Source organism: Muscardinus avellanarius, assembly GCF_963383645.1.
Source record: "Muscardinus avellanarius genome assembly, chromosome: 11".
Classification (NCBI taxonomy): Eukaryota; Metazoa; Chordata; class Mammalia; order Rodentia; family Gliridae; genus Muscardinus; species Muscardinus avellanarius.
Window position 1 is genome coordinate 4124667 of NC_137797.1, and position 70796 is coordinate 4195462.

Consider the following 70796-nt stretch of genomic DNA (forward strand, 5'->3'; position numbering starts at 1 on the left):
TTTTTTATTTCTTATTTTGAAGAAGGGTCTCACTAAGTTTCGGAGGGCCTAAGTAGCTGGGGTTGTCTGCAAACTGGGACCCTTCTGTCTCAGCCTCCCAAATGCTGGGATTACAAGCATGATCCACCATGCCCAGCTAATGATTGGTGTTTTTAAAGATATGTTAATTTTATCTAAATGTTCAAAGTTTTTTTTTTTTTTTTTTTTTTTGCAGTACTTAGAATGGAACCCAGGGACATTCTACCTCTGAGCGACACTCCCAGCCCTATTTTTTATTCTTTATTTGGAAACAGGGTCTCACTAAGTTGCTGAGAGCCTCACTAAGAAACTGAGGCTGGCTTTGAACCTGTGCGATCCTCCTGTCTCAGCCTCCCAAGTACTGGGATTACAAGTGTGTGCCACCACGCCTGGCTAAATGGTCAAAGTTTTGGTTAGAAGTTATTCACATTTTTTTTTATCTGTTTACTGTCTTTAGTCATAATGATGTTGCCTCTTTATTCCTGAGAGTTAACTTGTCATTTGAATCTTCTTGATTAGTTTAATTAAAGTTTATCTGGATCAGTTTAATTAAAGTTTATCAATTTTATTACACTTTAGAATAAGCAAGCCGGGTGAGGTGGCGCACACTTGTAATACCAACATTTGGGAGGCAGAGACCGGAGGATCGCGGTTCGCAGACAGCCTCAGCTACTTAGTGAGGCCCTCTGCAACTCAGTGAGACCTTATTTCAAGATAAATAATTAAAAAAAATAAGGCTGGGGGTGTATTGTGTATTTCGGAGGTACAATGTCCTTGGGTTCCATCCCTGGCACCACAAAAAAAAAAAAAAAAAAAAAGAAAGAATAAGCACTTTGGTTTTACTGTTATTTTTTTCTTCTGTTTCTATGATTTGCGCTTTATTATTTTCTTTTTTCAACATATGTTGGGTATAATTTGCTTTTTTTCTTCTTAAGATATCATCACATACATGATTGCTTTTAGACTTTTTTTGTATGAAAGATTGAACTCAGGGGCATTCCACCTCTGAGCTACGCACCCAGCATTATATTTTACTCTTTATTTTGAAACAGGGTCTCACTAAGTTGCAGAGGGCCTCACTAAGTAGCTGAGGCTGGCCGCAAACCTGCGATCTTTCTGTCTCAGCCTCCCAAGTACTGGGATTACCAGCGCGCGTCACCCAGCTGTTTTGATTTCTAATTTACTTATTTTGTGTTTGGAGAACGCTTGCTATGATTTCAGTCTTTTAAAGCTGGGGACTCATTTTATGGTCCAGCACATAGTCCATTTCCGGTGTGACCTTAAGCAGGTCTCTGGCTTGCTCTGAACTTGAGGTTCCTTGGCTGTAAGGGGGGCAGTGCAGCAGGCCGGGGAGGTTTTGCGATGGGTTGGTTCTTGGTTCTGAAGGTGACGTGACATGCGCTGCTGCCTTTTTATCTTGCAGATGGCATCTGAGGCAGAGCACCACCCCCTGGGCGTGTTTGAGTGCCAGCTCTGTGCCTTGGCCGCTCCGTACAGCTACGTGGGGCAGAAGCCCCCCAACACCCAGTCTGTGCTGTGAGTGCATGCTGTGGGGCCAGTGTCCAGGAAGGCCCTGCCCGAGCTCGTTGGCAGATGCTGTGGCTGAGCAGACACCTGGCTTGGGCACTGTGCTTTAGGACTCTCCCTGCAGGCTCTGGATGCTCCGGGTGTCACCTGAGGAGGCCCTGGGCAAGGCTTGAGGGCTGCCTCATCATCCCGGACCTCGGTCTCTTCCTCCAGACCTAGTCTAGAGCTCCAGAACCGTTCTTGCCCTGGGGTAGAAACTCTGTGGCGCAAACTGAAACAGCCCAACAGCAGGGGGCTGAGGAGCCGTGCCGGCCCCTCATCTGGGGCCGTGCCCTGTCGCCATCCCTGCTGGTGACACTCTGGGAGAGCGCCTTCTCCTTTGCAGCCCGGCATTGCTGGGAGTGAGGCCTGAGGACAGAGATGGGCGGGGGCTTGTGCTTGGCCCCCAGGTGGTGTGCACCTGGGTCATTGTGGCCTCTGCTGCCAGGGTCAGGCCATTACGTAACCCCGCTGGTCTCATTCTGATGTGCATCCTGCCCTGCGGGGCGGGTGAGGTGCCAGTCTCCCTGCACCATGGCATCTGGCAGCCCGTGAATAGTGGAGGGCTCGGTACTCTGTAGGGGCCTGTGCCCTACCATTGAACCAGATTGGGGCCTGCGGGCTCACGTTGGGGCCGCCCCTTCTTTTGGCTGAGGAGGACTTTTCTGCACTGCAGCTATCACAGAGCCCAGAGGGGCAGATTTCAAGTCCCACCTGGCTGCAGTTGCTTGGCCTTTCTGGTATGGTGGGCTAGTCCCTCCCCTGCTAAGCCCGGGCGGGTGTGCAGGCCTGTGCTATGGCTTCCAGCCAAGCGTCAGGTGGCAGAAGTTTGGGCCTTTCTCTCCTGCAGCCTCCTGGAGGAAAGCTACATCATGAAGGACCCCTTCACCTCCGACAAAGACAGATTCCTGGTGCTCGGCTCACGGTGCAGCGTGTGCAGCCGGCTGGTGTGCGTGGGCCCCGTGAGTGAGCGGCGGGGGCTGGACTGCCTTGCCTGGGGAGGGCCGAGGGGTCTCAGTGGCCGGCTGGCTCGCCCGCCACAAAGAGGGAGGGTCAGTTAGGCAGTCTCAGCGTGGGGTGAGGAGTAGAGATAGATGCTGAAGCCAGGCATGGTGGCGCACACTTGTCATCCCAGCATTTGGGAAGCTGAGACAGGGTCGCGGTTCATGGACAGCCTCAGCTATTCAGTGAGGCTCTTTGCAACTTAGTGAGACCCTGTTTCAAAATAAAGAATAAAAAATAGGGCTGTGGTGTAGCTCAGAGGTAGAATGTCCCAGGGACCATTCCTAGTATCGCAAAAAGAAAGGAAGGAAGGAAGGAAATAGAAGCTGAGTGGTGTGGCCCTGCAGTGTGGCCAGAGCATGCTGGGGGCCGCGCACACCACCTCGGGGGCTCGGCCACCCCTCGAGAGCAGGCTGGCTAGAGGATGGTGGCCGGGCCTGGCACAGGAGAGGTCGGGAGATGGTGCAGGGTGAAGGCCTGCGAGGAGCCCCTGGAAGGCGACCTGCAGGGCTGGACGGGCGGCTGGAGAGGGGCCCTGAAGGCCGTGCCTTGGGTTGGGCACGTGGTGAGCAGGGAAGGTGGCCCCACGAGCATCAGAAGCCCCCTGTATGTGCCCGAATGGCGGCTTGGAGTCGAGGGAGTCTCCATGACAGAGAACTGCTCCCAGAGGCGGGAGAAGGAGTGTGCCGGTGGAGGCACACGCCCGTTGTCTCTACACCAGTGTCTGTCACATGTGGTCCTGGCCAGGGGAACCTCTGCTGTCTTTGGCACACGACATTCATGTGCCCAACGTGGCTGCGGTAGTTCCCACCGTCCTGTATATGTCCAGCCAGCAGGAAGGGGCAGGGACATGCCCATGCCTTTGAAGGTGTGACCAGGAGGCGGTCACACAGCTGCCATGGACACCCCTGGCCAGGCCCAGCCCCACCATCCCGCCTGGTTGCCACAGGCTGGGCATGCTGTCCTGAGCCTGGCGCTGGGGCTAGGGTGGACCTCGTGGTTCTAGGGTTGAAGGTCGTGGGGGTATGGACGTGAGTGGACAGCCCTGGCCCCTTGTGGACCCACCCCTCGCCTGCAGCCTCCTCAGTGGCTGGAGCCGCCCTTCCCTCCCCTGCCACTCTGGTGCCAGGTGGTCACTGAGCCCCTTCCCTGCTGGGATAGAGGCGCAGGATGATTCTGGGACTTTGGCTTCTGGTGTGGCCTGTGTGACCCCTGAAGACCATTGTCACCGTCCCGGTGACAGAGCGGGGTGGAGGGCTGTCTTGCTCCTCCTGCCTGTCTCCTCGATGCGCAGACAGGCTTTGGGCCCTTACCTCCTCTCTCTGGCCTGGCTGTGTCCACAGCCCATTCTGTGTCTTCTGGGGGCCCCAGCCAGGCCCTGTGTGGGGAGGCTACGCCCAGGGAAGCGCGCTGCCCAGGGGCTCACTGCCTCCTCCCTCTTTCTTTCAGGAATGCAGCTTATTCTACTCCAAGAGGTTTTGCCTACCTTGTGTCCAGAAGAACATCAGCGCCTTCCCGCAGGAGATTCGGCAAGACGTGGAAAAAAGGAAAGCTTCCTCTAAGAGGCCCTCTGGCCAGCCCTGTCCTCGGACATGAGCCCAGCTGGCGCCAGGACAGCGGCAGCCCCTGCATGAGCTGCTGGCCAGCCTGGGGCTGGGCACTGCTGAGCTGGGAGCTGCAGGCCGGGCCTATGTCTGGACCCCTGGGAGTAGCGTCTGCAGCCGATGGAGGCTGGGGCAGCCGGGCTGAGGGTGTCCTGAAGACAGACCGGATGGCCAGGGGCCCAGCTGGTGCTGCAGGGCTGCCCTGGGCTGAGGCCTCGCGGTGGTGAGAGGGAGCGCTGTGGGCAGCGCGCCTAGGCCCGAGTGCTGGCTGCACGATGCAGTAAGGTAGAGCGCCTCCTGTGGGCTCTGCATCCTCTCAGCGCCTTCCAAGCCAGCTACAGGTCTGCGGGAATAGGATTTTATTTCACATGCCTATGTGATGCTTGGGAAATGTTTTAAATAGTGACCCTGTCTTAGTCATCATTAAGAACCTGAAGAAGCTGGGCGTGGGGGTGCACACTTGTAATCCCAGCATTCGGGAGGCTGAGACAGGAGGATCGTGGTTCGCAGACAGCCTCAGCTACTTAGTGAGGCCCTTTGCAAGTCAGTGAGACCCTGTTGCAAAATAAAGAATAAAAATAGAAATGGGTGTGTGGCTTGGAGGTAGAATTCCCCTGGGTTCCATCCCTAGTATTGCAAAAAAAAAAAAAAGAAAGAAAAGAAAAAAAAGCCAAAGAACCAGCTAATTTTCTGTGTGTGTGTGGGGGGGGGGGATGAATTCAGGAGCAGTCTACCTCCAAGCTATACTCCCAGCCCTATTTTATTTTTGTTTTGAAACAGTCTCACTTGGTTGATGAGCCATTACTGAGGCTGTCCTTGAGCCTGTGATCCTCCTATCTCAGCCTCCCAAGTACTGGCATGGGTGTGCCACTATGCCTAGTTCCAGCTAATATATAGAAAGTGATCACTTGCTGGGCGTGGTGGCGCACGCTTGTAATCCCAGTACTTGGGAGGCCGAGACAGGAGGATCACAGGTTCACAGCCAGCCTCAGCTACTTAGTCAAAATAAAGAATGAAAGAGCTGGGCATGGTGGCGCACGCTTGTAATCCCAGTACTTGGGAGGCTTAGACAGGGGGATTGTGCAGGTTCAAAGCCAGCCTCAGCTACTCAGTGAGGCTCTCAGCAACTAAGTGAGACCCTGTTTCCAAATAAAATATAAAATAGGTCTGGGAGTACAGCCCGGAGCTAGAAAGCCTCTGGGTTCCATCCCCAGCACCACACACACACACACAAAAAAAGATAAAGAATGAAAAATAGGGCTGGGAGTGTAGCTCAAGGTAGAATGCCTCTGGGTTCCATTCCTAGTACCACACACACAAAAAGTGAGCACTTCCACTGGGACACATGGAGACCCAATGTTCCCGTGGGCACTCTGAGCCGGGCTGTGGGTAGGGACGTCCTCTGGGCACTGGGAGAACAGAGGATGGGGACTCCGGATGAGCAGCTTCCAGCTCTTTCAGCCCAACTCCATTCTCTCCTGCGCCCCAAGTGGGAAGTGCCTGGGGAGTGCCGCTGGTGTCTGAATCACGCAGCCCTGAACCCAGCCCTCAGCGCCTGTCAAGTCCGGCCCTGCGGCCTGCCAGAGTTCCCGGGGCTCCCCTGCCCCATGGCCCTGTGCCCCGTAGAATGGGCTCTGGTGTGTGTAAGAGTCACAGAGGCAAGAATCCCTTCGTTTGTAAGCACCACAAGGCCAGCTGTCATGTTCGATGAGAGAGAGATAAAGTTTTTTCTGGCTGATGTGTGTATTGAGTTTTGTTTTAAGATGCAATACTTTTAGAAGATTGTAGATGTCATGTTCTGAGGCCACGCTGTTGCAGATCCATTCTGTCCACGGCTGGCCAAAAAGAGAGCCACCACCACGTGGTCAGGCCAGCAAGCTGGTGCAGAGCAGATGCTGTGGCTGGGCTTGGCTCGTGCAAAACGGTGTTCAAGAATTACTCAGAACTCGCCACATAAGCTGGGCGTGGTGGCCTGTAAGCTCAGAACTTGGGAGGCTGAGATGCGAATCACAGGTTCAAGACTAGGCTCGGCGACTTGGCAAGGTCCCTTAGCAAGACCCTGCTTCAGAATAAAAAGTAAAAAGGGCTGGGGGTGCAGCTGGCAGGTAAAGTGCTACTGGGTTCAGACTTGCATATTACAAAACAAACCTTTAACCAAATAATTTTAAAAAATAGTTTTATTTTTTAAAACCATTAAGGCAAAACTGTGCCCTGAAATTAACCTCGTTACATTCATCAGTCTTACAGTAGGACATTCCAAACATAGAATTTCCCATAAATTTAGGATATAAATCAATACATATGGTCTGTTCAGTCTCCTAACTGGAAAATGAAGAAGACCCAAGATTTTAAAAAATTAAGGTTATGTTATAGTCATTTTCTAATCGCCTGGAACCAATCCGTTAATGTGACTAGAAAAATTACATTTGCCCTTCTGTGCACACCCTGGAATCCTGAGGTCCTGGACATCCCCAGGCCCGGGAGGACGCTGGGGCCTGCTCAGCCCTTCCTCCTTGGAGGTGCGCTGTTTGCCATAGAAGGCGGAAGGCTGGAAGCCCTAAGTACCCTGGAAGTATAAGGTGCCCACGTACGTAATGGCGAGTGTGAGGCAGGAAACCAAGCTCGACCCTTGTTTTGCAAACACATTTCCGTGTGTCCATCAAACCCTCTCCCCCAGGGTTTTAGCATAATGGCACTGTGGATCCCAGAGGGTGTTACAAAGACGCACCAAGAAGAAACTTGGTCAAGATCCTGTAAGTGACGAGTGGGGAATCGGGGGCTCTGCGGTTCTGTGGCATGCTTCTGGTTGGGCCATCCGGAGGCTGCCAGAGAACCAGCAGGTGGGAGTAATTTCCATCAGAATACTTCGGATTGCCAGAGTTCTTTGGTAATAACCATAGGTAGTGATTCCCTGAACAGGAACAGGTCTTGGCCAACACTGGTGTGGAGTCAGTGGCCTCTGCCCTGCGGCCGGAGGCCCTGCGGTGGAAATAGACCCAATGAAGCCAGGCTCGCGTGTGCTGCGTGCGTGGAGGGTATGGCAAAGGGAGCCGACTTCCACGCTGAAGAAGTGGGACGCATTGGAGCGCGTGCCCGTGTGCACACGCACCGGCGCGTCTCGGCCGTTTATCTTGGCTTCCAACAGGTTCAGGAGCCGGGCTTCTGAGCATACACATCAATGACACTGATTCGGAAGGAACCCGCAGGTTTGCTGTCAGGTGCTGATAGTGTGTTAGTCAACTGTTTGTACTGGGATCTTTTTAAGAAACTCAAATCACAGTATTTAAGATATAGCTATAAACACAGTTCTCTTTTACCAAAAGTGTAGAAAAAGTAGTGACACTCAACATGAATAATACTGCAGTCTTACCAAAGACGGTATGAAGTGGTATTCATCTAGTGTGAGGTACGTTTTGTTTCAGGCCTCCAAGAGGAACTGACTGTGCCTTTTAAAAAGCAAAACTTCCGAATGCAACAGACTTCACCGAGAAAGCAACAGCCAGGCCCGGCCACCCAGTGCGCCCAGAGGCAGCTGGGCTGCCCCGCGGTGCTCGGGAGCGCCCCCTGCCGTCCAGGCGCCTCAGGCCCCTCCCTCTCACCTGGGTCCCACTTTTTCTGGAAGGCAAGACTCTGGGGCTTGTTCATGTGCCAGCCGGCATGATACTGTGTCAGTAAACTGAATTAGCAAATTTATGATACCGGGTAGAGGGAAAAGAAGGGCAAGAAAGGTGGAGGCTGGTGTCGCCCCTTCTCTAGAAAAAACAGAGGGCTTTCACTGGGCCCAAACCCGCAAACTTTCAGATGAAGACGAAAGGCAGCCGACCCAGGTCTTACTTTGCTGTCTGTGAGGTAAACAGCAGCGCTTCTTATTTCCTTTTGCAAAGGATGCATCTAACAGCCGCGGGGCCACTAAAGTGCTCGATGTGGTGGTTGCTTCAATCAAGACGTGGTAGTGCGTGGGACAGGCGCCGTCTGTTCTCGCTGGCAAAGGGCCCCGGTGCGTCCCAGTGGAACCGCGCCCTGTGGCCCCTCTGCCCACGAGTAGCCGACTTTCTCCTGTCTCTGGCTGAAAATCTGAGAGGCAAATGCTCAGCTGACAGCAGGTCCTAGCGCTGGTGTCCTGGGCTCCCGGGCTGTCCTCAAGATGTCACACGGAGCTGCTTTCCGGGGAGCCTGCGGCCCACTCCACTGAAGCGAAGCCCACACCGCAGGGCAGTGAGCAGCACTGCAGGCCGTGCGATGAGAGCACGAGGCCTAATGTCTGTTTTAAACATAATTCCAATTTTGCATTGTAGTATGCATTGTGTTTAAAGAAATAAAAAGGGTCTCCTACATTCGAAGACTGAATTTATTGCTCTTTTTTTTTTTTTTTTTTTTTTGCGGGTCTGGGGATGGAACCCAGAGGCATTTAACCTCCAAGCTACACCCCCTGCCCTGTTTTTTATTCTTTATTTTGAAACAGGGTCTCACTGAGTTGCGGAGGGCCTCACTGAGTAGCTGAGGCTGTCCGCGAACCACGATCCTCCGGTCTCAGCCTCCCGAATGCTGGGATTACAAGCGTGCGCCACCACGCCCGGCTTATTGTTCTTATTTGTACCCCTGTATTGCAGGCTGAGGGCCAATGACTGCTTCCCTGAATTTTATTAAAATGGCACCTAAAATATATACAAAAGTCCCAGTGAAGATCTAGACCCCAACCTTTGGAACGCGCTCTCCGGTCCGTTCAGGCAGAGGGCTTCTCACGGAGCACGCGGCCAGGGAAAGGCCACATCATGACCCAGCATGAGTCCCTTGTGAGATGTCGCCTCTGGTGCCCCCAGCAGAGCCGAAGCAGATTAATCGATGCTTATTTGTTCTTCAAAGCTGAGCTGTCTCAGGGCTTTCTGCTGTAGGCACTGGCGGACATTTTGTTTCCAGCTGCCGACATCTGCAGGTGGGCTGGAATGATGCCTCCTACCACCGCTGTCCTCCGAGAGGTCCCCGGTCCCCGGAGCCACTGTTTCAGCCCTCCTGGAGCTGGCGACTCTACGCAGAGGTCTGGCTGGCATGAAGAATAGGCACGGCTGCTCCCGGACCCAGAGTCAGGAGGCGCAGGGCCACTTATAAATGGTAAGAATAACCACTTCCCCGTGCTTGGCACAGGGTCTGAACATAAAAGGAATTCTTACAGAGAAAGCTCTTAAGAGTGCCTGCATCAGGCCGCCAGCTTAACTGCAGATAACAGCATCGGCCCCAAGAGCGTGGGCAGAGGGATCGAATCAGGTGACCTCTCAGCTGGCCGGTGGGTCATCGGCCGAACCCTGTTGTCACAGGTGGGATGAGGGCGAGGGCAGCCCGGGGAGGGGGAGCAACACCAGCCAGCATTCATCCCCAGGCTGGGCGTTTCCATTTTAAAGTGGGAGTGGGTTTAGTTCTGCCGCCCCTCCAGGGGCTGTAGATTGAGGAGGGCGGCCTCGTGAGGTGGACCCTGGCGGGCAGAACCATTGGCGCCTGCACAGCCTCAGTTCGCTAGGTCAGGACAGCAATTTAAGGGCTCCTTAAACAAAAATCCCTTTAGACAGTCACGCCGCCTAGCGCTTCCCTGTGTGCAGCCTGTCAGGGGCAGGCGACCCTGAGGAGCCCTGATAGTGACGGTCTAATGACAGGGGTGCGGGAACCAATGGTGCTTTCGCGAGGCCTTTGAGGTAGCTGCTTCATGGTACAGTGGAGCGAAAAGTAGTTGCTCAGTTAGGAGTTGACGCGTCGTCTTCTCCCAGACCCTCTCCTTGTGCCTAGGTGCCTCAAGCTTCTGCTCCTCTCCGGACACACCGTGCTTTCACTCGGTGCCACGCAAGGCCGGTGGCTCTCTCCTTTGGGGATTCCAGCGGCCCAGAGTCAGAACGGCATCAGGCCAGGCAGAAGTCCCTTCTCAACGGGGCCGGTTCCGGTGGCACCCCTGAGCGCCCACAGCCCTGGGTCTCTTTCTATACTGCGCTCTTGAAGAGGGTGCTTCCCGAGGAGCTGTGGGGAGGCCCAAGGCCAACAGGCAGCAGGGCGGGAAGAAAGGATGGCTGCTTAGGTCCCGCCGTGCGATGGAGGCGTCCTATTATGACGCTTTGTGCTTCACCAGAATGGCCGTCAAGTTCCCCCACACCGTGCTGGGCACCCCACTGGAAATGCCCATGAGGCGGGAGAGGAGGGGCCCGCTGTTGGGCTCAGGGTGGACGGGATGGGAGCCACCTCTGACCCGGCAGGCCCCCGGGTCTCGACGGTGCCCCACAGTCCCTCCTTCCTGCTCAGCACGAGAGAACTGTGGTGTCCTGTGCTCTCTGAGGCGTTGGGCACGTTTTACTGTTGAGAGGTGGAAAATACAAAGAGCCGGGCCAAGCCGGAGACCGTCTGCATCCGCTGTCCCGAGGAAGCGGGCTCTACGGGTGAAGTCCAAACTTCCTGAACCTGGAACGTGGCTCGGCTGCTCTTTGCGGGAGTCTCCCGACCCCCGTGGGACAGCGCATGGACTCTGGACCCTCCCCCCTGAGCTGGCCCCGTATTTTTCCAGAGAGCGTGGGCAGCCTTGGTTGGAATACTGATACCCTGAGAATCTCTGATTGGGCGGCCTCAAATATTCTAGCGTCCAGTGGCTGCCAGAGACTTTTTCACCTGTTTTAGGAAAAGGTAAGCGGAAGGAACATCTTCCCTGAAAGCCTGGGCCTGGCTGGCGTTCCCGGGCTGTGTATGCGTGTGGCGTTTGTCTGGGGCCCCTCACGGTAGGAGGCTGGTGGTCAGTGGGCAACAGAGAAAGGCACTAGAATCCAGCCTCTGGCCCCAAAGCCTTGCACACACATGGCTCTAGTGTGACTAGCTGTCACGCAGGACGTTCTCATCATAGGAGGAACAGTGATGTGGGCAGGCCAGCAGAGTGATGTGGCCGCAGAGGCCAGCGTCCCCCGCAGAGAGGCCAAGCCTGAGCAGTGCAGCTATGGAAACACCCCTGCCTCTCACTCCTAAGATGCCCGGCGGCTGCCTGCTGCTGCTGCTGCTGGTGGTCAACAGATCCCCGGCTGGATCTTATTAAAAAAAAATAAGAAAGAAACAGCAGTATCTTTTTTTTTTATAAAATGTCACCTTAATCCTCACTCACTCGTTTGTAGATGAAGTCTCCCATTCCTCTAGAGTGGCATTTCTCCTGTCAATCCTGGGAGCCTAACCACGACCAACCCCAGTCAATCTTCAACAACAAATACTAAGAACCTCGGGAAAGCCCAAGTTTCTGAAGACGGGAGAGGCGCACGCGGCCACAGCCGACCGGAGTGTGCAGTGGACCCGTGGGGGCGGCGCTGGAGAGGCTGCTGAAGCCCTCCACGTGACGGCTTATCTGCCAGGTGACAGACAGGGTCTCTGGGCTCGGAGTTTCAGTGACTGTAATTCACATTGGCCGAGGTTGGGAAGGTGATCAATAAGGCCCAAATTCATATTTTAGATGTTGAAAAATACTACCTCACATCTAGAGTGGGAGACTTGGCTCTAAATCTTCATAAAAAAGGAAACAAACAAACAAGCAAAGAAAGAAACAAAAAGAGGAAGGAAAGAAGGGAAGAGAAAGAAGGAAAGGAAGAAAGGAAGGAAGGAGGGAGGGAGGGAGGGAGGCAGGCAGGCGGCAGCGGTGAGGGCCTGGGCGCCCTCCAGGTGAAGGTCACGTGCCTCCTGTCCTCCAGGTGACCAGCCCCGCCCACCCCAGGAATGAAGTCACTCCGGGGCACCTTCCACCACCACTGAGTCAAGGCAGCAGAGCCTAGCATTTCAGAAGCCCGAGGGGTTGCCCAGAGGGCCCCGAGGAGCACTGACGGGTCAGTTAGCGTGCCTATAGTCACCAGGAGCCCACAGCCAGCCCACTGGACGGCGCAGGTTGGACAGGAGCAGAGGTGGAGGGACGGGAGGCTCTTTCAGGCTTCATCCCTGTTCACCACGGGTGCTGGTTTAAACTGTCCGAGGGTCTTGAGTCGTAGCTTTCTGGAATCTTCTACAGGAACCCGGAAATGGGCTTTTCCACACGCTACAGCCGTGAAAGCAGTGAGACCCCATCGAGCCGTGGCTGCCTCCTGATGGCTGTGCCTGAGGATTCTCCATCCCGTGGTTAAAGAGCGGCCCGCTGTCTGTCTTCAGATTCAGGAGACAGAACTGCGGCCTTCCAAATAAACATTCGACCGCGTTTTAAACACCTAGCCTTTGGATGCCTCTAGAGTTGTACGGGATTAAAAAGTGCTGATTAGTCTTTCAAATTATAAATAGGAACAGAGCCGTCCAAAGGGTGGTAAGCAGGGGGCAGACCACGAGTTTCGAGGTCACTGCTTCATTAAGTGGCAAATTACTAATGTAAAACGGAGACGTGTGCGTCTGAACCTTGGGCGAGCTGAAGATCAGACTTCATGTGGCACTCTCCTTAATTTTCCAAGCGCTTGGCTTCGCCTCTGGTCACCAACGTCTGAGGGGTACGCACGCCCTCAGGAGTACTGCGCTTAAAGGGGGAAGATGTGGAGGAGAGCGCCCCGGGGACCTGGGCTCGGGCTCCCTCAGCTCCAGGGACCCTCCCTCCTTAGCCCAGGCTAAGGTGAAAGGGTGGAAAGTTGTGCAAATCCGTGCTGCTCCCGATGCTGCCAGACCCTAAGAGTCCTTGAGAAGCGGTGGGTGGTTGTGCATTTCCAGTTAGTCAGTACATGTCCTTGTAGATCTCCTGCAGCAGCGGGTGCAGAGCTGCATCCGACTCGGTCTTTTTGATGGTCTGCACGAGCTGCGCGTGCTCAGTGACCAGCTGCCGGAGGTCCGCCATTTTCTGCAGCAGTTTTGGGAAGAGAAAGGCATCGTCCGGGTGGTTGCTCTGCAAGTGCAGTTTGAGCACGTGCACGATGCCCTCTTGCATTTTCTCAATGTAGTCTATGTTCAGAAGGCCAGGACGATCTGTCCCCAAAAGAAGAAAGAGACGTTTGAGTGCCAGTCGCCCAGCAACAGCCCCCCAGCTCGCGCGGCCAAGCACGGCTAGGATACAGGGCCTCGCTGAGAAGACGCTGAGTGGTCTTCAGAGGGCGACTGACCAGAAGCCGGGGCTAGATTCTATTCCAAGGTCGCCAGCCGGAGTGAGGACAGACAGGACCGATACTCATGCCTAAACCCCCACACGGCTGGGACCCCGGCCCACCTCACGGCCTCTGTAATCACAGAGCGGTCATGCCGCTTGGATCTGCCTGACCACCAGGGGGAAAAATACAACCTTAGGAGCCGCTGCCAGTTGCGAAGGTGCCGCCAGCTGTTCGCATAACCTGGGGAATGAATACTTCTGAGGCCAGGGAGACCCGCAGCCTTGAAGGAGGTGATGTCAGCTGAGGTTGTGGCTTAAAGAAAGCACTGCTGCAGGCACCTTTCGGCCGCAGAGAGGAGGAGAAACCCCGAGGTGATGCTGCTGGGCAGGAGGCGAGGCCTGGGAGGGGCGGAGGCAGGCCCGTGACCTCCGCGGGAGGGCTTGGTCTGTGAGTCCCGCCTCGCCCTGGTCGGAAGGTAAGGCCCACACCAGGTGCCTTCTCAAAGGCCCACTCATGACTATGGCTTTCAAGTGTTGCTATTCATGTGAATTTTTTTAATCTTCGGTTTTTGGTTGTAAATTAAATATATGTTTGAAAGAGAAACTCTTTAAGAGGATTAAAAAGAACCCCTGGTGATACATACATGTCCATGCTTAGGCAGCCCAACTCAGTAGCCAAATTCCGGAACCAACCCAGGTGCCAGTCGACAGATGCAGGGTAAAGAAAACGTGGCTTAGACACACAACACACTTTTACTGAGCCATAAAGAGGGACAGAATTATGTCATTTGCAGAAAAATGGATGGAAATAGAGAGCATTGTGCTGGGTAAGATCAGCCAGGCTCAGAAGGTCAAAGAACATGTTTTTTTTTTTCCTCTTATGTGGTAACCAGAGAGAGAATAGAAAACAAAGGATTCCTGATAAATGAGGGGAGAGACCAGGAGAAGAGCAGAAGGGACTGGAGGAGGCGGGAGGGGGGGCCTGGGGAAGAAGAGTTCAAGAAGTACTATGCCCAGAGATGAAAGTACCACCGCCGACCTCAGCAGCATGCGTGGGGACGGCGCGGGTGGGAGGAGGACTCAAGTGCAGTATGTTTGCGTCGCTCTGCACCTCACCGTGAGGTGCAGTTGCAGTGCATCCATAGGAGTACTCAAAAAAGAGATACAGGAACCCACCCGGACCGCAGCACCTCTCTGAGAGGTTTAGTGTCTATTTCGTGGGGCGGTGTACAGAATTGATACAGGACTACGATGCCTTTGATGAATCTGTGATTTGCTACCTATAATAGTTCTGCAGTTGCTGTCTACCCTCCGTGCTACGTCTTGATCATGCGGAAGGATAATAAGTTATGTATAGCCGAGAACGTGGTCATGCACGCATGTCATCCCAGCGTTTGGGAGGCTGAGACGGGAGGATCGCGCGGTTCAAGGACAGCCTCGGCTACTTAGTGAGGCCCTTTGCCATTCAGTGAGACCCTGTTTCAAAATAAAGAATGAAGCCGAGTGTGGTGGTGCACGCTTGCAATCCTCACGCTTGGGAGGCTGAGACAGGAGGATCGCACAGGTTCGAAGCCAGCCTCAGCAACTTAGTGAGACCCTATTTCCAAATAAAATATAAAAATAGGTCTGGGAGTATAGCCCGGAGGTAGAAAGCCTCTGGGTTCAGTACCACAATAAATAAATAAATAAATAAATAAATAAATAAATAAATGAAGGAAGAATAATAAAGAATAAAAAATAGGACTGGGGGTTCCATCCCCAGTACCACAAAATAAATAAGTTACGTATAATTCTTGGGCCTTTTCTGCTTTACACCAGAGCATAAGTATTCTTCTATCGGACTTCTGTCCCAGCCAGATGGGACACGGAGCGAGTGAATCTGGAGGAAAGTAGGGCTCCTGGCGGTTTGGGGGAGACTGTCACCCCATCCGTCTCTGCCAAGGCCGGGCAAGGTCGGCCCGTTTTACAGTAGGTGGATGACTTTCCTAGTCCCGAGACAGGGCTATTTAAAGAAACGTGTTGCTCAGCCACAAATGTGGCCCCGCAGAGCCAGCTTCGCGGAGAGGCCCAGATTTCCCTGCCCGGGATCTGTTTCCTCTGGCAGAGCAGACCTTGCATCAGCTGCCAGTTACTGAGCGGTGTCTCTCATTACGGAATAGCCTAGGATTACCGACAGAGCCGCGGCTCTACTAACAGCTGCGTGGCGCTTTGAGAAGACTTTCTACGTATGGATATAATGATATAAAATCAAACTATAAGAATATCACACTATATCTTCCCACATCATAATACTGTGTGCAACGTGTTTCTGGAGATAGAACCATGATGTGGTAAACGCAGTGTATGCCGTCGTAGGGAGACAACGTGCACCTGTGCGTTTGCTTAGACCTGAGACGATGCGCGCCGTGCCCGGGTCGGGGTGGACGCAGCCCTCGCTCACGTTCTCCCAGCCCCTCTGGCGCTCACTCCACCGTAACAGAGCTCGGGCTGGCACCGGCTGACAAACACCACGCTCGCTCGTCAAGGAAGGAGGCGCGCCCACCCCGCGGCCGGAGGCGGCACTTACCCCCGCAGCAAATGATGGCAGCCACGAACAGAGAAATGTCACTGTCGTCCAGCTCCAGCGCGTTGAACTTCATGGCGAAGTCGAACTTGGGCTCCAGGATGTCACAGAACGGCTTCCGCAGGTTCTTGAGGAACTCGCGCGTGATGAAGCCGTTGCCGTAGGCCACCAGCATGCCGTCCTTGTTCATCAGGGACGACAGCATGGTGAAGATGGCCTCGTACACGCCGTACTTCAGCAGCGTGACCTGGTCGTTCAAGTCCAGGTTGGCAAAGCCGGGGATGGCCTTGGCGAACTCCGTGAGCTCCGTCACGGTCTCCACAGACATGCACTGGCAGCAGTGGAAGATGCGGACCTCTGCCTCCTTGTTCTGGATGCCGTTGGCCACCATCTTGGTCACGAGCGTCTTCTCGGCCATGCACAAGGTCTCCATGTCGTGTATGACAAAAGGCTGCGTGGAGAGAGGCCATTTGTTTTTATTTTATTTTATTTTAATTTTTTTGCGGGTCTGGGGATGGAACCCGGGGGCATTCTACCTTCGAGCTACACCCCCAGCTCTATTTTTTTGTCTTTATTTTGAAACGGGTCTCACTAGGTTGCAAATGGCCTCACTAAATAGCTGAGGCTGTCCTTGAACCATGATCCTCTGGTCTCAGCCTCCCAAATGCTGGGATTACAAGCGTGCGCCACCACGCCTGGCCTATTTTTTATGCTTTATTTTGAAACAGGGTCTAAGTTGCGGAGGGCCTCACTAAGTAGCCGAGGCTGGCCACGAACCACGATCCTCCCGTCTCAGCCTCCGAATGCTGGGATGACAAGCGCGCCCACGCCCGGCCGAGAGAGGCCATTTGTGAGTGGCTGTCAGTCGGCTGGAGAGCGGCTGTGGAGTCCACACCATCCAGCCTGTTGCCACGGTGAACACAAAGGGCATACAACACAACCCCGATCCTTAGACAACTTCAAACGTAGTCGGAGCGGAGGAGAAATTAGTGGAGAACTAACAATATAAGCCAGTAAGAAGGCAACTGTCACTACCTGACACTCGGTAGGGACTTTTTGGGTAAGAAACCACAGTACTGGCTGGGCGCTGTGGTACACACCTGTCATCTCATTACTTGGGAGGCTAAGACAGGAGGATTGCAGGTTTGAGGCCAGCCTCAGCAATGTAACAAGACTCTCAGCAACCTAGTGAGACCCTGTTTCAAAATAAAAAATAAAAAAGACCGAGTCAGGTGTGGTGGTCCTCAACTATAATCCCAGTACTTGAGAGGTGGATTGAGAGGTGTAGGTTCAGGAACAGCCTCAGCAGCTTAGCAAGACTCTGAGCCACCTAGTAAAACCCTGCTTAAACGCAAAGCCTTTAAAGGGCCGGGGGTATGGCTTGGGGGGAGAGCACCGCTGGGTTCGATCCACAGTGTTATGTGTACACACACACACACACACACACACACACACACACACACACACACGAAATAAGCCAGGCACGGAAAGGCAAGTCCTGGATGTCGTTTTGTCTGTGAAGGGCTGATCTCCCAGGATCGAGCGGAGCAGTGGTCCCAGAGGCCGAGGAGGGAGGGAGGCGTCTGACAATGGTGCCCAGACACAGTTTAGGTGCAAGGAATAAATTCTAGTGTTCTACAGCAAAGCGCCCTTAGCAAGCTCCTCTATAAAGAATTAGAAGGGAGAGGCATGAAGGTCCTTAACAGAAAAATGATAGACTTTTACGGAGACGGAAATGCGATCATTTGTGTGTGAAGTGAGTTATTATGTGCAGGCTTTGTGGTACTGGGATCGAGTCCAGGGGCATTCTACTTCTGACTCATGTCCTCAGCCCTATTTTAATTTTTATTTTGAAACAGGGTCTCGCTAAATTATTGTGCGCTGGCATGAAATCTGCAGTCTTCCTGTCTCAGCCTCCCAAGTACTGGGATCACGGGCGTGCACCACCATGAAATATGTATAGTCTTAAAAATGTTTAGAGCCAGGAGTGGCGGCACATACTTGTCATCCCAGGACTTGGGAGGCCGAGACAGGAAGATCGCAGATTTGTGGCCAGTGTCAGCTACTTAGTGAGGCCCTCTGCAACTTATTGAGGCCATTTTCAAACAAAAAACAAACCAAAAAATAGGAGCCAGGCGTGGTGGCGCACACTTGTCATCCCGGGATTCAGGAGGCGGAGACGGGAGGGTCGGGCGGGGTTCGTGGACATCCTCAGCTCCTTAGCAAGGCCCTTCGCAACTCAGGGAGACTCTGTTTCAAAAAACAGAAAGACTAAAAAAATAGGGCTGGGGCTGTAGCTCGGAGGTACATGCCCAGAGGGATTGCACAGGAAAACTGGCATGAATCCGCGGCTGCCCAAAGTTCACATGTGGTGCCAAGCAAATGGAATGACGGGGCCGAGGGATCTGACTTGCACTGTGGTCTCCAGTGCACACAGGGACGGACACACACACACACACACACACACACACACACACACACACACACACAGTAGCGAGTAGCCAGCCGTTATTTTTGAGCCCCCGGCATACCTCAGCACAAAGCTGACACATCCCAGCGATTGTGAGGACTATCTGCCAGCGGGCCGACCACGCCGGCCCTACCAAGTGCACCCACACCTGACCTGCTCCCTATTTCTGGGTGTCAAGAGCATTCTACCTGCGAGCTAGACCCCCAGCCCTATTTTATTTTTATTATTTATTTATTTATTCATTGTGGTACTGGGGATGGAACCCAGGGGCCTTCTACCTCGGGGCTACACTCCCAGACCTATTTTATATTTTATTTGGAAACAGGGTCTCTTAAACCAGCCAAAGCTGGCTTCGAACCTGCGCGATCCTCCTGTCTCGGCTCCCAAGCGCGGGGATGACAAGCGTGCGCCACCACGCCCGGCTTTTTTTTTTTTTGAAACAGAGTCTTACTAGGTTGATGAGAGTCTCAGAGTTTGCTGAGGCCGGCCTCAAACCTGCTGTCCGCCTGTCTCAGCCTCCCAGGTACAGGGATTACAAGCCTGTGCCACCACGCCCAGCTCTACTCTGGACGTCTACAGTGTACACACTGAGTGCCAAGGAACTGTGTTTTTATGCAACTGAGCACCTCACACCCACTTTTCAGAAGATGCAGCTTGCTCCTCAAACCATGGGCGGGGCCTGAGCAAGTGTGCGTGTGCATACATGTGTGACCGTGAGTGTGGGTGTATGTGCACGAGCATGCATGTGTGTAGACAGTGAATATGATATATGTGTACACACATGTGAGTGTGTGCATATGTGCGACAGTGAGCACGGGTGTGTGTGCACAAGCGTGCAAGCATGTGTGTGTGTGCTCACGTGCACATGCTGGGGCTGAGCCCTTGGCTGCGGGAAGCAGACATCGCGAGAAAGGTGCGGCCTCTCTCCGAGCCCCCCAGACCTGTTCTGTACTGCTTGTCAACTTTTTATGACATCCCAGCGCTACCAGGTCAGCATGGATCAAACCCTGGGGCATTTTACCTCCGAGCTCCACCCTGGTCCTTTTTAAACATTTTTTGGGAGCCAGGTGTGGTGGCACATGCCTGTAAACCCAGCATTTGGGAGACTGAGAAAGGAGGATCGCGGTTCGAAGACAGCCTCAGCTACTACTTAGTGAGGCCCTCTGCAACTCAGTGAGACCCTGTTTCAAAATAAAGAATAAAAAATAGGGCTGGGGGTGTAACTTGGAGGTAGAATGCCCCTGGGTTCCATCCCCAGTACTGCAAAAAAACAAAACAAAACAAAAAAAATGGAACAGAGTCTTACTAAGTTGCCAAGGCTGTCCTCGAACCTGCAACCCTCTTTTCTCAGCCTCCCATGTACTGGGATTACAGTCATCATGGGATCTTCTTTTTTTAAAATTTTTTTAGTGGTACTGGGGATGGAACCCAGAGGCTTTCTATCTCTGGGCTATACTTCCTATTTTATATTTTATTTGAAAACAGGGTCTCACTAAGTTGCTGAGGCTGGCTGCGGACCTGTGCGATCCTACTGTCTCAGCCTCCCAAGCGTGGGGATTACAAGCGTGTGCCACCACGCCCGGCATGGATCTGTTTTGTTTTGTTTTGTTTTTGGTGGTACTGGGGTTCCTGGAAACCCTCTACCTCTGGGCTACACTCCCAGACCTATTTTATACTTTTTATTTGGAAACAGGGTCTCTTAAGCCAGCGAGGCTGGCTTCAAACCTGAGCGATTCTCCTGTCTCCGCCTCCCAAGCACGGGGATTACAAGCGTGCGCCACCACACCCAGCATGGATCTTCGTAAGAAGCTCTTGAAAGCACCTCACGGGAAGCCATGCTCAGAGGGCACGCCGGTCCTTTTTCCCCTCAGCTCTGCTTTCACCACTGTGGCCCTCGGATCCAGGGTCAGGAAGTTCCTGGCACCTCAGCCCATCGCTAAGGGCCCTGACCCTCTTCTGGCCAGAGAGCCTGATGCCTCAGGGCAACATCTGGCTCCAGGGACAGATGGAAACAGACCTACCTATGTATCTCCTGACCCCTTCCTCCAGCGAAAAGCCACCTCTCCCCAAAGCAACGTGGCCTCCCTGCAGCTGCCTCCCGCACCCCAGCAGCGCCTGCCCTCAGGCCCCGGCACCCTGACCAGCCCCAGCCCCAGCCCCAGCCCCAGAGCTTTGCCTTATCTGACTCTCTCCACGGAGCAAAGGAAGGTTTCTGCAAGGATGCGCTCAGTCCTCGTTCTAGCACACCAGAGGGCTGCTTGAGCACCTGTCCAGCACGACTGTCCCCAAGGTTTGGGACAGCTTAGGGACAAGTCTGGACCGAGCTGGGGAGGGAGCTGCTGGCCAGATGTGTCCTAGCAGCCGGCAGGCAGGAGGCGAGGCCGGCCCAGGTGGCAGGGGAGCCCACTGTGCCCTGGCACACAGGTTCATATTTACATGGTCCTGCAAAGTAGTCTACTGCTGGCCAAAATGATTCATTGTTCCTCCTCCCAGCCCCTAGCAGAAACAAAGGCAGCTGCAGGCCCGAGGCTGACATGCCTCCCGGAAGCTCAGCCAGAGCCTGGCCGGGGCTGATAGGTCATCCCCGAGTACCGGACCACCGGGCACAGCCCAAGGCAAATGCCGAGGGTGTCAGGGCGAAGCGCTTTCCTAACAGCTCCCTCACCAAGAGATGAAACTGCTAAGTCAGTCCACACAGGCTCTGGCCTTCCACGCCCATTGTAGGGATAAAACCAGAACGCTACTAGGAGCCCCGGGCAGGGTAGCCCGCTGGCGGGTCCGGCCTCTCCTACCTTGCCATGGGCTGAGGAAGAGAGGGGCCTCGCAGTGGAAGCAATGAACTCTGGGAAGCCTGCCAGCAGGCAGGCCGGGGAGGAGGGGCAGGCCTCTGACACACAGGGCCTGCGGTGGGATGTGGCTCTGGCCGGAGCCAGTGGTGTGGTCAGATGCAACAGGGCCCAGAGCTGCCTGCCGCTGTTGGATCTGATCCCTGGGCACAGAGGGCGGGCACAGCAGCAGGCTCACACACCAATTCTGGTTTATAATATGAGCCCTAGTCGTGGACGGTTTTATTTTGTGTGGTACTGGGGGTTGAACCCAAGGGTGCTCTACTACTGAGCTATACCCTCAGCCCTATTTTACTTTTTATTTTGAAACAGGTCTCATTAAGTTACCACTTGCTGCCCTGAACCGCTGTTTCTCCTGTCTCTAGCTCCCAAGGCCCTCCTGGGGTCACAGGCGGGCACCACCACGCTCCTCCTGTCTCTAGCTCCCAAGGCCCTCCTGGGGTCACAGGTGGGCACCACCACGCTGGGCTCCGGTTCTCGACTATTAGTCGGCTGTTTATTTTCTCATGTGAGTGTTTTGATTTTCTCAGCTCTGGTGGAAGGCAGTGGACTCCTTATAAGAGCTTTGTGGATCTCAGTAGAGTCGCCAAGAAAACTAGGGCATCCAACTGATGTCAAAGAAAAGTATTTTGTTAAAAGTGAAGATGAACTGGGTGTGGGGTGTGTGCCTGTAATCCCAGTACTTGGGAGGCTGAAACAGGAGGACCACAGGTTAGAGGCTAGTCTCAGCAACTCAGTGAGACCCTGATAAAAAAATAAAAAAGATACCCAGGCGTGGTGGCGCACGCTTGTCATCCCAGCATTCGGGAGGCTGAGCCCAGAGGATCGCGGTTCGCGGACAGCCTCAGCTACTTAGCGAGGCCCTCTGCAATTCAGTGAGACTCTGTTTCAAAATAAAGAATAAAAAATAGGGCAGAGGCTGTAGCTTGGAGGTCAAATGCCTCTGGGTTCCATCCCCAGACCCGCAAAAAAAAAAAATAATAATAAAATAAATAAATAAATAAATAAATAAGATAAAATAGGGATGGGGTATAGCTTGGAGGTAGACTGCCCCTGAGTTCAATCCCCAGTACCAAAATAAATATAGAGTGAAGATGATTTTTAAGTTTGCTTTAAAGTCTTAAAATTCAAGGAAGAAATATAAGATCTCTCATACAAGACGTGGCTTCCCCAATTTGGGGTCTACTGGTCTTTTTCAGAGTAGAAATGCAAATCTAAAGACACTTCCATTTCACTCTGTGAGCCAGAAACGGCCCAGCGGGCACGCGCGGGGGAGCGCCTGGACGGTGTCTGCTGGAAACTGCTAAAGCGCTCGGCCTCTGAGCTGGAGAATTCACTCAAGAATGAAGACTCGGTAAAAGAGAGGTTTGCTTTGTTCATGAAAGTAAGTAGCTCGTGAAATCCTTTATTTTCCTGTGACTAAAAATTCCAGCTTGTAATTCCAAATAAGGAATGTTCCAAGCTACTCATTAGTACAAATTGAACCTGTCCCACCACGCTCAGCTGGAAAAAGGCGAAATGTCTCTCTGCGCCAACCGAGGGCCAGCCCCTGTGCGGGCGGCGGGTGCCCCTTCTGTCCCGAGGACAGGTGATTAGACGAGGGCGCGGGGCGGGGCGTCTCAGCTGCCTCTGAAACGTTCCAGAACTATCCCCAAGACAGTGAAGGGCCCTTCCAGGGCTTTGCTGTCACTTCTCACTAGGGGGGAAGTGGGCAGTTGCGGGGAGCAGGAGGGGGTGGAGGCCTGAAGGCCAGTTTTAGAGGAAAAGATGCAGGAAGACATTTTCTTTTCTTTTCTTGGTACTGGGTACTGAACCCAGGGTTCAACCTCTGAGCTAGGTCCTTTCATTTGGACCTCACCATGTTTCTGAGGCTGGCCTCAAACCTGTAATCCTCCTGATTTAGCCTCCTAAGCACTGGGGTAACAGGTGTGGGCGACCATGCCTGGTCCTAAGAGTACATTTTGAGTAGTAAGTGAATGGGTTCATTTTTCAGGCCTTAAGTATATATATATGATCTATTATATTGTTATATATTTATATATTGTGTTATATATTATATGTATATTCTGGCCTTAAATATATATTATACATTAGGTAAATATACATCTCGTTTTTAAATAATAATATGATTAATAACATTTTAGTGTACTAAAGAAAGAACCCTGGTACCTGAAGGGGTACTGAGCAGACCTCTCTGGGTCTTGGTCAGGGGCCTTTATAACGCCTGGTTGCTGGGAGCTCTGCGTGAGGGCCGACAGTCCACCCTCAGAAGGAGCCATGTGACCCGCGTCCTCCCCAGCACGGCCGCGCAGGAGGCACCTACTGGGTTGTGGCTGGTCTTCCCCGCCAGGATGACGCGGGCCTTGACCTTGTTCATGTTGAAGTTCTTTAGGTAGGCCTCATAAATCCTCTTGGCCAGAGACTTGAGGTCGGCCGCGCCGGAGTCTTCTGTCTCATGCTCGCAGGTGAGGATTTCCGCCTTCAGCCTGGCTTTCTCGGACCGTGGCATTCGCCCGAAACGGATTGCTGGGGGTGGGCCAGGGAGAAAGACAGAAATGAGCGACACCCGTGGAAAAGCTGACCCGCGGTGATGGGGCGGGGCGGCGGCGCTCGCACTGGGAGTCAGTCGGGCAAGTCAAATCCCATCTCCGCCACGGACATTCAGCTTTCTACTAGGGCTATAAATCTCAGGGTTTTTTTTTTTTTTTTTTTTTTTTGGCATTAGGGATTGAACACGGAAATTCTACCTCTGAGAAATACCCCCAGTTTTATTTTGAAACAGGATCTCACAAAGTTGCCGAGAGTGTCACTGAGTTGCTGAGGCTGGCCTTGAGCCTGCAATCTTCCTGTCTCCGCCTCCCAAGTACCAGGATTACAGGTGCGCCCAGCTTAGCCTTATGTAGGTGGGTGTGGTACTGGAGATTGAACCGAAGGGAATTTTATTTTAGCTCCAAGCTACAGTCAGTCCCTAGCTCTGTTTTATTTCTTGTTTGGAAGCAGGGGCTCACTGGGTTGCTGAGTCTCACTACATTGCTAAAACTATCCTCAAACCTGCAATCCTCTTGTCTCAGTCTCTCTAGTACTGGGAAGGATTTTAATATGTTTAAAAACAAGGTCAAAATAAAAGTTAACTCCCTTATCCATCAGATCAGCAGGACTCTTATCCTGTCATCAGGCAGGTGGAGGGGGCAGGAGCGGACGTTAAAATTAACTCATATATTAACTTTTCTTTTTCTAGTAGGTAGAGATGTGACCCATACAAACTATTGTTTTGTTTCGTTTTGTGGTGCAAGGGATTGAGCCCTGGGGAATCCTACCTCTGAGCTATAACCCCAGCCCTATTTTAAAATTTCCTTTGCATTTTGAAACAGGGTCTTGCTAAGTTACAATGTTCTGGTCTCGAATCTGCAATTCTCCTGTCTCAGCCTCCCAAGTACTGGATTATAGGCGTGGGCCACGCGCCTGGCTTGGACTCCACATACCCAACTGACCTTCACGTGGGAGTGAGCGCAGTCTAAAACCGGAGTGCGGGCAACATGCAACATGGAGGTGACAGTGCGGAAACTCGCGCACGATGGCGCCACGGGGCCCCAGCCCCCGAGGAATCGATCCTCAGCCTTTTTTCCGATGATGCATTGAGCTGGGCGTAAGTGGCGCCATGCCTTCCCTCCCGCAGCGCCCGGCGGCCTTACCGTTGTGCGACATCCCGACCGAGAGGCACTTGTGGAACCGGCAGTACTGGCACTTATTCCGGTTCTTCTTCTGAATCTTGCAGCTGCGGTCACACTTGTCGTACACCAGCTTGAGCCGGATGGTTCGCCGGAAGAATCCCTGTAGACGATACGGCTCAGGACGGAGCGGGCCGCGGCCCGGGCCTGTGGCCGCTTTGTCTTCCCGGCTCACCTGTCATGTCTTCCCGGCTCCCCTGTCATCTCCCTGTACTGGACTACGTTCCGAGACATAGTTCTACTGAGGCTCACATCACTGGGACGAAGATAACTTTTTTTTTTTTTTTTTGGTGGTACTGGGGTTCCTGGAAGCCCTTCTACCTCCGGGCTACACTCCCAGACCTATTTTATATTTTTATTTGGAAACAGGGTCTCTTAAGTTAGCGCGCTGGCGGCTTCGAACCTGCACGAACGATCCTCCTGTCTCCGCCTCCCAAGCCTGGGAATTACAAGCGTGAGCCACCACGCCCAGCCAAAGAGAACACTTTAATTTCCCTTGCCTCCCAGAGGAAAAGCATTAAGCTGGGCGCGGTGGCCCTGAGGACTAGGGAGGCTGGGATAGGAGGATGCAGGCTCAAGGCCAGCCTCAGCAACTGAGTGAGGACCCAAAACTTAGCAAGACCCTGTTTCAAAATTTAAAAAATAAATAAAAAATGGCAGGGGGTATAGCTCAGAGGTAGAATGTCCCTGGGTTCTATCCCCAGTACCAAGAGAGAAGAAACAAAACAAAACAAAACAAAAAAATGGCACTAAGTTGAGACAGCATTCAAAATGGGTTTTATAACGTCCCATCTCACTGGGGAGGCACAATGACAGTGTACTGGGTCTGCTCTGCGTCTACATGTGCAAACGTGACTGTCCCCTCCTGGGTGGCAAGTTCGGATTTGTGACTAAGGACTTTCTAGACATTTTTCTAAGAGAATATTAACTCTCCCAAAGAAAAAATATACATATAATAAAAGAAAGCCATATTTCGTAAATAGTCCTTGCTTTATGAAGGACTTAAATATTACCTAGTAAGAAACAACTTCATTAGACTCCATAAAAAAGCCAAAGCCAAACAAAAGTAATCAAGTTGTGGCCTGAAGGAACAGGCTGCTTTGCAAGTAGATTTTTTTTTAAAGTACATGGTTAGGCCGGGCGTGGTGGCACACGGCTCCAGGAGGCTGAGACAGGAGGATTGCAGTTTGCGGACAGCCTCAGCTACTTAGTGAGGCCCTTTGCAACTCAGTGAGACCCTGTTTCCAAATAAAATATAAAATAGGTCTGGGAGTATAGCCCAGAGGTTGAAAAGCCTCTGGGTTCTACCCCCAGTACCACCAAAATAAATAAATAAATAAATAATAAAAATAAAAATAAATAAAAAGACTAAAACTTGGGCTGGGGCTGTAGCTAGCTCAGAGGTACAATGCCCCTGGGTTCCATCCCTGGTACTGCAAAAATAAATAAATAAATAAATAAATAAATAAATAAATAATAAAGTACATGGTTGGTTTATTTTGGCTTTGGGTCCTTTTCTTCCTCTTCTTCATCTTTTTTTTTTTTTTTTTTTAAACAGGAGATTGAACCCAAGGACATTCTACCACTGAACTACACCCCCAGCTCTTTTTTATGTTTTATTTTGAAACCGGGTCTGGCTAAGTTGCCGAGGCTGTTGAACCTGCAATCCTCCTGCCTCGGCCTCCCAAGCGCCGGGGTTATAGGTGAGCACCATCGCGCCTGGCTTCCTCTGCACCCTGAAGTCCTTCTTCGCCATGTCTGAGGGAGACAGCGGGTTTCCCTGGCCACATGGAAGGGGCAGCAATGTCTTGGGGATGGGAAGGGAAGGTTAATGTTTACATTTTGATTCTTTAATGTAGGTTAGAACGTGTAAGACTGAGAGCTAGGGAGGGGAGGGAGCTGTGGGCAGCAGGTGCGGCTGCCCTGGGTCCTCGGCAGAACATCAGTGTTGAAGAACGCAGGTACGGGAGGGGCTGCAGCATCTCCTAGCGGTCAGCAGACACTTCCGCAGGCACAGTGAGGGGAGCTTCTGATTCTGAGGAAGCTTTCGGATTTCTAGGCCTCTCATACGCCGTGTGCCTAGCCAGACAGTGTACGTGTAGCCCGGAGAGTGGACGATACTTCCGGAGGCCTGCGGGGTAGGACAGGATGGGCTTCTTCTGGGAGAGCCACCATCGAGGGGCAGCTGCGGGACCCGGGGCCTGCTTCACGCACCCCTGCCTACCTGGCCATGTCTGCTTCTGGGTTGGGGAGCTGCCTGAGGAGGACGGGCGCTGTGTGCAGTGGCTGGGGGAGTGGTCCTGAGTGTGGGGAGGAACTGCGGGGGCTCGGGAGCAGCGGCAGAGGAGCGGGCCCCCAGGTACCACCCTCCGTGGCCAGACACCGTGGCTCTGGGCAAGACACTGGAGGCCTCTGAGCACCCGTTCCTTTGCCTGGTACATGGGAACGACTGCCCTACCTGGCTTGCTGTGAGGGTCAAGAGACAGGCGGGAAAGCGCTCTCCACCCTGTGCCCAGACAGAGGGGCCATTCTCACGTGGCTGACCTGGCTGCTTGGCTGGTTTCTTTGTTTGTTTCTGGTATTGGGTATTGAACCCAGGGGCAGTCTCCCTCTGAGCTACCTCCCCAGTCCAATTTTATCTTTTATGTTGAAGTAGGAGCTGGCTAAGTTGCCCAGGCTGGTTTTGAACCTGTGATCCTCCTGTCTCAGTCTCCCAAGTGTTGGGATCCCAGGCATGAACCACCATGCCTGGCTTTTTGTTTCTCTCTCTCTCTCTCTCTCTCTCTCTCTCTCTCTCTCTCTCTCTCTCTCTTTCTCTCTCTCTTTTTTTTTTTTTTTGGTGGTACTGGGGTTCCTGGAAGCCCCCCTACCTCCGGGCTACGCTCCCAGACCTATTTTTACATTTTTATTTGGAAACGGGGTCTCCTAAGCCAGCGCGCGCGGCTGGCTTCGAACCTGCGCGATCCTCCTGTCTCTGCCTCCCAAGCGCGGGGATTACAAGCGGCCACCACGCCCGGCATGTTTTTTCTCTTTTGATATTGGAGATTAAACCCAGGGACATTCTACATCAGAGCTACACCCCCAGCCACTTTTATCTTTTTTGGAAACAGGGTCTCACTAGGTTGTTGACAGTCTTGCTAAGTGGCCAAGGCTGGCCTTGAACCTGAGATCCTCCCATCTTAGCCTCCCAAGTACTGGGGTTACAGGCATGCGCCACCGTACCGGGTGCTGATTTTCCTTTAACGGGCACACTTATCTGCCCTTATGTATACAGTTCGGTAGAGCCATCTGCTGTAGGCTCCTGGAAGAGAGCGGCTCCTCCCTGAGCCTCCCTGCCCGGCCGCCTAGGACCGAAGCTGAGCCAGGCGTGGTGCAGGCCACTGCCCTGGCCCGGGCGCACCATACCTTGCAACCTTCACACGCGTGGACCCCGTAATGGTAGCCCGAGGCCTTGTCCCCACAGATCCTACACTCGATGTTGAGTGCGCCGCTGGGGGACTCGTCCGTGCTGCAGGGAATCACAGGGTAGCTCACGGAAGCGGGGCTGGAGGCCGGCGAAAGCGTGTCTATGGGGAGGAGGAGGAAAGCCTCGTGAGCGCTCGAGGGGGCGGTCCTGTGTCTATGTTACATCAGTGAGGGCAGGACGCAGCACCCGAGGGATTTCGTGAAGTGCTGTAAGTGCAGGGCTGGGGCTCCCGTCCAGGTCTGTCCCCGGCCACACCCTCTTTGCCCAAGACTACCATGACTACCATGGCTGGGATCCTGGAGGCTCTGCTCTCCTGTGACGTGGGGACCTGCGCCCTGGGCCCCGGCTCCACACTGTGGCTGCTTATAGGACCTCACCTGTGACCTGTGACCTCTGACCCCCATGTGCCACCGCCCTGCACAGATTCGCTGGGTTTTATTTACTTTTGCTTCCTTCCAGTTCTGCAATTATTAACACAGCAAGTGGGACCGGAATATGGCATACAAATTCATGTGCCCAACACCAAAAGCATAGTCCATGAGATTTAAAAAAAGACAAGCACACTTTTATCTCAGCATTTGGGAGGCTGAGAGAGGAGGATCGCGGTTGGCGGACAATCTCAGCTGATACTTAGTGAAGCCCTTGGCAACTCAGTGGGACCCTGTTTCAAAATTAAACAAAAAAATAGGGCTGGGGGTGTAGCTCAGAGGTAGAATGCCCCTGGGTTCCATCCCCAGTATTGCAAAAACAAACAAACAAATAAATAAAGGGCAGGCTATAATTTATGAAATTAAAATCTCTTGTTAAGAAATAAAAAAACAGCTGGGCGTGGTGGCGCAGGCTTGTAATTCCCGCGCTTGGGAGGCAGAGACAGGAGGATCGCTCTGGCTCGAAGCCAGCCACACTGGCTTAAGAGACCCTGTTTCCAAATACAAATAAAAATGTAAAAATAGGTTTGGGAGTGTAGCCCAGAGGTAGAAGGGCTTCCAGGAACCCCAGTACCACCAAAAAAAAAAAAAAAAAAAAAAAAAGAAGAAGAAAAGAAAAGAAATAAAATAGACACCAGCAACACTGGAGGCTAAGGCAGGAGGGTTGCAAGTTGGAGGCCAGCATTGGCAAAGCAGCCAGACCTTGCCTCAAAATAAAAAGTGAAAAGGGCTGGGGATGCGGCTCAGGACTGGAAAAGAAAAAGAACAAAAAGACAAAGTAGAGACTGGCGGGAAATATTCGCAAAGCCATCCAAGAAAAGACTTATATGCAAAGAACTATGGTATAAGAAAACAACTCAATTGCAACAGGCAAAAAACTCCATTGACACTTGACAGAAGACAGACAGATGGCACAGGATACACAGAAAGATGCTCGGACCACTGGTCACTAAGGAGCCATGAATGAACGCGTTAGTGACCGCCACCACACGCCTGCAGGCTTTTTTTTTTTTTTTTTTTTTGCGGTACTGGGATTGAACCCAGAGGCATTCTACCTTTGAGCTAAGCTCCCAGCCCTATTTCTTTTTCTTTTTCTTTTTTTCTTTTGCGGGTCTGGAGATGGAACCCAGGGGCATTTGACCTCCGAGCTACACCACCTGCCCTATTTTTTTTATTCTTTATTTTTGAAACAGGGTCTCATTAAGTTGCAGAGGGCCTCACTAAGTAGCTGAGGCTGTCCATGAACCACGTTCCTCCGGTCTCAGCCTTCCAAATGCTGGGATTACAAGCGTGCGCCATCATTCCCGGTTCTATTTTATTTCTTATTTGGAAAGAGGGTCTTGCTAGGTCGATAAGAGTCTCACTACTCGATGAAGCTCTCCCGAACCTGCGACCCTTTTGTCTCAGTTTCCCAACTACAGGGATTATAGGTGTGCGCCATCAGGCCAGGCTCTAACATTTTTTTTATTATTATTTTGTGTGTGTGTGTGTGTGTGGTACTGGAGGTGGAACCCAGAGGCTTTCTACCTCTGGGCTATACTCCCAGCCCTATTTCATATTTTATTTGGAAACAGGGTCTAAGTTGCTGAGAGCCTCACTCAGTAGCCGAGGCTGGCTGCGCGATCCTCCTGTCTCAGCCTTCCAAGCGCAGGGATTACAGATGTGCGCCACTCTAACATTTTAACACACCCCGACAACAGCAAACGGCGTGAGGACGCGGCGCAGGAGCTCGCGCTCGCTGTGGAAGCACAGAGCGAGGATGGTGGGGACGTTTGGCAGCGGCTCACGAAGCAAAACAGTCTTATCACAGGAGAAGAATCGCACGTCTAGGTACGTAGCCAACTGATTTGGAAACCCGTGTTCCCACGAACACACACACACGAGTGTCTGCTGACACTATTCTGTTTAGTTTATTTGGCTTTTCTTTTTTTTGGCATATTGGGGACTGAATCCGGACTTTGTGCGTTCTGGGGAGCACTCTACCATGGAGCGACAGCCCTTTTTACTTAATTTCAAGACAGGGTCTCATTAAGCTGCCCAGGCTGGCCTCAAACTTGTAATCCTCCTTCCTCAGCCTCCTGAGTAGCTGGGATTGTAGGCATGCACCACCATGCCTATAGTTCTGTTTGTTTGTTTGTTTATTGCTCAGAGGATTAGACCCAGGGGCATGCTCCTCTGAGCTATGCCCCTGTCCCTTATTATTTTGAAACAGGGTCTTGCTACATTGCTGAGGCTGGCATCAAACCCTGCAATCCTTCTGTCTCAGCCTCCAAGGTATTAAATTACAGGTGTGTGCCACCATGTCTGGCCCAGCTTTATCCTTTTTCATTTTTTGGTGCTAGAGATTGAACTCATGAACATTCTACCTCTGAGCTGTATCCCCAGCCCTATTTTATTATTTTATTTATTCATTCATTCATTTGTTTATTTTGTAGTACTGGGGATGGAACTCAGGGGCATTTTATCTCCGAGTTACTTTCCCAAAGCTATTTTTTTTTTATTCTTTGTTTGCAACAAGGTCTCACTAAGTTGCAGAGAGCCTCACTAAGTAGCTGAGACTGGCCATGCAATCCTCCTGTCTCAGCCTCCCCAAGTACTGGGATTACAAGTGTGCACCACCATGCCTGGCTTATTGTTTTGTTTTGAAACAGGGTCTCACTAAGTTGCTGAGGCTGGCCTTGAACCCGTGATGTTCCTTTGCCAGCCTCCCAAGTACTGAAACGACAGGTGTGTGTCACCATGCCTGTCTTCAGCTTTATTCTTATTTACCAAAAACTGGAAGCACCCAAGATGTCCTTCAAGAGGTGAACAGATAAATTGGTATACAATACTGTGGATCTTTATTCCATGTAAAAGGAAATAAACTATCAAGCCATGGGTACCTGTTGAATGAATACTGCCAAGTAAAAGAAGCCAGTCTGAAAAGGCCACATAGAGCCAGACACCGTGGCGCACACCTGCAACCCCAATACTTGGGAGGCTGAGACAGGAGGATCGCAGGTTCAAGGACAGCCTCAGCAACTTTGCAAGGCCCTCAGCAACTTAGTGAGACCTTGTTTCAGAATAAAAATAGCAAATAAGACCGGGGGTATAGCTAAAGGTAGACTGATGCTGGGTCCAACGCCCACCCCCCCCGAAAAAAAAATTGAAAAGGCTACAAGTCCTGGCAGGTGACATTTTGAAAGAAGCAACACTACAGAGATGGTAAGAAGCACAGCTCGTGGCCTGGGCTGCAGAGGCAGGGTCGAGGGGCCTCTGAGGTGGGGAGACCACCGTGAGAACGGGACCGCGGGCCCACAGTACTGTGCACGGCAAACAGGACCTGCGGACCGACCGCTCGGAGCGAACCTTGGTGCACACACATAAAACAGAATGAATCTAGGAGGCTGGAGGACCGCTGGGTGGAAGTCAGGAGGGGACAGAGCATCTGTCTGGCACAGGATGGAGGAGCCTGGAAGTGGGCGGGTCTGCAGGACGAGGGCAGAGGGCCCCGCCTCACGCTGCGCCCCAGCTGACATGTGTTCGCCACAGGAACACGGGTGGACGATTCTGAGGCCACTGGGCAGGTGCGCTGGCCACGAACAAGTGTAATGAGTGGTGGGTGGTGGGGGCCAGGTCGAAACGCCTGAAATGGTCAATGGGGGCATGGAGGAACAAATTGTGTTATGTTGCCGGGCGTGGTGGCGCACGCTTGTAATCCCCGCGCTTGGGAGGCTGACACAGGAGGATCGCACAGCTTCGAAGCCAGCCTCAGCTACTTAGTGAGGCTCTCAGCAACTTAGTGAGACCCTGTTTCCAAATAAAATATAAAATAGGTCTGAGAGTGTAGCCCGGAGGTAGAAAGCCTCTGGGTTCCATTAGTACCACCAAAAAAAAAAAAAAAGAAATTGTGTTATGTCCATGCAACAGATAAAACAGAGTGAACTACTGATAGCCGCCACTGACAGATGGAGCCCACAGTGATTCTGCTGAGCCCAGGAGAACTGGAAAGTAGGATCCACTGATATCCCACGGTAGGAGATACAGACCAGCCCACGATGATAGACAGCTGGTGGGTGCTTAGCTGGCAGGGGCATGGGAGCAGGGAAGAGGTGTCAGAAGCAAACCTTGGGCCGGGCATGATGGCACACGCTTGTAACCCCCGCGCTTGGGAGGCGGAGACAGGAGGATCGCGCAGGTTCAAAGCTAGCCACGCTGGCTTAAGAGACCCTGTTTCCAAATAAAATATAAAATAGGTCTGGGAGTGTAGCCCGGAGGTAGAAGGGTTCCACCACCCCAGTACCACAAAAAAAAAAAAAAAAAGCAAACTTCAGGAGTGACAGATGTGGTTACTATTTTGATTGGGACAGCGGTTCTGCAGATTTTTGTGCATATGTGCACAGCAGGTTATATATTTAAAATATTGAAATTTATCATACATCAGTTCTATTTTAATAAAGTTGGGAAGAAGTCGGGCATGGTGGTGCGTGCCTGGAATCTCAGTACTTGGGAGGCAAAGACAGGAGGATCACAGGTTAGATAGAGGCCAGCAACTTAGTGAGGCCCCTGGCAACTTGAGTTAAAACCCTATTTCAAAATAAAAATAGAAAGGGCTGGGAGTATAGCTTGGAGGTAGAGTGCCCCTGGGTTCCATCCCTAGGCCTAAACTTCATTTAAATAAACAAAGCTGAGAAGAACTAAGAGAAAAAGACACAGAACCCCCCGTACCACCAAAAATAAAAAATACAAAAAAACGTGAGCCGATTCCAAACAACCAAAGATTAGCAGCCGTGAGGAGCAGCGGGAGGGGATGAGGTTGGTCTCACGCCCACCACCTAAGCCAGGGCCCAGGTCAGGGGGCGCACTCCCCAGGTGGCCAGTGTTTCTAGTCTTTTTTAGCCTTTGGCTAAAGTGGAACTTGGGACCCCCGAAGCGCTCGCCCTCCTGTTCGCTGCTGGGGAAGAACTCTGCACAAAAACCAAAGCCAAAAAGCATGGGTACCCTTGTGGGCGTCTCCTAGGCGAGCTCTAACCTCACCCGGACCTGGCTTGTGGGCTTGCGGGCTTTGTCCTTGGACCCGCTCTCCAAACAGAGCTTCTCTCTACGCACGCTCCCGGCAGAGCCACGGCTCTCTGTCCCACCCCCTAAAGTTGGTGCACGCCACTAAAATGATGTCCAGGGGGCAGGAATAAGCAAGAAAAGACGGGGACATGCGCCAGCCAGGAACGCAACACGAGGGCGCGCTGAAGGCAACGACAGAGACTGTCCTCCCGGGAGAACCTCTCTCCACATTCCCGACAGTCCCCAGGGCCCGCGTTCAGCGTGGAAACCACACACCGCGTGTTCACACCACGCGCCAGTCCTCACCTGTCCACAGGGACTCCTTCCCTTCCCTCCGCCTCCAAGCAGCCCAGATGGGGCGGCCTCCGGCGGTGGGCGCAGGCGCCGCCATGCTGTCCTCCGTGGTTTAGCACTGCCTAGAAACACTCCTGGTTTCATGGCGCCTCCTCTCCCACTGACACCACGGGTTACCCGAGCAGACACTGCTCCTCATTTCTGTGCACCTGTCCTCCCTGATACCTGCTGTGGCCCTAAATGCTACCTATGTTGGCGGTAGATAGTAGAGAGATGACTAGTAGAAACTTCCAGATCAAAAAGGGGGTGTCTTATCATAATAGGAGTTTCTTCCTTTCCTTCTTGCGGTACTAGGGATGGAACCAGGGGCATCTACCTCTGAGCTGCGTCTTCAGCCCTAATTTTTAGTCTTTATTTTGAAACAGGGTCTCACTAAGTTGCAGAGGGCCTTGCTAAGTAGCTGAGGCTGGCTGCGAACCTGTGATCCTCCTGTCTCAGCCTCCCAAGTACCGGGATTGTAAACATGCGTCACCACGCTGGGCTTAATAGGAATTTCTGATTTAAAGAAATACACGCAGTGTTTGTGATGTTCTGAGATGGGTGCGGTGGACTGCCTCAGCCCGAGCACCACTGACCTGTGCACAACAGTCAGGTGAAGGCACCATGAGAAGCAGGACCTGCCTGGAGATGTGTTAGCCCGTCGAGGTCTCTTTGCAAAAAGGTGTGAGTTCTTTGCTGGCCAGAGAGAACAATTCCCTCAGAAATAAACATTTCTAGATAAAAGATTTCCAGGACCTGGGACACTTACCTGTGATGACGGAACCATCTGATCCTGGACCGCTTCCTAAATACTGGTATTCCGTGAAACTGAAGCTTCCAGAACTATCCTCACCAATGGACTGCGAAATATCTTGAATGTTCCCCATTTCTTGCAGGAATTCCTCAGACAGTGGGCTTTCCAGGTCATCGGTCTCAAGGGGGGAGAGGGGGCACAGGGGGCTCTCTGTGTCCACCATGTTGACAGGTCACGCCACTGAGCTCCGACCTGCGGGAGGAGAGACGACATCGGCGGCCCTGATGAGTGAGAGCATCTGGTGTTCGTTTCTAAACACAATCATCATTTCTCGTTGAGGACGCCTCTGAATTCAGAACTAAACGGCAGTGTTGTCGACCGCCTTCTTTAGGCGGCTTCTGAGAGGCGCACCGGGACCGCGAGGAATCTAACAACAGAGCCCGCCCCGCTCAGAATCCGGCCTTCTTCCTGACCGCCCGGCCCGGCGTGTGCGAGCCCAGCTCCGGGCCCTGCAGGGATACCGCGCCTCACGGGAACCAACCCCTGCTCTCCTCCCGCAGACCTCCCAGTGGGGACACAGGTGGGAAGGAGCAGACACGAGGGAGATTGGCGGCCAGTGGAGACCAGCCAGTGCTGGCCAGCGCGGATGAGGCCAGGGAGGCCCAGCTGATGGAGGATGGCCGGGACCTCAGGGAATGACCGGTGAGCCATGCAGGTCCTGGGGGAGAACGTTCCAGCAAAAAGAACACCAAGTGCCGGCGCATGCTGGCACATTCCAGGGATGACAGGAGGCTGGAGGGCCCGGGCTGAGAGGCGCAGGGAGAAGAGGGCCAAGCGGCCGCACACGTGTCCGACACTTGCTCTGGAATGTTCTCCTTGTACTCAGGAAGGTCACAGATGTAGGTAGTCCTAAAAAAACTATTGTACAGCAACAAATGCTTTGTGGAGGCTTAAAAATCCAAGTAGGTGAGTCTACAAGGCTAGGCCACTTCAACTAGGAAACAAAAGAGCATTCCCCACAGAACTTGGGAGGCTGAGACAGGAGGATCGCAGGTTCAGGGCTAGCCTCGGCAACTTAGCGAGACCTTGTTTCAAAATAAAAAATACAAAGGACTGCGGGTGCAGCTCAGAGTAGAATGTCCCTGGTTTCAATCCCCAGTACCAAAAGAAAAAGAGAGAGAGAGAGCATTTTCCATATGGGTGCAGCCACAAGGGAGCCCCTTCCTGTGTATGGGTCTCTGATGCCGCCATCTTAAACCACCGCCAGTGGCCGCACACTGAAGCCCAGGCTCCCCAGCATGCACTCCAGCTCTTCCGAACTCGTCCCCACTCGAGGGTGCTCTGGTCACGGTGCAGCCTCCCGCGGGCCTCAGAGAGAGTCAGAGGGCGCACAGGCTGCAGGGGCCGCAGGCTCCCCGCAGGGCTGCTGGCCATGTGACGACCACGGGACACCAGAACCTTTTTGTTTTAGTTACTGGGGATGGAACCCAGGGGCGTTCTACCTCTGAGCTACACCCCCAGCCCTGCACGCGCGCACGTGTGTGTGTGTGTGTGTGTGTGTGTGTGTGTGTATGTGTATTTTTTTTTTTTTGGTACTGGGGGTGGAACCCAGGGGTTTTCTACCTCTGGGCTATACTCCTAGACCTATTTTATATTTTATTTGGAAACAGGGTCTCACTAAATTGCTGAGAGCCTGAGTAGTTGAGGCTGACTTCGAACCTGCGTAGTCCTCCTGTCTCAGCCTCCCAAGTACTGGGATTCTAAGTGTGCGCCACCACACCCAGCTTTTTTTTTTTTTTTTTTTTTAATTTGAAACAGGGTCTTGCTAAGTTGCTGAGGCTGGCCTCAAACATGCACTCTTCCTGTCTCAGCCTGCCAAGTCCTGGAATTAAAGGTGTGCACCACCACAGCCAGCTCCCCGGGGCCCTCCGTCAGAGTGAAGAGCACCTTCCAGTGCAAGTATTCATCCCGCACCTGTGTGTGTGTAGCAACTCCACACTTCACGTTTGCTTAATGTAAACAACAACTCCAGTGCCAACATGAAGGGATGCTCTGGCATCCTCAAGAAATGAAAAGTAGGGAGCCGGGCGTGGTGGTGCACACTTACAATCCCAGCATTCTGGAGGCTGAGACAGGAGGATGGTGGTTAACGGCCAGCCTCAGTACTTAGTGAGGCCAGCCTCAGCTACTTAGTGAGACCCTGTTTCAAAATAAAGAATAAAAAATAGGGCCGGACGTGGTGGCGCACGCTTGTAATCCCAGCATTCGGGAGGCTGAGACCAGAGGATCGCAGTTCGCGGACAGCCTCAGCTACTTAGTGAGGCCTCTGCAACTCAGTGAGACCTGGTTTCAAAATAAAGAATAAAAAATAGTGCAGGGGGTGTAGCTCGGAGGTCGAATGCCCCTGGGTCCACCCCCAGATCCACAAAAAAAAAAAAAAAAAGGGATAGGGGTATAGCCTAGAGGTAGAATGCCCCTGGGTTCAATCCCCAATACTGCCCCCCCCTCAAAAAAAATAGGGCTGGAGGTGTAGCTCAGAGGTAGAATGCCCCTGGGTTCCATCCCCAGTACTGCAAAAAAAAAAAAAAAAGTGGGTACCATTCAGACATGTTCTTGTGTGTAATATTCACATCTCACGCTTGGGATTTTGACAGATTCCTGCCAGCGGCAGGAACATGCAGGGAAAAATCACAGAACCATTAGCCTTTTGTAGAACTTAGGCAGCTCCATCCATCAGTCAGGCTGTGGGTCTGTTTTGGTGCTCTCTTTTCTTGGGGAGTGTGGCGCTGGGGATGGAACCCAGAACCTCACAAATGCTAGGTACGCTCCTCGGCGCTGGGCTGGACCCCAGCTCTTCCATCATACCGGAAGGAAGATATCTTCAAATGGCAAACAAGATAAATGGCATGATAAATATTACATAATCTATTTTCCCCTGTGAACGAAAAGTTCAAAATCCACAGTCAGTAGACTGGTCATAAAGTTCATCCCTTTTGACTTTGGTTGGACAGAGGCTGTGTTGCGCGCAGGGCCCGGGCCATCTCCTTTCATCTCCACGCATGCTCAGCACTGAAGCAGGAATGCAACTGACAGTAGCCCTTTAGACTTTGAATACATATATTTATACATGTTTGTATTCCAGGTCTCTCCATATGCATAATATACAGTACATATGAATGTATAATATATGTATATATTCCAGTCAGGAGCATCAGAGTAATACAACAACGCCACCTTCCTCAGCATTATATCATTATATTCTAGGAGCTAGGATGTCTTAAATCTTTATTTTACTTTTCAGCGGCTTTTTTTTTGTGTGTGTGTGTGGTACTGGGGTTCCTGGAAACCCTTCTACCTCCGGGCTGCACTCCCAGACCTATTTTATATAATTTTTGGAAACAGGGTCTCTTAAGCCAGCGTGGCTGGCTTTAACCTACAGGACCCTTCTGTCTCTGCCTCCCAAGCTCAGGATTACAAGCGTGCGCCACCACGCCCAGCTCAGTGGCTTTTAAAGACTGAGTCAGGTGTGGCAGCACACGCTTGTAATCCCAGTACTTGGGAGGATGAGGCTGGAGGACCACAGATTTGCGGCCAGCCTCAGCTACTTAGTGAGGCCCTCTGCAACTTAGTTAGACCCTGTTTCAAAATAAAGAATAAAAAAAAAATGGGGCCGGGGATGTAGCTTGGTAGTACAATGCCCCTGGTTTCAATTCCCAATACTGTAAAAAAATTAATAATAATAATAATAACAACAACTGAGATCTACTCAGAGAAGCATTGGTCTCAACATTAGTGAGCTAAAACGATGGAACCCCCGTACGGGGATCGGCCATCCTGGCCGGGGCTCTGGGAGGGCGGGCCTGGCTCGGTACCGATCACCCAGCACAGGGCCCCTGCTTGCCTCCAACCAAAGCAGGTAAGCGCTTTTCCCTTTGAGCGAGTCCCCCAGATAGATAGCAGAGGTCACCCGGCACACGCCCAACCTGTGTGCCCTGTGGTTCTGGGCACGCTGGGCACCTGGGCTCTCTCCCCTCATCGCCCAAGTTTCTGGTCCAAGCAGAGATGCCACAGGATAGTCCCCTCTGCTTCACTTAGTAACCACAGAACACCGCCCCTGCCTGGCTCACCGGGAAGAGCAAACCGGGCCAGCCGGTTACGGTGCCCTCCGCCCCAATGCTCTGGGGGGACAGAGCCATCACAAATGGCCCCGTTCTCTGCAGCTCCCACCTGGCTCTGGAATTCTACTTTTCCCTTCCTTTATTTTCTCTCTTTCTTTCTTTCTTTCTTTCTTTCTTTCTCTTTCTTTTCTTTCTCTTTTTTTTTGGTACTAGGGCTTGAACCCAGGAATAGATTACCTCCCAGTTATATCTCCAGCCCTTTTCTTAAAATTAATTTTTATTTTGAAATAGGGTTTTGCTAAGTTGTGGAGGCTGGCCTTAAACCTGCGTGTACCACCGCGCCCAGCTCTGGAATTCAGCTTTGGGTCTTAAAAATTGAACATGTATCAGTGAAAATATTCCTTTGGGAACTAGGAGGGAGAATGTTTGAAAACCACAGAATAGGCGATAAAAAAAAAAACTCTCACAGAAGAAACAGACCTGGGGTTCTCATTGTTTCTGCGGGGGCATGTGAAAACGCTGGGAGGATTCTAACATCTGTTGGCCAACTTTAACACCAAGGTACTTTCCATATTGGCAACTGTGACCGTGATGCTTGTCTGCTTGGAGGACAGGGCTCGAGCGAGTGGCTGATGTACTGAGCGCTGTTCTGTGCGGCCGGCCGAGGGGGGCTTGGAGCTCCCCTGGCGCCTGGGGCCTGGTGCTGGTGTGGTCCTCCAGGTGGGGGAGACCTCTCACTGCAAGTCTTTCCCCAGGGTTCGTCTTTGGTAGAGAAGGAGCGCTCGCGAATGGCCTACCCCATGCGCAGCCAGGCCAGGCCCAGGCCACGGGCCGCCCCTAGATGGCAAGATGGAGCAGTGAGTCAATAGGCAAAGAAATCCAATGGTGTTCAGAACAGAAGTCTAAGGGATTCTGCATTGGAAAGTGCCAGAAGTTTGCAGAGTGAAGTGTAACCATCGCAGGGATTCAAGAAACAGTCAAGAGGGAAACATCTAGGTGGAGAAGCTGACAGCCAGGTCAGCGGAGGGGCCGCTCCCCAGAGGACAGAGAGAACAGAGCTGGGGCGTCAGCCCCTCTGTCCTAAGCAAAGACTCTGCCAGTGCCGCTCCGCCCGCCCCGGGCGTGGCACGGGGCGGCACACAGCGCCCAGGACTGCGGGCTGAGGGTGTGGCGGCAGCAGCTGGGCTCCTGAGATGCAGACGGGCGAGCTTGAGGAGTGTCTTGATGAAGCGCGCGCCTCCGAGCGAAGCCCAGTGCTATTTTTAATTCTTTATTCTGAAACAAGGTCTCACTGACTTGCAGAGGGCCTCACTAAGTAGCTGAGGCTGGCCGCGAACTGGGATCCTCTTATCTCAGCCTCCCGGATGCTGGGATTCCACCACGCCCGGCTGAGAAACTTTTGTTTTTGTTTTTGTTTTGCAAACCTTAGGCCTGTACTCATAGTACTTGGAAGGCTGAGGCAGGATTGTACGTTCAAGGCCAGCCTCACAGCCTCAGTGATATAGCAGCCTAGCAAGGCCCTGTTTAAAAAAAAAAATTGATAGGACCAGGAGTGTAGCTCAGAGGTAGAATGCCCCTAGGTTCAAGCACAGGTACCATTAAAAAAAAAAGGCAGAAGATGAAAGTCTTATCAAAGAAATGATATCCATACTGCAGACAGAGGCCGCCAGACACAGCTCTTTCTCTATTCTGCTCACACTTTAGAAATTGTATTTAATGTTTAGAAGTCATCGATTTGTTGGCCAGGGATCTAAAACGACATTTCAGAATAAACAAATAAACAGAAGAGCCCAAGTGCCCTCTGACCCTTCCCTGGTACCGAGGGTTCCCGGGAAGAGGTTAATCGTTACAACCCACACAATGATTAACACGCCACAATGCACACTTACCGTGGCCCCAAGGACACCGTGTGGCAATGCGAGGGACCCGGGACTGGGCGCTTCAGGGGATCGGACCTAACACAAGTGGTTAGCACACTGCTTTGGTTTAACTAGAGACGTCTAGATCTTTTCCAACAATGCCAAAGGCATCCAACCAGGCACTCTGTCGTCAGAAGCATGGGTTGGTGTGGGAAAACGAATGAAAGCCCGGTGTGACCCACGAGGTGCTCCGGCCTCCCTCCGAGCCTTGATCCTTCAGAGTTCCAGAGGTCGCTCCCGGCCACGTCCAAGGAAAACCACTGCCGAGCTCTCTCTGCAGAAGGCCCCGTTACGTGGTGATGGGTGTGTTACCCCATTTCAAACCCGACTCTTCTTTTTAATTTTCGGAAAATTGTAGCTATTGTTTTTAAGTGTAATCCGACCTGGGAGGGTGGCGGGACCAGGATGATGAAAGAAAGGCTTTCGCTTGGACACCTTTCATGTCTGTTACAATCAAATCTGAATCAAAAAAAAAAAAAAATCCAAAGTCGCCCACAGCCACTGGTACCTGTCCCTCAGAGGCTCGCACCCTACAGACAGAACGCGAGCGCACAGCGGCGGCGGCTGCACGGAAGCGTCTCGTAGCTCCAGAGAAGCACCACAGACGGGTGGCCTTCCCGGTTATAAAACCAAATGTGCCACCCAAGGGTCCTGTGATCCGTTCCACAGCAAAGAAGGCCCCCTGGCGACGGATGGAAAAACTCAGACACACGGAGGCTGTCTCAGACGGGGCCTTCTGCTCCAGAGCTAAACTGACGGCCGCCTCTGGGACAGGAGACCGTTTTTATACTCCACGGGACATGCCGGGTTGGGCCGTCACTAAGAGTCTCATGTTTTTTTTTGATTTCCCCAATGCCAGGGCATGGTGGGTATTATGGGTCTTAGTTACAGAGGAGAAATAGACATAGGTTCCGAGACACAACTGGCCCAACGAGTAAGACGGAGACACGGTCAGCACATGGCTGCAAATGCAGCGTGGTGCGTGGGGTCCTGGAGGGTGCTACAGGCTCCCAAGGAAGGGACGGCCAAGAAGGCGGCAGTGAGACACGCAAGCAGGAAAGCGCGACAGGAGTGCGGGCAGAGGGCACCGCAAGGAGAAGGAGCAGCGCCTCTGCATGTGTGGGCTACAACGCCATCGATGCCGGGCGCGGTGGGCACACCTGTAATCCCCGCGCTTGGGAGGCTGAGACAGGAGGATCGCACAGGTTCAGAGCCAGCCTCAGCTACTCAGTGAGGCTCTCAGCAACTTAGTGAGACCCTGTTTCCAAATAAAGTATAAAATAGGTCTGGGAGTACAGCCCAGAGGTAGAAAAGCCCCTGGGTCCCACCCCCAGTACCACAAAAAAAAATTAAATAAATAAATAAATAAATAAATAAATAAATAAATAAAACATCATCGAACAAGCAGTTGAGGACAGCCGAACAAACTGCTTCAGGAGCTGTATCAGCTGCATGGTGCTGTGTAACAAACAACACCAGATGTAATGGCTTAAAACCACAACTGGCTGGGCATGGTGGAACATGCTTATAATCTCAGTACTTGGAAGGCCGAGACAGGATGATCACGTAGGTTTGAAGCCAGCCTCAGTTACTTAGGCCCTTTGCGACTCAGTGAGACCCTATTTACAAATAAAAAAATAGAAAATAGGTCTGGGAGGATAGCCCGGAGGTAGAAAGCCTCTAGGTCCCATCCCCAATATTACAAAAAAAAAACACCCCACAACCACTGTGTCTGCTCCCAGCTCTGTGGTCAGCCAGTGGGCTGGGCTCAGCGGGGCAGGTCCTCTGCTGGTCTGGCCTGGGGTCATACATTGGGCCGCTCCGCCATGGCTGGTTGGTGCCAGATGGCCTTGGCCATGCACTGGTGGCTGGCACTGGCCGCTGGTCGGCCTTTCTCACCACCTGGTTTTCCACCTTCACCAAGGCTGGTCCGGGCATCTTGGGAGGGTGGTGTAGACGCTACAGTCTCCTTAGGTTAGGCCTCCTGTGTAAATAAAAACACGCATTTTGCCACATCCTGGGGGTCAGGCAAGCCACAGGTAAGCCTGGATCCAAGGTGGTGACAGCTCTGTGAGTGGGAGGAGCCTCAAAGCATTTGTGGCCGTCACTGGCCCCACACGAGGGGGCGCGGCCGGCACAGGAGAGTGGCGGTGCCCGTCAGGACGCAGGACCTGCTCTCCATTCTTGACCCACGCTCTTTTCCCTGCCTGGCAGGTCTTCCTCGAGCTCAAATGTCCTTGAACTTCACCCTCAAAGCAATAAGGAGCCAAGGAAGGCTCTGGAGCAGGAACGGACATGATAAGATCTTCACCGTGGAAGTCCCAGTCCCGGTGGTGGGGGTGGGGGCTCTAGGTTCAAAGGGAACAGGACCAGATTCAGCAGAACTACTCAGGAGGCTGCTGTCGTCATCCCCACGGGGGCTGAGCGGGGTGGCCGGAGGGCCGAGAGGGGAGAGCTGGCTTCCCCGGGGAACTTGGAACAGAGCCTAGGACAGGCATGTGCTCGGGCTTAGGTAACTGCACATGGGCTGACGTCTGACACCCAGCATATAAGAAGAGGAGTGCTATCTGGGGCGGAGAGAGCTGGAGGGGGCGGTGGCAAGTTCAGTTTTACACTAGTGTTTCGGGCATTTGAGGAGCACACCTCAAATGCGTGGCCCCAGTAAGCCAGTTCCCTCTCCTTAGAAGTAACCAGGATGCCGATGGCATTCACCTCTGAGGTCTGCGGCGGCAGCCACAGCAGATGCTGGGAAGGCAGAGCTGGGACCTTGGCAACGTGACTGCACACTCTTGAACCTCAGCCACGGCAATTGTAGACTAGGGTTCATAAATGCCACACGGGAGGTTGTTCTGAATGTCCGGGGAGCAGCAGACCCAAGGCGATGCCCTTCTCCTCCTTCCTTGCTGGGGACCGCTCTTCCCCGGGCCTCTGCCCCAAGTGTCTGTCCTGCCCACGCTCTTCTTCTCGCTTGGCAGGTCTTCCCCAAGCTTGACCACCTGCAAAGGCAGGACTGCACCTTACTGAAGTATTTTGCACCAGGTGTGCCCTTGAGTGTGCCAAAGGGAACCGGCAAGGGCGGGGGGAGGGCAGTAAGATTTGTTATTTAGCCCCTGCAGGTAACTGAGGACAGATGTCTGGGACCTATGAAGGTCTCTGAGCTCCTTGAATGTAGTTCAGTGATGGCAAGCACACCACTCAAGCCCGCCGATGGCAGCCAGCCCACAGAATGAAGCCCACGCCCCGATCCTGCCGGCTCCGGATTCCCAGACCTGTGTGCAATACGGACGGTGCGTGCGGGGGAAAAAGAAAAGCTCCTTTTCCCGTGCTAAGCTCTGGCGCCAGCTTGGTGAGAGTGCTGCTTTTCATGAGGCAGAGAATAAGCAACCACATACAGAGATGAAAACTTCGGCCACAGTCCGACATTCTAAAGGTTAACTTGGGTCTATGGTTCCGGAAGTTGATAAGGATGGCCTGTTTGTAAACCTTTTCCCTCTGAACATTTTCTTCAATTTTGAGATTAAGTCAGTGGTATTAATTTTTTTTAATCGTACTGGGGTTTGATCCAGGGACATTCTACCTCTGAACTATACTCCTACTCCTATTTACTTACTTATTATTGTAGTACTGGGGATTGAACTCAGGATTGCTCTGCCAGTGACCTCTATCCTCAGCTCTTTTTATTTTTCATTTTTATTTTTTGTACTGGGGATTGGACTTAGGGGCATTCTACCTCCAAACTACATCCCCAGCCCTATTTTTAATTCTTTATCTGGAAACAGGGTCTAAGTTGCAGAGGGCCTCACTAAGTAGCTGGAGACTGGCTGCGAACCTGCGATCCTCCTGTGTCAGCCTCCTAAGTACTGGGATTACAGCGTGCACTGCGCTAGGCCGCCTATTTTTAAATTCTGCAACAGGGTCTCATGCTAAGTTGCTGAGGCTGGCCTCCAACCTGCCATGCTTCTGTCTCAGCCTCCCAAGTACTGGTGAAATGCACCCACGTCCGGCCAGGTGGGTGCGTTTCACCAGGGCAGATGAGTTCTGACGGTCAGCATTGAAAGCTGCGGAGTTCTCCACACAGGAGCCCCAAGGCGGACGGTTTCTGCCCTAGTGCGTGGAGGTCAGAGGAAGCGGGACTGGTCAGCAAGCCTCTGATGTGAGCAGCGCAGAGAGCCTGACGGGGGACACAAGCACGTGCTCCAGAGAGCGCTTAGCAAGCCGAGGCCTCTGCGGAGCAGAAGTACACAGCTGCAAACCTCACAGAGGGCCGGAGGACGAAGGCCGCCACCTCACTGAAGGGCAAGTGGAAAGACAGATGGAAAGTTCAAGAGGGGCAGCCCCAGAGAGGAAGCAGCAGACAGCAGGAATCCACCGAGAGGGACGACGGAGAGCGCAGCGGACGGGGTCACCGAGCAGCGCCAAGGGCATTTCTCACAAACGAAGGCCACGAATTCCCAGCTGCCAGGGGCCAGCGGGGCCTGGACAGACGGGACGGACGCAGCCCGCAGCAAGGCCAGTCGCTGGGAACGTTCAGAACACACGGGGGCGAAGCAAGGTCTTCCAAAGCCTTGGGGGGAAGCGCACTCCCACGCCGGGATCGGATGTCAGAAAGTGTTTGCATTTCTCAGCGGCAACACGGGAAGCAAAACACGGGCCAGTGGACGCCCTCGCCAGGGGACGCACCGACATTCCCGCCGCAGAGGCCGGCGCACGCTCACGGGGACTCTGCGGCGCGCCAGCTCTCCAAGGAGCCGGAATCGCTCTTCTGTGAGATTACTGGTGAACAGTCTTTTTTTCTTTCATTGTTTATGGTTCTGGGGATTGAACCCAGGGGCCTTCCACCTCTGAGCTACATACACCCCCAGCCTTATTTCATTTTATTTTTTAAATCTTTAAACAGGCTCTCACTCAACCGCCGAGGGTCTCGTTAAGTTGCTGAGGCCAGGCTTGAATCTGCAATCGACCTGTCTCCGCCTCCCAAATTCTGGGATTACAGGTGTGTACCACCATGCCTGGCGGAACATACTTTCTAGTCGGTGAATTTAGCTCAGGGCGCCTCTTCTGCACATCCGATTCGGAGTGGAGTGTTACAGCCACCTCCACTTCCTCTGCTCTGCTTTTCACACCTTAGCCACCTTTCAGGCAGCGCTGCTGTAGGCGACAGATGCCGGTGATGACGTTGGTGTGAGCAGCTACGCTTTCCTGTGTCCCTGTCAGATGCCCCTTGCTGTCCTGAGCACCCAGCACCCACCAGCTCCTGTCCTCCCTGCCCGGCCCCAGGGAGTCAGCACTATTGCCCTGTTTACAGATAAGGGAACCAAAGTGCACAGAGGTCACAATAACATGCCCAGGGTCTCCGAACGTCAGAGCAGCGTAGGAGAAACCTCGGCAGCTGCCTCTCATTGCCACTAACACGTCTGGGCCTCTGGAGGAGTTCCTGTGTGCTGTCTCTTAGTGCACACCTGTAATCCCAGTTCTTGGGAGGCTGAGACAGGAGGATCACAAATTTGAGGCTGGCCTCAGCAACTTAGTGAGATTCGGTCTCAAAATAGAAAATAAAAGGTGCTTGGCCGGGCGTGGTGGCGCACACTTGTAATCCCCGTGCTTGGGAGGCAGAGACAGGAGGATCGCGCAGGTTCGAAGCCAGCCGTGCGCACTGGCTTAGGAGACCCTGTTTCCAAATAAAAATGTAAAAATAGGTCTGGGAGTGTAGCCCGGAGGTAGAAGGGCTTCCAGGAACCCCAGTACCACCAAAAAAAAAAAAAAAGAAAAGAAAAGAAAAGAAAAGGTGCAGCGGGTATGGCTCAGCAGTCGAGCGCCGCTGGGTCCAAACACTAGCACCCCAAGCAAAAGAGGGCATGCTCCACGGAGTGAGCATGATCCTTTGAGTCTTTAATAAAGTTTAGGGACGAGAAACAAGCAAATCACAGTATTATTCTAATTTGTTGGTAAAGCCAGCGCTGGAAGTCTAAGACAGCAGCAAAGTAAAGTGGGGGCTCCCTGGACTCGCAGGCCTTGTGCCCGGACGCCTGCGTGGTGGTGGAAATGCATCTGTCTGTTCATGGGCAGAAGCGGCCATTTTTAAGTGTCCTACGTGAGGCCCCTTCAGTGAGACTCTCAGAGCCAAGGCCACAGTCCTACAACCTATTATGAACCAATTCTTTTTAATTTGGTGGTACTGGGGTTCCTGGAAGCCCTTCTACCTCTGGGCTACACTCCCAGACCTATTTTATATTTTTATTTGGAAACAGGGTCTCTTAAGCCAGCGCGGCTGATTTCGAACCTGCGCATTCCTCCTGTCTCCGCCTCCCAAGCGCGGGGATTACAAGCGTGCCTACCAGGCCCAGCCCCAATTTTTTTTTTAATTGTTAAAAACAAAAACGGGCCGGGCGTGGAGGTGTGGTGGTGCACGCTTGTAATCCCAGTATTCGGAAGGCCGGAAACCGGAGGATCCTGATTCATGGACAGCCTCAGCTACTTAGCAAGGCCCTTGGCAATTCAGTGAGATCCTGTTTTAAAAATAAAAGGACTAAAAATTAGGGCTGGGGGTGTAGCTTGGAGATACAGTACCCCTGGGTTCCATCCCCGGTGCCACACACACACACATACACATACACACACACACACACACACACACACACACACACACACACCCAGATTTAGCGTGGAGGTGCATGCCTGTAATCCCAGTACTTGAGAAGCCAAAAGAGGAGGAGCATAGGTTCAAGGTCAGCTTCACCAAATTAGCAAGGCCCTCAGCAACTTAGTGAGATTACGGTTTAAAAATAGGAAATAAAAGAGGACTAGGGGTGTAGCTCCGAGGCAGAATGCCCCTGAGCTCAATCCCCAGTACAAAAACAAAACAAAACACTCCAGATTCACTGGCAAATAATAAAATTTAAAAAAAATTGTGTTTTACTATACAAAATTTTGTGTGGGGGTGGGTCAGGGGATGGAACCCAGAGGCATTCGACCTCTGAGCTACACCCCTACCCTACTTTTTTATTCTTTATTTTGAAAGAGGGTCTCACTAAGTTGCCAAGGGCCTTGCTAAGTAGGCTGTCCGCGAACTGCGATCCTCTGGTCTCAGCCTCCCGAATGCTGGGATTACAAGCGTGTGCCACCACGCCCAGCTAAAATTTGTTCAGTTTTGATATATGTTCACATATATGAAACCACCCTCATGATCAAGGGAACAACATTATCCATTACACCCCAAAATGTCCTCGTGCCCTTCCCCTCTGGTGTGTCATCACTACAGATCAGCTTGCCTTTTCTAGAGTTTTATATAAATGGGAGCATACAATAGATGATTCTGGCATCTTCCGCCCAGCACAAGTATTTTGATACATCCATATTGCGGGTGTAACCATAGCTCATTTCTCTTTGGTTGCAAAGTCTTGGTCCATCTTAGAGATGGGTGACCACAGTTTGATAATCTGCCCAGTTGGTGATGGGCATTCTTCTGAGGTCTTCATTATTACATGTGGAGCAGCCGTCCACACTCATGGACCAGGCTCCGCATGAGCACATGCTATCTCTTCTTGGTTAATGACTCAGGAGTGGGATTGCTACATTTTAGAGTCAGTGTTTGTTCAACAACAGCTGCTGCTGCTGCTGCTGCTCCTCCTCCTCTTCCTCCTCCTCCTCCTCTTCTTCCTCCTCCTCTTCCTCCTCCTCCTCCTCTTCCTCCTCCTTCTCCTCTTCCTCCTCCTCCTCTTCCTCCTCCTTCTCCTCTTCCTCCTCCTCCTCCTTCTCCTCTTCCTCCTCCTCTTCCTCCTCCTCCACCTCTTCCTCCTCCTCCTCTTCCTCCTCCTCCTCTTCTTCCTCCTCCTCTTCCTCCTCCTCCTCCTCTTCCTCCTCTTTCTCCTCCTCCTCCTCCTCTTCCTCCTCCTCCACCTCTTCCTCCTCCTCCTCTTCTTCCTCCTCTTCTTCCTCCTCCTCTTCCTCCTCCTCCTCTTCCTCCTCTTTCTCCTCCTCCTCCTCTTCCTCCTCTTTCTCCTCCTCCTCCTCCTCTTCCTCCTCCTCCACCTCTTCCTCCTCCTCCTCTTCTTCCTCCTCTTCTTCCTCCTCCTCTTCCTCCTCCTCCTCTTCCTCCTCTTTCTCCTCCTCCTCCTCCTCTTCCTCCTCCTCCTCTTCCTCCTCCTCCTCCTCCTCCTCCTCCTCCTCCTCCTCCTCCTCCTCCTCCACGTAGGCTCTGGTAAGGCAGCTTTGGCTGCATCAGCTTATGGCAGAAGGACAAGGTGGGCAGACTGTCTCCTCCTCCTGCTCCATCTTCTCCTCCTTTTTTATGTCATATTGGGGTTGAACCCAGGGGTATTCTACCTATGAACTACACCCCATCCCTGTTTTATTTTTTATTTTGAAACGGTATTACCAAGTTGTTGAGTAGCTGTGAACCTGCGACCCTCCTGCTGTAGCCTCCCCAGTACTGGGATTACAGGCGTGTGCCACCATGACCCGCTTGTTACTTCAACATTTTTGTGTGTGGTACTGAGGATGGAACCCAGGGGCTTTCTAACTCCGGGCTACACTCCCAGACCTATTTTCTATTTTATTTGGAAACAGGGTCTCACTAAGTTGCTGAGAGCCTCACTAAGTAGCTGAGGCTGGCTTCGAACCTGTGCGATCCTCCTGTCTCAGCCTCCCAAGCGCTGGGATTGCCACCACGCCCGGCTTGTTCAACTTTTTAAGAAACCACCAACCTGTTTTCCAAAGTGTTTGTATCATCTGTCTTCCCACCACTACTGTCTGAGAATCCCGGTCCTCTAACAATGGCCCACATCTGGGGTTCTCAGTCTAATTCTGGCCACTTACTGTGTATGTGGTGACATCACACACCTCTGTGAAGGCTGCGGGTCAGGAACATGGGGATTTAGCTTTAATTTGCATTGATATGATGAATAATCAGGTTGAGATTTTTTTTTTTTTTTTTTTTTGGTGGTACTGGGGTTCCTGGAAGCCATTCTACCTCCAGGCTACACTCCCAGACCTATTATATATATATGTATATATATATATGTATATATATATATATTATAATTTTTTTTAAATTTGGAAACAGGGTCTCTCAAGCCAGTGTGGCTGGCTTCGAACCTGCGCGATCCTCCTGTTTCTGCCTCCCAAGCGTGGGGATTACAAGCATGCGCCACCACGCCCAGCGAGATTTTTTTTACATACTTATTTTCCATTCATGTATCTTTTGTTATTTTACTGGGTTCAATTTTGTTATTGAACCCAGGAACATTGAGCTATATCCCCAGCCATTCTTATTTTTTTGAGACAGGGTCTTGATAAATTGCCAAGGCTGGTCTCAAACTTGTGATCCTCCTGCCTCAGCCTCCCCAGGCACTGAGATTGCAGGCCTGTGCCACCAGGCCTGGGCCATATATCTCTTCTTTGGTGACATATATGTTCAAATATTTTCTGTTTATTTTCTTCTAGGTGAGCTTTCAGAATGTTTTCTGGATTCTGGATACTATTCTCTTACCTTATCATGTTTACATAGATTTCTTTCCAGTTTGTTACTTGTGTTTTAATTTTTTGGAAACTGTCTTTTGAAAGCAATTGATTACCCTTTTTTCCTCCTCCGTTTATGATGGTGATATTGGTATTATATCTAACCCCGGGTCACAAAGATTTTCATCTACAAGTTCTATACTTTTAGGTCTTGCATTTCGAGCTATGATCTGTTTTAGTGACTGTTATCTGGTGTGAGGTACTGATCAAAGTTCATTTGGGGCATACAGATAACTAATCACACTTGCAAAGACTGCCCTTCCTGCACCGAGTGACCCTTGTACCTTTGTCAAAAGAGTTGTGTTGTTTTTTCAGCACTGGGGGTTGAACCTGGGGACTTGCACATGTTAGATGAGTGCTCTTCCACTGAGCTACAGCCCCAGACCTTTTTGTTTTTGTTTTTGTTCTGAGACAGGATTTCACTAAGCTGCCCAGACTGACCTGGAACTTGCAGCTCTTCTGCCTCAGCCTCCTGAGTAGCTAAATGACAGGCCCGTGTGCAGCAGGATATTTTGGTACTGGGGATTGGATCCAGTCACATTCTACCTCTGAGCTCCACCCTACCCCTTTTTTATTTTTGTTTTGAACCAGGCCCACTGCACTGCTGAGGCTGTCCTAGAATTTGAAATCCTATCTCAGCCTCCATTGTACCAGGATTACAGGTATGCACCACCATACCTGGCTGAATGTGGGATTTTATCAAATGCTTTTTCTGGAGCCTTCTATCTCTGAGCTCCACCCCCAGCCCTATTATATTTTTTTTCTTGAAACAGGGTCTCACTGTACCCTGGCCTTGAACCCATGACCCTCTAGTCTCAGCCTCCCAAGTACTAGGATTGCAGGCAGTGTCTTTTCTTTGTCTGGCTCGGCCAGGCTAGGGGCTTTCGATTTTGTTTCTCTTCTCAAAGAACCAGCTTTGTTTGTTTTTCATTGATTTTTTTTCTCTGCTTATTTTTAGTTGTTTCTCTCCATTCTAATCTTTATTTCCTTTTCCTCCTGCTCACATTGGGTTAATTTGCCCCTGTTCGTCTAGTTTCTTAGGTCTTTGGTTTTATTCTAACTGAGGAGCTTAGTGATGTGCGTCTCCACCTAGGTACCACTTCAGCGGCATCTTCAGCTGCAGCCGGCAGCATTCAACAGATTTTCATTTCCATCCGGTTCAGAACACTTCCTGGTTTCCTCTTATTCTTCATCAACCCATGGGCTATCTGGAAGAACGTCATTTAGTATCCAAATAGTTGTTGGCTTCTCAGTGATGTTTATGCCATTATTTCTAATTTAATTTCGTTATGCCCAGAGAACCTACTTTATAGTACTTGACTCTTTTTACATTTATTGAGACTCGTTTTATAGTTCAGAATATGGTCTATATATGGTATGTATTTGAAAAAGTAGTAGTGTAGATCCTGCCATTGTTGTTGGGTGGAGTGTTCTACATCATGTAACTGTCAATCAGCTTAAGTCAGTTGACTGTTGTTCAGACATTCCGATCCCTGCTGATATTACCTGTCATTATCCTATGAATATGGCTGTAATTGTGGACTTGCCTGGATTTCCTTGATGTGCTATCAGTTTTTCCTCCATATATTTTATAGCTCTATTATTAGACATATAAACTTTTATGATTGTTAAGTCTTCCTAATCAACCTACCCTATTATTTCTTCAGATACTTTTCTGACCCTCCTGTTTCTTTTTCAGGGTCTCCAATTATGCGCACATCAGGCTGCCTAAAGCTATTCCACAACTAATTGATGCTATTTTCATTTATAAAATTCTTTCTTTCTTGTGTGTGTGTGGGTTTTTTTGGTTTTTTTGTTTTTGTTTTTGTTTTTGCTACTGGGATGGAATCCAGGGGCATTCTACCTCTGAGCTACACCCCCAGTCCTATTTTTATTTTGAAAATTGGTTTTGCTAGGTTGATAAAAGTCTCACTACTTCAAGGCTGGCCTTGAACCTGTGATCCTCCTGTCCCAGCTCCCAAGTCCTGGGGTTACAAGCGCGCCCACCACGCCCAGCTTCTTTCTTTTGTTTTAAACAGTTCTTCCTGCTCTACCTCAGGGTCGCTCTGTTTTCCTTCTGCAATGTCTAACTCGCATAAACCCTACCCTGTATATCCTCAGTTGTGGACATTGCAGTTTTCGTTGTAGAAAGTTTCATTGTAGAAGTTTTAGTTCCATCTCTTGTTATATCTTCATTTAAGAGAGAGAGAGAGAGAGAGAGAGAGAGAGAGAGAGAGAGAGAGAGAGAGAGACTGTGTGTGTGTGTGTAGCTGCGGATTGAACTAAGGGGCATTATTCTACCTCTGAGCTGCACCCCCATTCCTTTTTATTTTTTGTTTGGAAACAGGGTCTCGCTATGTGGCCGAGGCTGTCCTCAAAACTGAGACCTTCCTGTCTCAGCCTCCCAAGTCCTGGGATGACAGGCATGTGCCGCCATGTCTGAGGCTCTTCATTTAGGTTTCGGAGCCTGTGAAATACGGTCAGGACTACTTCCGCGTTCGTCTGCTAACCTGGCTGGGTTTCAGCTCCCTGGCTTTCTTTCTCATCGTGGGTCTCTCTCCCTGTTCCTTCGCACGCCCAGCACCGCTGGGTTGTGACTTTACCCCCTTCGGTGCAGGACAGCGCTGCGGGCCTCCCCACCCCTGAGCTGTCCTGGGATGCAGTTACATTGCTTGGAACACCCTTTTGTGTCTCCTTTTTGAGGTTTGCTAGGCGGGGCCAGGAGAGGGCGGCACCGTGCAGTCTCGAGGCGACACCTGGGTGCTCTGTCTGACTCCCCCTGAGTGTGTGGATTTCCAGGCCGGCAGATGTGGCGCACCAGGCGCTCCTCGTGGGCTGCCCGAGTGCTGGGCACCCTTCCTTCCTTCCCTCCGATCCCCTCAATGGCTTTTGCCTGGCCTGGAGGAGTCGCGCTCACATGCGCACACCAAAGAGCACTTAGGCCCTCTGAGCCCCTCTCCGCACAGCATCCTCCTCCGTCGTCTGGGCCGTTGGTCCCCTCTGGCTCCCAGCTTCCTCAGCAGTAGGGATCTGCCAAACCTTGCCTCAGTTTCCCTGCCCACGCTGCAGCCTGGACCTCCCAGGCCACCGTGGCCCTGTCTGTTCCCTTCTCATACCCACCAGCACCCTGCAAGGCACTGCTCCACTCTGTGTCTGGACTTGGGGTGCCTCAGACTGGAGAGAGCTGGTCCCTGATGCTTCATTTTAGACAAGGAGCCAGTCTTTTTATTGTTCTTATTATTTTTTGCAATACCAGGGATGGAACCCAAGGCCTCACACACGCCAAGCAAGTGCTCTAGCACCGAGCTACCCCTCCCCTCAACAGCCCTTTTTAGTTTATTTCAAGACAAGGTCTCAGCCGGGCCTGGTGGGGCATGCCTGTAATCCCGGTACTAGGGAGGCTGAGACAGGAGGACTGCAGGTGCAAGGACAGCCTCAGCAAGTATGAGACTCTCATTAACCTCGTGAGACCCTGTTTCAAAGTAAATATTAAAAAAATAGGGCTGAGTCGGGCGTGGTGGCACACGCTTGTAATCCCAGCACTTGGGAGGCTGAGACAGGAGAATCGCACAGGTTCAAAGCCAGCCTCAGCTACTGAGTGAGACCCTGTTTCCAAATAAAGTATAAAAAAGGTCTGAGAGTATAGCCCGGAGGTAGAAAAGCCCCTGAGTTCCACCCCCAGTACCACACACACACACACACACTCTAGGGCTAGCGTATAGCACAGAGGTAGAAGGCCCCTGGGTTCAGTTCCCAGGGCCACAAACAACAATAAAGACACGATGTCACTCCGTTGCCCAGGTTTGCCTTAAACTTGGGATCCTCCTGCCTCAGCCTCCCGAGTCGCTGGGATCACACGCACGCACCAGCACACCTGGCCTGGGATTCTTATGTGGCTCTCTGCGTACATACCTGAGCATATTATATAGGCCCCTGTGCTTATTACACTCAAGAGTCTATATATACCCAAGACCTTCCTCTCCTCACAGATACTAAAATCTCTGCTTAAACTCAACACTGGGATCCATTCCCAAACCTCTGTTCCCCCGAGTACCTAATGGTCGTTTTTAATCTTGTTCAATTTGGTACCGTCAAACCTTACTGTTGTCAATTCTGACATAAATGTAATGTTAGGATTAAAAAATGACTAATAAGACGGGAAAGGAAGAACACTAACAGGCTAGCAAAGGGATAATTTTCTAAAGTGTGTAGCAAAAGGTCCAGCTACTGTAAAGGATTCGCCTACCGGGAAGAAGTGATGATCCTAAGTGTGTATGTAGCAAATAATAAAGCCCCCAATAGATGAATCAAAAACTAATACGGCTGAGAGGAGACACAGACAAGACCACAGTCACAGGGACGTCAACAGCTCGCTCTCAGCAGCCAAGGAGAGGTACTGGAGGGAAAGCGAGCAGGGCCACGGGCGATCGGAAAGCCGTGCCAGCCGACGGGGTCTGAGTGGTATAAGCAGAACGTCCCACCTGCTGCATCTGGTGTTGCGTCCCCGTGAGACTCAGGCTGGATTCCTGACCCCCCAGGTGATGGCACAGGAAGCGGGGCCTCGGGGCAGGGAGCAGGTCCAGAGAGTGGCACACTCCTGAGTGGAATTAGGGGCCCTTCTAAAAGAGGCCTGAGAGAGCCGGCCGGCTCCCTTCCACCTTGTAAGGATGAGACAAGGAGTCAGCCAGCTGCGGACCAGGGAACCACCCTCCTGAGACACCAAATGTGCTGGCTCCTTGACCTCGGGCTTCCCAACCTCTGCAACTGTAAGAAATAATAACTTTCTGTTCTTTATACACTATCCAGTTTATAGTACTGTGTTACAGCAGCCCCAACAGACCAAGACACCACCACTAACAACAGAGTGCACATTTTCCCCCCAGAAGCTCATAGAAAATTCATTGAGATAAACCATATCCTAGCCATTAAATAAACCTCAATAACTTAAAAAGTTTTTGAAACCCTACAGAGTTTGTTTCTGGTACTAGAGATTGAACCTATAGGCATTCTTCCACGAAGTATACCACAGCCCTTTTAAAATTTTTTTTTTTTTTTTAGACAGGGTCTTGCTAAGTTGCCATGGTTAGTCTCGAACTTGTGATTCTTCTGCCTCAGTCTTTCCAGTAGCTGAGATTACAGGCATGTAATCTAGCATCTATCCAGAGTGTATTTTCTAGTCGTAATGAAACAAAACTAGAAATTGATAACAGAATGATAAAAAAAAATCTTTAAGAATTGAAAAATATACTTCAAAATAAGTCATGGGTCAAGAGGAAGTCTCAAAAAATTCAAAATGCACAGAACTGAATGAAAATAAAAACACATTTCTAAATAAGTGAGATACAGCAAACTATTGCGGAGAGAAACCCACAGCCCTTGGTGCTGACAACAGAGAAGATGGCAGGTCCTGGACAGCAGTCCAGGTCTCTCCCCCTGAAACTAGCAAATAATACCAAGGAAACCCAAAGCAAGCAGAGGATGAAAATAGTAAAGATAGGAATGGTAGTCAACAAAACCGAAATTCAGGAGGATACTGTCAATCAAAGCAAACAGTTGGTTTTAGAAAAAAAAGTAAAATTAATAAGCTGATAGACCTCTAGCAAGGTGACAAAAAAAAAAAGACAAGGTCAATTCACTAACATAAGGAACCAAACAGAACATCAGTATCAATCCTATATACGAAGAGTTACTGCCCCCAAGGCTCACAAGTAAGAACTGACCAACGGCCCAACAACTACATACCTCGGAAACTTAGCCAAGACCAATGACAATCCCAAAAGCTCTCTGGTTGTTGAAAATACGAATTTATGATTCTCTTTTTGTGTCTGTGTTTGTATGTAGTGCTAGGGATTGGACCTACGGGTATTTGACCTCTGAGCTCCACTCCCAGCCCTATTACATTTTTATTTGGAAACAAGGTCTTGCTAAGTTGATATAAGCCTTGCTAAGTTGCGAAAGCTGGCCTGGAACTTGTGATCCTCCTGTCTCAGCCTCCCAAGTCCTGGGATTACAGGTGTGTGCCACCATGCCCAGCTCTGAATTTGTGATGTTAAAATCGCCTGAAACTGGGCAGGGTGGTACACACCTGTAATCCTAGTACTTGAGAGGCTGGCACAGAAGGATTGCAAGTTCTCAGCTAGCCTCAGCTATTTAGCGAGGCCCTTCACAACTTAGTGAGACCCTGCTTCAAAATGAAGAATAAAAACTAGAACTGGGGGTGCATCTCAGAGGTAGAGTGCCCCTGGGTTCACTTCCCAGTAACACACACACACACACACACACACACACACACGCACACACAAACAATGCTATTTACAATCACTCCAAAGAAAACAAAATTTTATGTATTCAGTGCTTACTAAATAGCTACAGGATCTATATATGGAAAAGTATAAAATGTTAATGAAAAAAATCAAAGAAGATCTAAATGAAGAAACATACCATATTCATGAACTAGAAGACTCAACATAAGAAAGATGATCTTTCTTCCCCATTGATCTGTAGTTTAACGTAACTCCTGTTAAGACTCAGCAATATATTTTGTAGACATAAACAGGTTTACTCTTATACAGAAAGGCACATGCCCTAGAAGGCCTATAGCTCATCATGAAAAAGTGGGGTAAAGAGAGGAATCATACCACCTAAAATTACAACCCACTAAGTAGTCAAGACAGTGAGGGGCAGGTGAAGGGACAGCCATAGATCAATGGAACAGACTGGAAACCCCTGGAACAGACCTGCAGAAACATGCCTGGCTGATTTTGGACAAAGTTACCAAAGCGATTCAATGCAAGGACAGCCTTTTCAACATGGTGCTAGAGCAATCAGATGTAGGCAAAAACAAACAGAAACCTAAACCAAAGTCTCATGCTTTATACAATAATTGGTTCAAAATGGGTCACAGACTTAAATAAGATTTTTAGAGAAAACATAAAAATATCTTCAGAACCTATGGCTAAATAAAGAGTTCTTGGGCTTGGGACTAGAAGCATGACTTATACAAAGAAAAATTGATACACTGGACCTCATCAGCATTAAAACTGTTTGCTCTGAGCCGGATGTGGCAGTGTACATTTGTAATCCCAGTACTTGGAAGACTGAAACAGGAGGAACACAGGTTTAAGGACAGTCTCAGAAATGTAGCAAGACTCTCAAGAAGCTTAGCAAAAGCCTGCTTCAAAACAAATAAAAAGGTCTGGGGCACAGCTTGGAGGTAGAATGACCCTGGATTCTATCACCAGTTCCACCAAAAAAAAAAAAAAAGTTTGCTTTGTAAAATATTCTACAAAGAGGATAAAAAGACAAGCTACAGTTTGGGTGAAAATATTTACAAACCACAGGTCTGACGGAGGACAGTATCTCAAATACATAAAGAACTTTTTTTTTTTGGTGGTACTAGGGTTCCTGGAAGCCCTTCTACCTCCGGGCTACACTCCCAGACCTATTTTATATTTTATTTGGAAACAGGGTCTCCTAAGCCAACGCGCGCAGCTGGCTTCGAACCTGCACGATCCTCCTGTCTCCGCCTCCCAAGCGCGGGGATTACAAGCGTGCACCCAGCAAGGTGGATGATGCTGGGGGAATACAGCTAATGAGGAAAGGCAAACTGAAAGGACACACACACACACACACACACACACACACGCGCACACACACATACACACACACGCACACATACACACACGCGCACACACGCACACACATACACACGCACGCACACACACACGCACACACACGCGCACACACACAGCGCAAGGAATGCCGTGCACTCCACCCTTGCTCAGTGGTGACTACCTTTCACCCCTCTGCTCTTTGCTCCAGGTCTGTGTGTGAAGACGTGCGCACGCGCGCGCGCGTGTGTGTGTGTGCATGTGTGTGTCTTTCAAGGAGCATCATGGCCTCATCCCCCATCACTGACCCTGTGTTCTCGACCAACCCTGACGCTCCCTGCTCGTCACAGTTCACGCATCCGTCTTGGTTCAGAGGTACAGAGCCCACGTCTAGGACTCATACTCAGATGTTGTGACCTGACCTAGTAATCGTCCCGAGGGTGTTCTCTCTCTTCCTGCACCGGATCCAGGCGAGGGCCGGGCAGTACGTCTTGTTTCTGTTTCTCTTTTCATCTGGAACATTTCTACAGCTTTCCTTTGTCTTTATCACAATGACATTCTTTTAATTAAAAAAAATTTTTTTTTTTTTTTGCAGAGCCGGGTATTCTACCTTTGAGCTATACCCCCAGCCCTATTTTTTTATTCTTTATTTTGAAACAAGGCCTCACTAAGTAGCTGAGACGGGCCTTGACCTGCGATCCTCCTGCCTCAGTACACGAGAGTGTACTAACATGCCTGGATTCACACTGACGTTTTTAAGGAATACCATTTCTAGGTCCTCTTCCCTTTTGATTTTAATTGTTTTGTACTGGGGATTGAATCCAGGGACACTCTACATCCATCCTATACTCTCAATTCCCTTTTTAATTCTTTTATTTATTTATTTATTTTAAAACAGGTTATAAGTTGCTGAGGCCGGCCTGGAACCCTCAATCCTCCTGGCCTCAGTCTCCCAAGTACTGAGATTACGGGCGTCTGCCCCACACAGGGCCTCTGCTCTGTTTTTAAGTATCAGTACTCCCCTCCCCGTGGTGTAAGTCACCCCTTAGACAGCATCTGTGGAGGAATCCACACGCAGAACTTCTCGCTCAACACCTTTTGTGTCGTGTTCTAAAACCAGGTTCTTAGAAGGGCTCGGGGCCTCTCCGCCAGGCGTGTGCCGCCTTCGCCTCGCGCCTCTGCCAGCTGGAGACACGTGCACGGCTTTCCTCTTTGGAACAAACGGTTCCCAAGCTACACAGCTTCCATTCCTACTCAACACGACACATAAAAGGAGCCTACAATTCCTCCGTCCATCTCCAGATAAGAGAGCAAAAAAGAGGTGCCGGGGCATCACCTGCTGACGCTGGTGTGAGGCCGCTGGTACCACTAAAGCTCTGGTGAACATCAGCTCAGAGAACCAGTGTTTGCATCCCTCCTTCGCTGGCTGGTGTGGGACAAATCCTTTCCTAAAGAAACAAGGCTGAATGGGGCTTAAAGGGATAGGGGTGCTAAGGGAACAGAAGCGACGTGTTTGGGATAGAAGGAAATGTTTTCTCTTAGAAAGGTCCCTCAATAAGATTAAGAGATGCAGGGAACCCACTCGGGGTTTCCTGGCGACACTTGGCCCAGGCACGTTTCTGGGATAACTGACTCTGGGACCGCGCAGCTTCCTGCGTGGCGTGCCCGCGCCTGCCAGCCGGCCAGTCTCGGAGGCCACCACAGCGTCCGCCGGCCTTGGACCCAAAGGGCCCCGGCCTCGTTCTGTTACGTCTGCACAAGGCCCAGCCTAGGGGCCTTCACACTATTCCACTTTGCTTACTTGCTTCTGGGAAGGCCGCTTCCATTTTCCACGGCTGGCAACTACCCGTGTTCTGGCTCTGGGCTCCGGCCCCTCCTGTCCAGTCTCTAGCCACTTCCTCCTCCCGGCCCACTGTGCTTCCCCCAGCCAGGGTCTCATCACGTGCACCGTGCCAGGTCTGTGGTCCTGAGAGGCAGCCCTGATCCTCCCACTCCGCCCAGGAGCTCCACTGAGCAGGCTGACTCCCAAGCACCTGGGCTTGCTGGTAGGGAAGAGATGAAGGCCCAGTCCCACCCAAGGCCACACAGCTGCCCGGGGGCTGCTGGATCTAACGTCAGTCTCCCAGCCCCATGGCGGCGGAGCCCCTGTGACATAACCCCCTCAGCCTTGCTTGCTGGGTTGCCTTCCAGGCCCTCTCTCAGCCCCTGCGCCTCTATGACCTACACCTCTGCCCTTGGCCCTGACCACAGCCAGAGGGAGCCCTGTAGCCTCTAAACCACAGCCTGTCCGGGTCCTGTGCAGGAGTCCCAGGCTGCTGTCACACAGAACACACACTGGAGTCCTCACCTTGGCCCCAAGGCCTCCACGGTGACCCGCTGCCACCTCTCCCCTGGGACCTCATGTCCTCCTCTCTGGGACATTCCTCTGGTCACGCCTGCTCCTTGCTGGCTGGGCTCTCTCTGCCCGGTGCTCCGGCTCTCCTGGGCTCAGCAGCGCCCCCACCAGTCTGTCCTCAAATGACACCTCCTCCTCCCAGGCCAAACTCCTTTCCCAGAGCTCCTGCCTGCTCACCCTTCCCTGCTGCCCAGCAGCTTCCAATGCACAGCTGTGTGCAAGCCAGGTCCCTCCTCTGTGAGGATAGAGATTTGGAGCTTTTGTTTTTGTTTTTGTTTTCAGTACTGGGAATGGAACCCAGAGGCATTCCACCTCTGAGCTACACCTCCAGCCCTATATTTTATTCTTTATTTTTGGAACAGGGTTTCTGAGTTGCAGAGGGCCTCACTAAGTAGCTGAGGCTGGCCGTGAACTGCAAACCTCCCGTCTCACACTCCCAAATGCTGGGATGACAGTGTGCCCACCACGCCTGGCTGAGATTTGGAGTTTTTAACCCTAGGGCTTAGGAAGATGCTTGTCATGGGGAAGGAGCTCATTAAATACCTGAGAATGTTCTACCCTGAACAAATGTATTTTCTCTTTATTTTCTTCTACAAACCTGTACTCTGGCTAAAATAAGCTACTTAGCATGTGCCCAACCCTCCACATGCTCTCCAGCCCCCATACATTTTTCTGTTCCTTCATAATAGTAATGAGAACCTCTCATTACTACGTATTTGAGTGGAGCTCAAACTTTTCTCCTCCTGAAGGCCTCCTGGACCCGGGGGAGGACCCCCTTCTGCCTTGGCATCACCGAAGCTCTGGTCGTGGACACTGATGGATGCCTTTCCTGCCCACCTGATCTGTAACTACCCTGTCCTCTCTCCAACACTAGAAAGGTGTTCACTAAATATTCACTGAATGCATCTAACATTGGAGCTAAAATCTGTACAAGGTTTTCTCTCTTAAACTCAAGTCATTTTAAACAATGAGCTTATGAAAGCAGCCTGCTAGGGGACACTACCATTGCTTAAAAAACATAGCCGAACAGAGGACAAACCCTCTTCTAAAAAAATAAGGATTAATGTGACTTCCGGTGACAAAAACACTAAAGGAACAGAAACAAGCTATTTAAGAAAAGCAGGGTTCCTAAAGAGCATCCTGAGACCTCCTGGAAGGAGGTACATTTTAGGAGGCCAGGCTGCTTAAATTGGCTTTAACCAGGTCTGTGGAGTCCACATTGTTCAATTAAACACAGGTCACATATTGTGCTTAGAGTCAGATGTCAGTATCCTTGTATATGTAGTACACGAGGCTTTTAAGAGAAATAACATCTTTCCATGAACATGGTACATCCATCTATTTATCTGGGCTATACTCCCAGTAATCAGATTTCTGAGTACAGGTCTTAAATATATTTTAAAATTTTATTTCTAGGTATGTGATATATATAGATTAATCTATTTTAATGAATAGATCATTTTTATAGAGTACTTTAAGGTTTGCAGAAAAATTGAGCAGAAAGTACAGAATTTTCATATACCACTTTACCTACTACCACCACCACCACCACCACCACAGATTACCTATTATTAACATTTTGCATTTGCATTGGTTACCACCTATGAGCCAATATTGATGTTATTAAGTAAAGTCCAAAGTTTTCATTAGAGCTCACTCTTTGAGGGTGTATGTTCTATTTCTTTTTTTGTTTTGTTTTGTTTTGTTTTTGTACTGGGGATTGAACTCAGGGGCATTCTACCTCTGAGCTATACCCCCAGCCCTTTATTTATTTTGAAACAGCGTCTTGCTAAATTGTTGAGGCTGGCCTTGAACTATGATCCTCTTGTCTCAGCCACCCAAGTACTGAGATTACAGACATGTACTGCCATGCCAAGCCTTCTGTGGCCTTTGACAAATGAACAGAATGGCATGTACCAACCATCCTTACAGTATAAAATAGAGAAGTCGCACTGCCCTAAAAGGGCCCTGTGCTCTGCCCATTCGTTCTTCACTCCCGCCCCCATCCTGGCAACCACTAATCTTTTTACTTACTAGCTCCATGATTTTGTCTCTTCTGTATTGCCATATAGCCAGAATCATAGTGTACATAGAGCCTTTTCAGATGGAGTCCTTCCAGGTATACAATACGTTTGATAATAATGCAACTGATATTGTTTGCCAAAATGTTTTCCAACGTGGCTGTTACCATTCTACATTTCCGTCATAAACATTTGATAATTTTGCTTCATTTCAGCTGTTTTGGTGGGTATATAGGGCTGTCTCTACTAACAGTGATCTCTACTACAATTAATTTGCATTTCCTTGTGATTAACATGAGACACCCTTTCACCTGCAGACTTGCTATTCTATTCATTATTATTATTATTATTATTTAATAATAATAATTATTATTATTATACTAATAATAATTATTATTATTATTTTGGTGGCACTGGGAATGGAACCCAGGGGCCTTCTACCTCCAGGCTACACTCCCAGACCTATTTTATATTTTATTTGGAAACAGGGTCTCACTAAGTTGCTGAGAGCCTCACTAAGTAGCTGAGGCTGGCTTCGAAACTGTACGATCCTCCTGTCTCAGCCTCCCAAGCGCGGGGATTACAAGCGTGTGCCACCACGCCCGGCTTTCAATGATAATATTGAGAATATATGGCAATGTTATCCTGTAATAATAATTATTACTATTTTGAATGTAGTGTGAGAGGAGAGCTGAAGTTCCTCCTTCTGCAAATAGCCATCCACTCCTCCCAGAATCATTTGTCGGAAGGATTATCTTTTCTCCCACGGAAATGACCTGACACCTGGCTGCAAATCAACTGTCCGTATATGCGTGGGTCTCTTTCTGGACTTCTTATTCTATTCCATTAGTTTATTTTCATATCTGTACCACAATGTCAAGATTACTACTGTGGCTCTCTAACAATTCTGGACATCAGGTAGTCTGCACCCTCAGATCTGTGGTTCCTTTTAAGACGTGTTTTAATTGCTACAGGACCTTTGGCGTTTCCATGTGGAGTGCAGAAGCAACATGTCAAACGGGCATCCTGTGACCCGACTTCAAGCGCGCTGAGCGGCGGGTCATCTGGGGAAGGCCTTCCCTCTTAACGATGAGTCTTCTGACTCAACAGGATGGTATAAATTCCACTTATTTAGGTCTTTTTACATTTCTCTTAGCAGTGTTGTCAACTTTAGAGCGCAGGTCTCATACACTCTGCCCCCAAGCATTTCCTAATTTTGATGCTAGCTTACTCTTTAAGCATTAAATAACCTCATATTCCTGGAATAAACCCAACTTTGAGCACATCCGAGACTCTCGACGTTGTTGTTAGCTTTCCATCACCGTGACAAATCACCTGAGGAAATCAACATGCCGGAGCAAAGACTTATTTCGGCCTGCAGTCTCAGAAGTTCTGAGGCTGGCTGGCCCCATTGCAGATGGGAAGCAAAGAGGGAGACAAACCCTCAAGGCCCCCACTGGCCACCCCCTCCCCACCCCGAGGCCCCACCTCTGTTTATAGCCCAAGTCCTCTCTAACTTATCCAATTTCACAAAACGTCCCAGGAATCTGTCTCTGGGAGGTCTAGTGGGCACCACTTCCCCCTTTGCTGTCTGTGTGTGAACTGAAGGGCAGGTGCTCAGGACCAATCACAGAGTGGCTTCAAAAGAAGCAATGTGATTGGTTGCCAATCATGAGCATGCTCAAGCCTTCCCTCCTAAAAAGGGCCAGTCCTGCAAGACAGCCAGCTCCAGGTATCCTAAGCATCACTCGCTTACAGCACCCTAAAACACCCAGCCCCAGTGTGAGGTTAGTGTGAAAGTCCTACGCAGTGTGACCAGCCCACTGGGCAGCTAGCCACAGCTCTGCATCTTGGATGTCAGAGACTCATCCTTAACGTGTAGCTGGGCAGTGCCGGACCACCCACCCTTGAGGGCGAACAGGACACAGTGGCTTCTGTGCTCCACACCTTTCTGAGCAAAAGTAAGCTGGGACCAGACTGTGGGCTTCCTGGAGCAGGAGCCCTGCTGTGACAGCCAAATCATGGCCCTAAAGACGTCCCCATCCTAACCTGGAGCAAGTGTATATGCTCCTCTGTGTGGGGACTGTGATGGCTTGACTCGTGTCCCCAAAAAAGTGTGAAAGTCTTAAGGCCAGGACCGTACTGGGGAATGGGTCACCGATGATGGAATTAGTGACGATGAGGTCACAGGTCACACTGAAGTAGGCCGAGCCCTAATGAAGTAGGCCGAGCCCTAAGGAACCGGTGAACTCATAAAAAGGGGAACTTTGAGCGGGTGTGGTATCACCTATAACCCAAGCACTGGAGAGGCTGAGACGGGAGGACAGCAGGTTGGAGGCCACTACTCGGCAGCTTAGTGAGATCCTGCTTCAGAATAAAAATAAAATAGGGCTGGGGTGCACAATGTCCCTGGGTTCGAATCCCAGTACTACCAAGTAAATGAATAAATAAATTGATCTTATTGTATGTAAGTTACTTTTGTGTGTGTGTGTGTGTGTGTGTGTGTGTGTGTGTGTGTGTGGTCATGGGGATGGAACCCAGGGGCCTTCTACCTCCAGGCTATACTCCCAGACCTATTATATATATAATATATATATAATATATATAATATATTATATATATTTTGGGAAACAGGGTCTCTTAAGCCAGTGGAGGCTGGCTGGCTTCGGACCTGCGTGATCCTCCTGTCTCCGCCTCCCAAGCGCGGGGATTACAAGTGTGCGCCACCATGCCCGGCTGTAAATTACATCTTAATAAACATGACTGTTATGACAAAAAAACCCCTTCAAACCTATCTCTGCTGCCTGGTTTCCAGCACATCTAATACAGAGGGCCAGCCTGGTGTTGGAAGAGGACTGTGCACATGTCCACGCCCTCGGGGCGGGGTGGCCAGGGAACATCATGAAGCCACCTGTTCCTGCTGGACAGAGAAGGGTTGTGACCCCCCCTGGGGGGGTGTAGCCGCCGCCCTCCCTGCCACCCAGCAGCCTGCACATGGAGGCCTTGATACCCGTCTTCTGTTCTCTAGAAGACAGGTCTGGATAGAAGGCCTGCATGTGTTGATGGGCTGACTTGCCTGGTTCAGGTCTGTCACACCGAATGGTGCAGAGCTGGCTCTTCCCCTCTGCCCCTCCAAGCCAGGCAGGGGCAGGGGGCAGGGCACGGCTCCAAGTGCGTGCCACTTTTGGGGGGCTGGTACTGGGGATTGAGCCCAGAGGCACTGGCAACCGAGCAAAGGCGGACCCTGAGCACAAACTTTGGGTCCGCCTTTGCTGCTTCCTGAACGCAGCCCTTAGATACATGGTTAGGGTTGACCACCGCCTGAGATTAGATCCTGCTGACCCAATATGGGTCAAGAGGAGTTTAGCAGTGGAGTTAATGCCTTTAAGATCATAATCAGAGGAATTAAAATAGGTCCTGAAGACTCTCAGAGAACTTTTACTCAGTCTTTCTCCTTCCTCGACTTAACTCCTATGTCAGGGGCAATTATGAATTTTAAGGACAAATGTCTACGGAGGAACACGGTGGGTCACTGTCAAATCCCGCGTGCACTCCCCTGGCAGCCTCCGGGGCCTCGGCTCTCTGCACTGAGGGCCCCGCACAGGTTTTCCACCTGCCCCTCCTGGTCGCCTGGGGGCTCGGTGGGTGGCTCTGTCATGAGAAACTTTGTACCTGCAGGGACTGTGCCCACCGTTCCCCACTGCTTCCCCCAGATCCTAGGACAGCGCCCACCACCCAGAGGCGTACAGTAAGTATCTGCTAAACCAAAGGATGAACTCAAGACCAGATGACCAAGTTCTCTAGGAGCAGCCGCTGAGCAAAGGCAGGAGCTGACAGAGAGATTCGAGGTGCCAGAGGGTGTGTGATGGGCACGAGTCCTGCACCCCTTTTGGGGGAGGATCTACGAGAGCCTTGTGAAGGAGGGGCGTGCGACTGAGCCCTGGAGGGGCCTGGAGCAGAGGGCGGCTGGCAGGAACGGCCAGCTCCCGAAGCCCCTGCTGCTGCTCAGTGAGGCGGCCACGCTTCCTGGGGTCTGGCGGGGTCGTCGGGGAGACACTTCCACCAAGCCAACACCCAGTGAACACGTGACGTGTTGAAGGAAAAGCGCCAGGCAGGAAGCACAAGCGCTGGGTTAGAAGGATCTGACCCCGCCGGGCAGCTCGGAGGGTTCCCTACGAGGACATTTTAAGCTGAGAGCTCAGGGGTAGGTGGCGGTGATGAGGATGACGGGGGTGGAATGCGTCCTCCTGGAGGAGCCAGTGTAGACAACCTCAGCCCCGGGGAGGCGGAGGCAGGCCTTTCGCCACAGAGGCTGGCTGGGATCTGATGGATGGGTCACCAGGAGAGAGGCAGAGACAGAGTTCTTAGCACCTGCCCAGCATGGCAACCTACAAAACCCACAAGTAATCTGTCCAGTTCACAGACAAGAAATTGAGGGAGAGCCTGGTTGAGAAATCCTTCTAAGAGCTGCTGAGTGGTGGGTGGGAAGACTGCACCGGCCCTGCCCTGAGGTCCCCACCCCAGCCCAGCTGGGGGCCAGTATCTGGGTCAGGGAAGGGAGCCAGGGTCAGCATGAGCAAAGCACGGGGCGGCTTAGAACCCACTCGATGAGGGTGAGGGTCTCGTGAAGAGGGTGATGGGCTGGGGCTCACAAGCTGGACACAGAGTGAGGCCTTGGGGTGGGGGCAGGAAGAGGGGATGCCTTGAGGGCTTCCAGAAGGCACAGGCCCCAAGTCAGGACATACACAGCTGTTTGCTGGCCCTCTGGCAATTTACCCTCCATGTCCAAAAAACTGGCGGGTCGATGTGCTACACCTGAGGCTGCCATTTCATCGTGTGTGTGTGTGTGGGGGGGTTCTGAGGGTGGAACTCAGGGCCTTCTACCTCTGGGATACACCCCCATATCTATATCTATATCTATATCTAATTAATTTTTTCCTGGTACTTGGGATGGAACCCAGGGGCATTCTACCTCTGAGATACACCCCCAGCCCTATCTTTTTATTCTTTATTTTGAAACAAGGTCTCACTAAGTTGCAGAGGACCTCGCTAAGTAGCTGAGGCTGTCCTCGAACTACACTCCTCCTGTCTCAGCCTCCCAAGTCCTGGGATTAGAAGCATGTGCCACCATGCCTGGCTGCCATTTCATTTCCTAAAAGTACTTCCTTTTCTGGATCCTGGTTTGGAATTCTCGTCTTTCTGAGGTTTCATTCTTAAAGAGTCCACACCACACCTGGAATCATAACTGGATAGCTATCTTTCTGAAGATATTCCTTCTCCCTACTAAGAAAGCCCACACTTGAATTCATTCATTCCCCAAGGGGTAACCAAGCACTTCTCAGGTTTTATGCTTTGGTCCTAGGAACTGAACTCAGGGGCATTCTGCCTCCAAGTTACACTCCCAGCCTTCTTTTTTCATTAGAAATAGGGTCTCAGCTGGGTGTGGCAGTGCATACTTGTAATCTTAGTACTTGGGAGGCTGAGACAGGAGGATTGCAGGCTACTTAGTGAGGCCCTCCACAGCTTAGTGAGACCCTGTTTCAAAATTAAGAATTAAAAATTAGGCTGGGGGTGTAGCTCCGAGGTAGAATGCCCCTGAGTTTCATCCCCAGCACCACAAAAAAAGGAAAGAAAAGAAAGGAAGAAAGAAAGAAAGAAAGAAAGAAAGAGGAAAGGAAAAGAAATAGGGTCGCAGTAAGTTGTGGAGGGTCTCACTAGTTGCTGAGGCTGACCCCAAACTGCAACCCTCCTGCCTCAGCCTCCCGAGTGCTGGGGTTACAGGCGTGCACCAGAATGGCCGGCATGATTCCGTGTTTCTTACTCATCACGGAAGCCCTGCCAGCCCTTTCTCTTCCTGAACTTGTCTCAGTAAGTCCGTGCCTTCGTTACTATTACCAGCTGCCCTTGAGCGTGGTTAAATATTCACCTTCATTTAGACTTCTGCCCTAGACACCAGACCCTAATAACTTGGCTGGACTTGTCAAAGTGAAGAGATTCCAGACTGAAAGAAAAATATGCTGTTTTTATCTCTTCTAATCTTGATATCCTGCTAATACTCTGTACAATCTCTATCCACATACAAAGACTAGCACCTTGAAAGAATTACTATTATATATATATATATATATATATATATATATATATATATAGAGAGAGAGAGAGAGAGAGAGAGAGAGATACTTTGGATTAACCCAGGGGCATTCTACGAATATGCTACACCTTCAGTCCTTTTTATTTTGAGACCGAGTCTCACTAAGTTTTCCAGGCTGGGCCTTCAACTTGAGATCCTCCTGCCTCAGCCTCCTGAGTAGCTGGGATTATAGGCGTGAACCGCCATGTCTGGCTGAATGATTATTGCTTTTAGTGGACACTGTGCCCATAAAGCTTTCTCTTGTCACCATCTGCGTGCTGCCCCCTGGCTGGGAGCTGGGACCTTCCTCTGGGTTCTAGGCACCCAGTGAGATCCGCACCCCCTGCCCTTTTCTGGTGGGTGCACTCAAGGCTGCAGACTGCTGTAGTGGGGGGTGGGCACCCTTGGCCCTCCTGCAATTGACCCTCCATCCATCTCTCTTCACTGCCTTTCTTTCCGTCCTTCTTTCCTTCCTTCCTTCCTACCCTCTTTCTCTCTCTTTCTCGGAGGGTACTAAGGATGGAAGCCAGGGGCATTCTACCTCTGAGCAACACCTTCAGCCTCTGTTTTTATTCTTTATTTTGAAACAGGGTCTAAGTTGTGGAGGGCATAACTAAGTAGCTGAGGCTGGCCACAAACCAGCCATCCTCCTGTCAGCCTCCCAAGAACTGGGATTACAAGCATGCACCATCACGCCTGGCTTTTTTTTTTTTTTTTTTTTTTTTTTTTTTTGGTGGTACTGGGGGTAGAACCCAGGAGCTTTTCTACCTCCAGGCTATACTCCCAAACCTATTTTATACTTTATTTGGAAACAGAGTCTAAGTTGCTGAGAGCCTCACTCAGTAGCTGAGGCTGATTTTGAACCTGTGATCCTCCTGTCTCAGCCTCCCAAGCGCTGGGATGACAAACGCGCGCCGCCGGGCCTGGCTTATTTTTTTAATTTTGAAGTAAAGTCTCACTAAGTTGCAAAGGGCCTCCCTAAATTTCTGAGGCTGTCCTTGAACCTGTGATCCTCTTGTCTCAGCCTTGCAAGGACTGGGATTACAGGCATGCGCCACCACGCCCAGCTCTGCGGTACTCTGGGGTGTGTGCGCCACTGCCCTGCTGTCTGCCCGGGCTGGGATCCTCTGCTTGGACCAGCACACCAGGCACTGACCTTTCCACCCACCAAGGCACCTCTTGTCATGTAAATTCCCCTCCGTTCAAGTGCAGTTTCTCTCGAGGAACACAGGCTTCCAGTCCGCCCGGGCCCTCCGCGCCCGCCCGCGCGTCTCTGGCTGTGCAGAGCCTCCTTCTTTGACATCCTCGGTGCTGAGCTCTCATCTGCAAGTGTCTGCACCGCTGCACTCTCGTACCTGCTTGCCTCTTTAGGACGTCTCACAACGTATCAGGAATAGGCTTGTTTTTGTGCTTGGAAAGCACAGCCATTGAATGTCCTCCTTACTGGAAAATTCTCTCGAGGAGTGAAGTTTTTGAAAGAGCCAAAGAACAAAGGTCGGGTTCTGGACCCTGAGGCGCCTCTGCCTGCTAGCCTGCGAGGCAGCAGGGTGGCGAGCCAAAGTCCCCTTGCCTGTAGCTGGGGATGGGTTCTGTAACGTTTCCCCAATAGGTGGTAGGTAGTCCAGGGGAGGCAATCATAATACTCAAAAACCAAAACAGTCTCCTTTGAAATGGGAAAGTCCAGGACACTGCGGACACCACATTCTGCCTCGTTTGCTTTCACAGACCAAGGGATGCGTCCGTTCAAACCAAAGTTCTTTTTTATTTCTGGAGGTACTGGGGATTTAACCCAGGAGCATTCTACTTCCAAGCTACACCCACAGACTCATTTTTTATTCTTTATTTTGAAACAGGGTCTAAGGTGCGGAGGGCCTCACTAAGCAGCCGAGGCTGGCTGGGAACCTGCGACCTTCCTGTCGCAGCCTCCCAAGTGCGGGGATGACAAGCGCGCGCCGCCACGCCCGGCTCAATGTTCCTTGGTATCATCTGTGTTAATCCCATCCCCCAAACACGGGTGGAGTAAAAATGGAAAGAGAAAGCGAGTGGGCAGTGAAAAAATCCGGTACTAACCCAGCTATCCAGCGGCCCCATAAGCGAGTCAAGACGAGAGCGCACTCCAGTTCATCCAGTGTACTCAGCACTCTACGCAGAGGTACTATGTTGCTTGTGTTGGCAATCTAAAAGATGCCATTCTGTCCAGGAGAGAAAGCTGCCTGA

The 70796-nt window shown here is 51.2% G+C and overlaps 2 protein-coding genes across 4 annotated transcripts; one reads left to right on the forward strand and one right to left on the reverse strand.

The window, feature by feature from the left end:
- Positions 1–1441: 1441 nt before the first annotated feature.
- Positions 1442–4182, forward strand: CDPF1 (cysteine rich DPF motif domain containing 1; the record flags this gene model as incomplete). The annotated part of the gene is made up of 3 exons (XM_080704756.1): positions 1442–1554; positions 2435–2546; positions 4036–4182. The coding sequence occupies 3 exons, from the start codon at positions 1442–1444 to the stop codon at positions 4180–4182; spliced, it is 372 nt and encodes a 123-aa protein (XP_080560882.1).
- Positions 4183–12876: 8694 nt separating this feature from the next.
- On the reverse strand, positions 12877–35093 carry PPARA (peroxisome proliferator activated receptor alpha; the record flags this gene model as incomplete). Of its 3 annotated transcripts, none has more annotated exons than XM_080705766.1 (6): positions 12877–13124; positions 15809–16256; positions 23460–23647; positions 24814–24952; positions 28255–28415; positions 34886–35093. In XM_080705766.1, 6 exons carry the CDS (start codon positions 35091–35093, stop codon positions 12877–12879), a joined length of 1392 nt encoding a protein of 463 aa, XP_080561892.1. The 3 variants fall into 3 exon arrangements, with proteins under 3 accessions (XP_080561892.1, XP_080561891.1, XP_080561893.1); XM_080705765.1 differs by having other exon boundaries at positions 23445–23647; XM_080705767.1 differs by lacking the exons at positions 15809–16256; positions 23460–23647.
- Positions 35094–70796: the final 35703 nt, after the last annotated feature.